The following is a 71911-nucleotide window of genomic DNA, read 5'->3' on the forward strand; positions in this document are numbered from 1 at the left end:
GCTGATGGGTGACTGTCATGGCCCAGCTGAAGCCTCCCCATGGATCTACTGTGAGTCCTGCCTGCCTTTGGGTCTCTGCAAAATGCAAGTGATGGCAGCTGTGTCCCACCCTGGAGCGAGCCCTGAGTTAAACAGCCTTTGCTCATCCTCATTTATTCCCACAGTGTGCATGAATGAGAGGGAAAGCTGCCTGTGCGCATGTGCGGGAGTGGGCACCCACGGCTCAGCGCTGGCGATGGGAAGTGGAATGGAGGGACGGGAGTTCGCATCCGCTGTGAGATCCTATGACTTCTGAGTGTGCTCCTCTAGGGTCGGTGGAGCTGGGGGAGCAGAGAGGACAAGAGCGAAGGGAGAAGGAATCGGATGACAGAGTCGTGGATTAAAACTTAGCCATATCACTTCTGCATATGTTATCTGCCTCTCAATGCTACCTCAGGAGCTGGGGACTCCCCTGGGAGTAATATTTAACCCTGCCTGATATTTTCTTTTATTATTTACTTATTTATTTATGTACCAGGAATTGAACCCAGGCGTGCTCAACCCTGAGCCAGTATGGACAGTGATGGTAAAAACATTCTCCTGATAAAGTGATAAATGCCCCTAAAACTGGTTTCTCTCCCTGTCCTCCCTCCTGAGCACGATGAGGCCTCAGAGCATTTCCATACGCCTTTCCTGCTGTCAGGAAGCCACTGGCAAGCACCAAGGAGATCTTCCCCTGGCTCTGTGCAGGTCCCTGGCTCCGAGACTCCTGGTGCCTCCCTGTGGCACCAAGGCTCTGACTTCCTGCCACAAGTGTTTCGGGATTTCATCTGAAGTCGAGCAGCCACTTGCCAAAATTGATGGTTGGTAAAATTAGAACAAACAGAGGTAAATAGCCCTTTCCCCGCCACACAGTCTCCCTGTGATTTTAACTGCAACAGATAGATCGCTGGGGTGTTACCGTTTTCTGATCAATGATGGTAATTTTCTTTCCCTTAAAATCAGCTTTATCAAGCTAAGGGTCTTAGCAAACACTGAGGTCAAAAGAAAATTACATGCCCGTGCAGGATTTCTCTGTGGCTTCAGTTTATTTTGTATACCATTCTAACTGATTTAGGGTTGTGCTGCTTAGAAGCAACGCAAAGCACACTTGTTGAAACTCCAACAAGCTGTTTGGCCATTCCCTGGGGCTCAGAGGGAGGACTGCACAATAAGACAGGCTGAGGTCCAGCCCCAGATACCCGACTGCAAAAACTTCCCCAGCAAGCTGTAGTTTTAACAAGGAAGAACCCAAAGTTGGCAACCTTCCTTTTGCCAAATACGTGTCTCAAGCCTTGAAGCAACAATGCTTTAATGGTTTGGAAATGGTAAAAGGAAAGAACTCCCAGGCCCTGGGCCTTCTGTCTTGAACGCGTGTGGAGAAATGCTTGCTGGTGCAGGAGTAACTGCCTCCTGAGCTCAGTGCTAGAGGGTCTGGAAGCCAGTGGTGTATTCACATGCTCCTCAAGAGTTCAGTGAATAGTTCCTTCCCTGTTGTTTTCAAATCAGTCATCCAGTTTTGAACTCCTCTATTTCCTTCTGCTGTTCTGTGTTATCTTCTAAAGTGAAAAAAGCATAGTTTATCAGGAGTTCACTTAATTGCCAATTTAAAACATTAAATGCATACTGTAAATCCATGAACAAACTGATCATTACATGAATCACCAACCTATTTCCTGTAGATAAGAACTAAGATAAACATGACTATGACATTGAAAAACAGCCATACACTAAAGAAAAAGTTCTTGGCTGTGACCCTGGCCAAGGAATTCCAGTTATCTTCTGCATTTACACCATTCAGATCACTGAAGATAAAGTGACTCTCTGGGTGTGCCTCTCCAGGTGTGGTGGTGCACACCTATAATCCCAGTGGCTCTGGAGGCTGAGGCAAGACGATCACAAATTCAAGGCCAGTCAAATCAATTTAGCAAGGCCCTAAGCAACTTTTTGAGATCCTATCTCAAAAAATAAGAAGGATTAGGGATGTGGCTCAGTGGGTAAGCACTAGGGTTCAATTCCAGTGCGAAAGAAAGAAAGAAGGAAGGAAGGAAAGGAGGGCAGGAGGGAGGGGAGGAGGGAGGGAGGGAAGGAAAAGAAAAAAGAAAAAGAAAGAAAGAGGAGGGAAGGAAGGAAGGAAGGAAGGAATAATCCAGATGGTAATCTGCATGGTGCATGGAAGAGTTCATAGGTGAGATGAGTACCAGGCCTTGACCCTACTCCTTTCTCTCTGCACAGCAGCAAACATGATTAGGAGACTGTAGTCAGTGATGCTTAGGCCCTAAACCTGAACCATGAGAAAGACTTCAGATAGCATACAAAAACCTAGTACATGCTGGGCACACTGGTGCACGTCTGTAATCCGAGGTACTTGAGAGGCTGAAGCAGGAGGATTGCAAGTTTGAGGACAGCCTCAGCAACTTAGTGAGACCCTGTCTCAAAAAAAAAAAAAAAAAAAAAAAAAAGGCTGGGGATGTAGCACAGTGGTAGATACGCACATTGGGTTCAGTCTCCACTACCATAAAACAATAACTAAAACAACAAAAACTTGAACAAACTTGAACGTACTCTGATCTCTACAGTGTATGCAACAGACATTGCTTCCTGCTTTGTTTCTGTGGGGTGGGATTTCCATTCTCATTCTAATCTGATCCAGTCCCATTTTGCTTGATGTGAACAACTTCTGAGAAATTTATAGTGAATGCAAGAAGGAAGAAGGGTGATATGCAGATTCCCTTTCCTGCTCGACATTATCTTGGCCTCTGGAAGTAGATCCTCTGAATGATGGGTTAGCCCCAGCCAGCAGAGTACTACCTTGAGCCAGCAGAGTACTACCTTGAGCGAGCAGAGTACAACCTTGAGCGAGCAGAGTACAACCTTTTTTTTTTTTTTATTTTATTGTTGGTTGTTCAAAACATTACATAGTTCTTAATATACCATATTTCACAGATTGATTCGAGTGTGTTATGAACTCCCATTTTTACCCCGTATACAGATTGCTGTGTCACATCAGTTACATTTCCATTGATTTACAAATTGCCTTTCTAGTGACTGATGTATTCTGCTGTCTATCCCATTCTCCACTGTCCCCTCACCCCTCCCCTCCCCTCCCCTCCCCTTCTCTCTCTCCACCCCCTCTACTATACAACCTTGAGCGTGCCTGTAGCCTCATGTCTTGCCTCCAGATGGGCCTGAGAGCGGAGGGAGAGAGATGAACTGGTAGAGAATCTGTGTGGCACTTTTCTAATGGTGAAATGGTCCCTGTCCTCTGGGCCTATGCTCTCCAACATGGAATCAATTGAGTCATTTAAATTAATTTAAAAATAAATAAAATAGTGCTGGGGCGTTAGCTCAGTGGTAGAGTTCTTGCCTTGCACATGTGAGGCACTGGGTTTGACCCTCAGCACCACATAAAAATAAACAAATAAAACAAAGCCATGCTGTCCATCTAAAACTACAAAAATATTAAATAAATTAAAATAAAAAATTCAGTTTGCATTAGGCTCATTTCAAGCGCTCAGTAGCAGCGCAGTGCGGCTGGTGACTACTGACCTGGGTTTGCATTTCCACCAGCGCAGTTTCACTGGACAGAGCTGTCCTAGGTTCTAGGCAGTACCAAAGACTCCCAGGCGGGATATGGAAAAATCACAAACCCAGAATGCATGTGGTCCAGGTCCCCCAGTCCCAGATCCTGAAGGACATCTAAGCCACAGGACACCGTTCCCAAGGGGGCATTTTCAAAAGTTGAAAACTGGGACTCAGAAGGGCCGGGGAGGGGTGCTCACTGAATCAGTGCTGGTGAGCAACATCTCTTTTGCAATCCTTGCTGGTCTGACAGGCTCCTGCAGTTACATCACTTCCTAAAAAACAGGCAAACACCTCTCCTTCAAGTGAGCACCGACCCAAACAAGCAGGAAACAGGAAATGTGCGCGCTGGAGGGAGGTCGGGGCGCAGCGCCGCATCCTGACTGCACCGAGGCTCGCTGACATGACCGCTGCCCGCGCTGTCCTGGTCTTTGCCCTGGGACTCGTCCCCGTCCGCCCGGGTAAGCGACCTCCAGCGGGGAAGGAGGATCGGAAGGGCTTGTGGGTACCGGCAGCTACTGGACTCTGCAGGGGTGGGTCACGCCCAGAAAATCTAATCCTTTCTGTTACCAAAGTGGAGAAAATTAACTGTCCCGCGCGGGGCTGGGGGTGGAGGGTGGACTTCGCTGTCACTGCAGCCGTCAAATCGCGCCCCAGTCCTCACTGGATCTAAGCCTCTTGCGAGATGGGTGGGTCCCTGTAATTGACCGACTTTAATGGGCATATTAAGAAAACCATAAACTTTTTGGCAGTTCGTGGAAAAGAACGTTTCAGTCGGCTGCAACCCAGGAAAAGTGAATTCGCTTTTAGTAGCGTGGGCTGAGAGGTCTGCAGGTTCCAAACGCTCTTGGAAAAACTGGGCTATGGAAATGTATTACTGGAAAGCATACCAAAAGTTGGAAAAAAAAAATGTAAACAGGAAATTATCTGAGGACTTATCATGCACCCACTCTCTAACACATGGAGAAAGTTCTTTCATCTGCTTTTCTTTGATCTTGTTACTTCCGGGGATATTTTCTTGCATTGATTGTTACTAATGATGGTTTGTTTGAAAAAGTAATGATCGTAGCCAAGTAAAAGAATTGGAAAAGGTAAAATATTAAATCTCAATATGTTATGCTAAAAGTAGCTATTGATGTACTCTTGAGAGTTGCTACAACAGGCAAGATCAGTCTCCATTGCTTCTTAAGGTTCTGTTTGACCCGCCCTTGGTACATAAGGTGGCTGCCCAGGGTTTCTGTCAATGGATACCGACTGCTGCTAGAGTACAGCAGTGTTTGAAGCAGAAGGAAAGTTCTCAAGCTATAGTTCTTTAAATAGGACCAGGGACATCAGCCACTGACTTTGAGGCTAACTGTCAGCTCCCCTCCTTCCCAGCCCCACAACTGGGTGCTCTCCAGGTGTGTCCCCAGACATCTGAGGCGGAAGGCTGCCAGCAAAGGCTCACCGTGTGCACTGGAAGGATGTTTGGTTGGGACTGGCATAAGTGGCTCAAAATGAGTTTGGGATCAAGGTGTTGTTTTACACACAAGATTTTGAGGCTGCAGGGGAACATGAAGGAGCCCTGGGCACCTCTAGGAGTGAACTAAAGGGGAAACCCTCTTTAGTTCATCTTTGACTTCCTCAAACTCTGTAAGGGCTCAGCCTAAATAAGGAACTCAATAATTGTTGATAAACACTAAATCATCCCTGGAAAGGGTATGAGGCTGATCACTAGTAGCAAGATCAAGCCATACTGTGGGGACAGAGAGCAACCAAGTGACAGAAGGTGAGATGACTAAGTCCCGCTACCAGTCAACGCTTCTGATTTCTACCCCAGCGTTCTTTTCACTTCCTCCAGAGACCAATCACTCTCTCTGCTGCCGAGACCTGTGGACCAGTTCCTAGGAGACTGTTGCTCATTGCTTAAAGGAGAAGAACTTAGCCGAGCAGAATTTAGCCATGCCACCTCTGCATATTTATGTGCCTCTCAATGCTCCCCTGAGAGTAATATTTAGCGTTGCCTGAGTATTTTCCATTATTATTATTATTATTATTAGTAGTAGTAGTAGTAGTAGTAGCAGTAGTACCAGAAATTGAACTCAGGGGTGCTCAATCACTGAGCCACATCACATCCCCAGCCCTTTTTATTTTAAGACAGGGTCTCACTGAATTGTTTAGCACTTCGCTTTTTGCTGAGGCTGGCTTTGAACTCATGATCTTCCTGCCTCAGCTTCCCAAGCCTCTGAGATTACAGGCATGAGCCACTGTGCTTGGCTATGCCTGAGTATTTTCTTGAGCTCTTGAAAAACGATTGAATGGAGGTGTCTGTAGTTCAGGAGATGCTAAAAGAGGAGCACAATTACTCTATAACTTTAAAAGGCTCAGATTAAATATGACATTTTTTTTTTGACCAAGAATTGAACCCAGGGGCTCCTAACCACTGAGCCCCATCCCCAGCCCTTTTTATTTTGAGACATTGAGACGGGGCCTCCCTTAGTTGCTGAGGCTGGCTTTGAACTTGGGATCCTCCTGCCCCAGCCTCCAGAGCCTTCGGGATTACAGGCCCTGCTATGGCCTCCTTCTCGATGTCTCTGTTCACAGTCCCTGCCCTGGAGCTCTGTTTTATCCCCTGTCACATTTCCATGGTCCTGAACTTCTGTTAACACAGATAATTGCTTGGAACCCTAATTGTGTACATATCCATATCTCCTTCCACCAGATGGGGAGCACCTTCAAGGAAAATCCTCTTTAGTTCATGTCTTTAAAAATTATTACTATTGTTATTATTATAACTTGGTGCTGGGCATCAAATCCAAGGCCTCTCCTGTGCTAAGCTTGTGCTCCACCACTGAGCTGTTCCTTCAGACCCTTTAATTTATTTTTGGCTGTCCCTAAGTCCTACAAGAGCTTGGCATAAATTAGGAACTCAATAATTGCTGTAAATGCTAACATCATCCGTAGACTGGATATGAAGCAGATCACTGAAAACTGATGAGTTCTTAAAAACAGGTAGTTTGGAATAGAAGAAGTCAAAGATGAAATCTGCATTTCAGGAGACCGCAGGGATCGGCTACATAATTGAATATGCTAACTGGCCCTGCCTGGATGCCCCGTGTGTGAAAAATGCAAAAACGCCCACTTGAAAAAGCTGCTTAATAAAAGCTTATTATTTTGACATTAATCAAAGGAAAGGCTATTCCAAACTAAGGCTTAATTTTAAAATTAATTAGTGTATATGCTTGAGAGCTAATGGTGCCTGAGACTTCAGGATATGAGTCAGTTTATAAATGTCACAAGAAGTCATCTGGGGATTTTTGGTAGAAGAAACCAATCTACTGACCAGCCAGAGTCTCACCTTGCATCTGTATTTTGAGATATATCCCAAGTTCAGCATTTGTTAACAACAAACAGGCCACATTATATGACACTGCAGTTGCATGAGACCAGCGTGAGACCTTGGAGTCAATATCTCTTCTCTTTGTGTGGACAGACAGCCCGATGCAGGAATTGAGTGCTATCCCAAGTGAAATAATCCACTTGGAGCTCACCAGAAGACAAATAAGGAAACAGCTTTTCTGGGATTTTGACCAAATAGATGATCATGGTTTAAAAAGCTCTGGGCCATCACGTCTTGGCCGCGAAGGATCCTCAGGAAGTTCAAGCTCAGGGCCACACTCTGCCGTGCAGTGGAGGGAAGTGCTTCTATCTCTGTTCTTTATGCTGTGCTCTGTCCATGTCAGCTTCACAGGGTCAGCAAACTAAAGGAACTTCCCAGACACCAAACACATGGGACTTCTTAGCTGCCACAAGCAGAGGCGGTTACAGAAAGGAGAGCTAAAGAGCACGAGGCAGAAACAAGGTGTCGGTGACTTTCTGATGGCCAGAGGCAAACACTGGAAGGACTGGAAGATTCTCTGTTCTGTTTCAGAAGAGTAAGATCCATACAATTACTGCATGAACCTTGAGAAGGAGAGAAAAGTAGAAGAACATACCAGCCGCATAACTGAAGCTGCACTTTCTTACACAGTAGAATCTGATATCTCACATCAATGATTAGGACTGCCATCTGCTATTTCCTGAGACAGTCCCAATTTCAAGAGTTAATAAGACTGATAGGTAACATTACAGTGCTTGTTATATGTCAGATGCTGTTCTAAACACTACATAAACTAACTCATTTAATTCTCAAACAACCTTATAAGGTGGACTCTGTTATCCCTGTTTTACATAGGAGAAAGTAGAAGCACGGAGAGGCTAAGTGACTTGCCCAAGATCACACAGCTAAGTAGTGGACCTAAGTAAAATTCTTCCTCAAAAATCCCTGCTCTAGCCACATACCATACTACCTTGGGGTTTTCCTGTTCTTCCAGGCTTGATGTCTAGTGGATTTGGGAAACCATGGCTCTGGTACTTTCCTTGCTATAGATGTATCACCTAGCTGTTGGCCCAGTTTCACAGTTACGGCATTTTAATAATAGGGTTACATTTGTTTGCATTGGGTTGGGGACTGATTGACAGGGAAAGGGATGGTGAACGCTGGGTTAAACCTTGAGCAGCCAACCGGGAAGGGAGGAGCCCAAATAGTGCAGAGTGAGCAATCGGAGAATCTGGGGATTAGTTTAGGGAAGACCAGAAGCAGGAAAAGCAGACTGCCAAAGCCACTAGGTAAGAGGCTTCAGGGGGTGGGGACCTGGGAGAGAGAGAGTGGCTATGTCAAGCAGAGCTACTGTGGAAACTGACCCCAAGGACCAAGTGCACTCAGGGACAAAGACGAAAGAAACCACACAGAACACTGAAACAACCTGTCAAAAAAACAAGACAGAATAATACGAATAATAAAAATAAAAATCACAAGAAAAACAGAGGTAGAGAGGGAGTGAGGTTTAAAGTCCTCCTGTGTCTACAATTCTGAATCCCAGGAACAGAGAAGAGGCGCCCTGTTGGATGGATGAGCTCAGTTCTGTATGCAACCTCAACTCGCCTGCCTGTGTATCATTTGCATCACCCTCAAATGTTGGCAAAGGTGTGGAGAAACAGGAACTGCAGCTGGGGTGGAGGGGGTAGGGGGTGATTCAGTGCAATCCTGCTGCTTAACCCATCCATTGGCCTTTGGATGTTGATGATCCTATTTTGCATTTCTAGAAAGTCTATCCTTTTAAAAAACAAAGTTCAGCTTTGTTTTTTAACCTTGGTTATTTATTCCTTTTTTAAAAAAATATTTTTATTTTAAGCTCTTGTCATCTCATTGATGACTTTCTCTTTTTTTTATACCAAGGATTGAACCCAGGGGGTGCTTGACCACTGAGCCACATCCCAGCCCTACTTTGTATTTTATTTAAAGACAGGGTCTCACTGAGTTGCTTAGTGCCTCGATTTTGCTGAGGCTGGCTTTGAATTCGTGATCCTCCTGCCTCAGCCTCCTGAGCCTCTGGGATTACAGGCGTGCACCACCGCGCCTGGCACTATGATGACTTTCCTCTGCAGTGTGTGTAGACCTAACCTTGCTGCTTGTTGTCTCTGTTCACGTGCACTCATGGAATCTTTGGGGGCACCGAGGGCAAAACCTGGCACACAGAAGAAGGCTCATCCTATCTCCTTGAACCCCAAGCCCTCTGATCCCATCACTGAGCTATTGTCAAGTGCTCTCAGCTCCAATTCTTATCTAGTAGAACTCCTGTCTTGCCACCGTGAACGAGGATTTGGAAGAAGTGGTGACAGGGAAGTGCCAGGCTTGAGGAGAGCTCATGACTGGAGTTTAGGCTTAACCTCAGCCAAGAGCGGGACTGGGAAGGGGGAAGGCATCAGGGATCAGCCTCCAAGGGCTGCATGAGGAGGTACCAGAGCCTCAGCATGAGTGTGAACAGAACTAGACCCGGCAATGGAGCCAACCCGGTGGTGGGACCCAGGAGACTAGAGCCATTGCCAATGACAAGGAGACAGCAGAATAGGGAAAATCAGAGTGAGTCAAGGTCATAGCTCAGTGGGAGAGAGCTGGCCCAGCAGGCATGAGGCCCTGGGTCCCATCCCCAGCTCTGAGAAGGGAAGGAGGCAGAAAATAAAAGAAACGGTCACAGAGGGCTCAGGGTGGGTTCCACAGGTGGCAAGATCACCTCCCCTAGCTTTGACCTTTGCCAAGGCCATTGTAGCAGCTTTAAAAATAAAACACATGACCTGGGGCTTTAACTTTAGCTTCTCACCTGGTGGATGAATAGGAGCCTCCCAAAAGCATTATGTGATCTCTTAGGGCCCCTGGCGGCCCAAATCTTTATTTTGGGAAATCCTCACTAGGCGATATGGCTTTTCATTTCCTCTAGAACCTTCTTTTGATTTCTCTCCCCCCCCCATTTTCTGGGCCATTTCCTGGCTTTCTTGTGATTTCTTTATGCATTTAAAAGGTCACTTCTTATTTTCAAGCAATGTTTCTAGGTGTAGCACACTGGGAGAAGTTTCAGGCTCTCAAGTATATCAGATTCCTGATTTTTCTATACAACTATTTTGGAGCATGATTTAGAAATATCTAGTGACCCGAAGACAGTTTCACTCCACAATCCCAAGAATTGACTCCTGGATCACTCAAAAATGTACAGCAAAGAGACGTGGCCAAGAACGCTGATTATAGCATCATTTGTAAAAACTGGGGGTGGAGAGAGAAAGCAACCTAAATGTCCATTCACAGAAGGAGGAAAAATAAGACTTTGTGCAGTTATAGAATGAGACACCAAAGCAGATAAAAAAGATTTTTTTTTTTGGCAGTTGAGATATATATTTTCACAAAACAGCATGTAGCACATGCACACCACTGAGCAATATGCTCATCCATATGTCATGATTTTGGGTATTATATAAAAATTATGCATGTATTTATGGTTAAAAAAGACTTCTAGATACATTGAACAAAATGAAAAAATAGCACCCTGAGTGTTATTGATGTGATCTTCTCTCTTCTTTCTGGAAAAGATTCAACATGGGATCAGGAACCCATCAGTGACCCTGAGCATAATTTCAACTATTTCAAACCCAAGTTTTCCCATCTGTAAAATGGAAACAAAATCAAATTTTGGAATTTATATAGTATATGCAATTACTCTTATAAGAGATTTTTTATTCATTTTAAAAGTCATAGGTAGCATCAGTGTTCATTTATGTAATTATACAAGCAGGGGATACAATTTGCTCTAAGTCAGGCCCCGGTACTTTCCCTTCTCCATCCCTCCTTCCTTCCCTGTTCCCTTCCTTCTGTTCTACTAATCTTCTATTTAATGTTTTTTAGTTGTTGTTGTTTTCTATCAGTGCCTTGTAGATATACATGAGGTGAGAGTCCCTGTGGTATATTCATATATGTAACAGGACATTTTGGTGAGGTTCATGCCACTATTCTTCTCTTTTCCCATCCCTCCTCCATCCCCCTCTTATCCCCCCGCCCTGCCCCACTTTGGTATAAGAGCAGGTAAAATTGATGAACTAGAGCCACATGTATCAAGATGGATCAGTCTCAAAAACCATGTTGACAAAAAAGTCGATGGAAAAAAAAAGTTGATGGAAAATAATTATACACAAGCAGGAAATGACAGCACACACCTGTGGTCCCAGATGCTTAGGAGGCTGAGGCTGGAGGACCACTTAAAGCCCAGGAGTTTGAGACCAGCTTGGGCAATATAGCAAGACCCTTACCTCAAAAAATACCTTTTAAAGAGATTATTATGCACAGAATTGTTATATTTATTTTAAAAGGATTTTTGTTTTTTGTTTTGTTTTGTTTTGTACCAGGGATTGAACCCAGGGTGCTTAATCACTGAGCACATCCCCAGGCCTTTTTATGTATTTTTAAATTTTGAGACAAAGTCTTGCTAATTTCCTTAGGGCTTCACTAAGTTGATGAGGCTGGCTTTGAACTTGAAATCCTTTCAGAAATAAAGGTTGTAGTCCAAGCTTTAGCCATCTAAGACCCAGTAGCCAAACCCAGCCAGCTTCTGTTTTTTTCTTGTTCTACCTAAAGTCATGAATATTCTTTACATTTGTAAATGGTTATAATTTTATAGTTATATAAATAAATACTTGCATCCTGGCTTGTATTTTGCTTCTTGACCCACAAAATCTGAAATATTTACTCTCTGGCCCTTTAAGAAAAAGTTTGCCATTGCTACTCTAATCAATATGGGAAACCTACGATATTTAGGTGGTGGGTCCCCTGCTAATTGTTGTGTGTGTCTCTGTGTGTGTTACTTTGTACTGGGGACTCAACCCAGGGGTGCTTAATCACTGAGCCATATGCCTAGTCCTTTTTACTTGCTTGTATTTAGAGACAGAGTCTCACTGAGTTGCTTAGGGCCTCACTAAGTTGTCGAGGCTGGCTTTGAACTTGCAATCCTCTTGCCTCAGCCTCTCAAGCTACTAGGATTACAGGCCTGCGCCACCTTGCCTGGCTCTATCCATCTCTAAATCCATTGCAATGTGGTTCCTGCCTTAGGTGCAGCACCCAGATTGCTCCATGTGGGGCATGATGCCTCCTGACAGCTACACCCGGAGGAGCCATTTCTGTCCTTTTCTGAGTTTCCCTGTAGCTCTGACCAGATTGAATCAATCATTGCCATTCTCCTCTTCCTTGGACCTGACGTGTCATTTTCTCCTAGGTCTCCTCTGGTTGCTCCTTTTCAGCTTGGGGCTGTGAAGGATTTTTTTCAGCTGCTCATTTCATGTTCCTCTTTTCTTTCTCATTCCTTATGCTATTCCTGGGCCCTCCTATCACTTTCATGGCTTTAATCTCACACCTGGGCTGACAGTTCCCAAATCATCACCTCTAGTCAGCTCTCTCCACCCAGCTCTCCTTGGCTCTATCACAGGACTCTGAAGCTGAGCGTGTCCAACACAGAGTTCATTCTCTGCTCCCTCTCGTTTAGACCCGCCTTACCTTCACCTGGGCTAACTTCTTAACCCACGTCTTTGCCGCCAATTTCACCTCCATTTCACCCAACTTCCAGGGCGGTCTTACTGTAGGACCAATGACATCCTTTTCCTCCTGTACTTATCCCTTCAGGGTTTTTTATTTTCTTAGGACAGATTCCAAACCCCTTGGCATCATGACCACCCTCTTACCAGCTGGAGCTGAGTTCCTGTCTCTCTTAACCATGGCCACGTCCCATTATGTGCCCTACGATGTGACAGCATGAACATACCAGGCCATCAGGCCCCTGGGCCTTTTTATGTCCTGGGTCCCCAACTGCAGCACTCGTCCCTGTCATCTTTGCTTGATGAACCCCTGAGATCCAGTTCAGTGGTCCACACCTCTATAAAGACTTCCTGAATCCCAGCCCCAGATGCAGCAGGTTCTCTTCCACACCCTCATGATGCTCCGTGCACATAAATATTATGGCGTTTATTAGTCTGTGTTATATTTATTGATTTACATGCCATCGTCCTGACTTAGTCATTTCCCTGGGAGCCAGGGGCCTGGTCCCATTCACCCTTCTATCTCAGGATTTAGAATAATGCTGTTATGCCATTGGTCCCCACACAAGTGTGGTGACTGACTGGCACAATAAACAAATGACATGAAATTCATCTTATTTTCAAGACAAGATTAGATTTGTTGAAATAATGAAATCAAATTATAGTAATACCTGAATCAATGTGATATTTACTTAATCCACTTTTATAATTTCATTTCAAGATGTGAACTAATTCCAGATTTTTTTATTTTTTAAATTTTTTTAGTTGCAGATGGACACATACCTTTATTTATTTATTTTTATGTGGTGCTGAGGATCAAACCCATTACCTCACACCTGCAAGGCAAGTGCTCTACCACTGACTGAGCCACAATCCCAGCCCCCAAATATTTTAATGTATGAATTAAAGGTGGTTCACTTCTGTCTCTTCAAATGAAAACAATTATCCTTCCCTCCACTTTCCTGTAGAAAAATACTGTGTAGCTTCAGAGAAAGCATCCTTACACACCTTCTTCTCAAAATATGGAAGACCCAGAAATATGCATTCAACGGCAGGATAACTTGCAGAAGGGACAGAAATTTACAAGCGTTTGGGGAGAATTGTTAAAGGGAAACAAAGGGACTTCAAGTTCCATAGACACTAGTTTTCAAGCCAGTCAAAGCTGATTTAAAAACTTGAAAAAGAAATAAAATGTATGTAACAGAAAACAAATGAGACAATCTTCCTTCGTTGGTGAGTTCAGCACAGAAACGTTTCCTGAGCCAATGGAAGAAGGTGACTATCATCAACAAGAGGTCGCTCCAAGAGTGGGGGCCTGGCTGTTGTCTTTGTTCTGTTTCTTTTCCTTAAAGTAAAACCAATTCATCTGGTTTGGTTTTGAAATTTTTCTACATTTCATAGAACTGGAATTTCCTACTTTCCCACTCCATTGTCATTTCCAGAAACAGGAATCCAGTGACTGCTAAGGTTGGCTGACATGATGTCTTCTTTGTCACCAACAACATTAAGTTCGTTAATTTAAAAATGAATTTATTCTTTCTGAAGATCAAGCTTGTTTACTGAGTTGTTTTCTGAGTAAGACTGCCAGATGTAGCAAGTAAGCTACAGAGTAACTAGATACGAGGTATGTGAGTTACAGGTAAACAATGCTTTTCTGTAGTATAAGTACATCCCATGCAAGTCAGTACACCTCTGGGACCTACACAGGTAATGCACGAGACATACTTACCCTAAAACTCACTCATTGCTTGTCTGATATTCAAATTTAACTGAACATCTTGTATTTAATTTAGTAACTCCATTTAGGATTATGATTATCTTTTCTCAAGCAAAGATCATCTCTCTATTTATCCATGAATAAGATCATAGACCTACTGACTATAGACATGTTGATTATGTAGCTGGGTACATATGAATTAGACAAATATTTAGGTTGAGTTCTAGATCAACAACTCAAAATAACAAGCAAAGAAACTATCACTGAAAAAAATTAGATTAAAGTAGATTAAAGAAAAATAAAAGTAGATTAAAGAATCTATTAGTGTAAAGAATCACAATAAAAACTCAATGAGCAGAATTGTAAGAGGGAATTCATCAATACAAAGAAGAGGTTGACAGAGTGAGAACAGCGCAAGGGCAGTAGCTCAAGCAGCAGCAGTGAACTTCAGAGCACTGGAGGCCTGTTCTCCCATCCAGGTGGAAGGGCAGGACTGATTCTCCTTAAAGGTTAAGCAGGATCAGAAGCCAGCCAACCTTAGGGACCTGGGCAGGTCTTTGCTGAGTGATCTAATATACCCCTTTAGCTCCTCTTAGGCTACTTTTTTTTCTCTTTTTGGTACCAGGGATTGAACCCAGGGATGTTTAAATACTAAGCCACATCCCCAGACCTTTTTGTATTTTATTTAGAGATAGGGCCTCACTAAGTTGCTGAGGCTGGCTTTGAACTTGTGATCCTCCTGCCTCAGCTTCCAGAGCGGCTGGGATTACAGGCCTGCGCCACCTTGCCACTCTTAAGATCTCAGCAACTTCTTTCCTTCTTAAGCCTCTTGTATGAAAACTTCAAACCATAAACTAACTCTTGTCCTCTGCTACCACAGAGGCTGGTGCTGCAGCCCTGGGGTCACGGGGACCTTGGGGGACAGGTGTGCCTCCACCCTCTCCCTGGTTCCTCCTGAGCTCTGGGTGGGGTGTGTGGACCACTGGCGAGGCGGACCTCATCTCTTTCTGCTCTCCTGTTCTCACAGTTCATCCCACACACCTGCCCTTTCCTGCTGTGCTGTCCTACAGTTGTTTTTTTCTGGAAAAGCTGAGCCTCTGCTGAGCTGACTGAGGACTGTGACGTGGGGACAGAAGTTCCCTGATTTCTAGAATGAGGTAGGCAGTGTCTCCCTCTGCCAGTGTCTCCTGGTAGGCCAGGCCCAGCTAGGGCGTGGCCGGGAGCACTTGTTTTCAAGTTCTTCTGAAGTTGGCCAGCTTTCCACACCTGGACCGACTGCCTGAGACAATCAGCTTATAAAGATCAAGGTCTACTTGGACTCAGGATATGAAAGTCTCAGTCCAGGAGCACTTGGCCTCTGTTGTTGGGGGCCTGTGGGAGGCAGCTCATCATGGCAGGAAGTATGAGGTAGAGCGAAGTCACTCACTTCATGGCCGGGAACTGAAGGAGGAAAAGAAGAGACCGGGGTCCCACAAATCCCTTCAAAGACACCCCCTCAGTGACCTAAAGACCTCCCCCTAGGCCCCACCTCTTAAGGTCCACCACCCTCCAATAGCGCCACAGGCTAGAGACCAAATTAACACATGGGCCTTGGGGGGATATTCTGGAGTCATTTTGAAATTGGTTATTCAAATAAAAGATAGAAATATACAAAAAGTAGAAAAGTACTCAGGTGATTAAATGATAACTATCATTTAATGACTCCCAGCTCCATTTCAAAGTACTTATTATTATTCTACTGATGGTGGGAACAATTTTGTTTTAAGGTTTTAAAATGTGTATGTGCTCTGACCCATAAAAATACTTGTTTTTTTAAACTGTCAAGTCTACGAGCTAGGATTCCAGTGCAGGAAAGGTGAAGTCAAAGGGCCCAAAATGCAGCTTCCCCACATCAATAACTTCCAACAAGAGACATCTTAGGATCTGGAAAAATCTGATTAAAATTGAGCAAGCTTTCCCTATAAGTAAATAAATAATAAGTAAGTATAAAATGTTTAAAGAAATAAACAACATCTCCTTCGTGGCAGAACAAGGTTTTTTTGTTGTTGTTGTTTTGTTTTGTTTTAAGTCTTTTTTTTTGGGGGGGGGACGGGTACCAGGTATTGAACCCAGGGGCATTTAACCTCTGAGCCAGGTCCCCAGCCCTTTTTATTTTGAGACAGGTTTTCACTAAGTTGTTTAGGTCCTCGCTAAGTTGCTGAGGCTGGCTTTGAACTCCTGATCCTCCTGCCTCAGCCTCACGAGCAGCTGGAATGACAGACATGTGTCACTGTGCAAGGCCAGAACATGTGAACTGAAATTACAGGGCACTTTTCAACTCACGGAGATAAAAATATATATAATATAAAGCATCACAGGTAAATCCCCAGAACCCACTGCTGCATGAAGGTGTTTTTCCAGAGAACCCTCCTCAAAATGAGCAAAAAAGAAACATTTTTAAATGTTCTTTTGTCATAAGGCATTGTCTCCTGTAGGTGTCTGATGGCTGTAGAGAAAGGGTCTAAGCACCCTCTCGGCCATTAACCTGCACTGCTTTCCTCTGGCAATTTTTCTGACCATTTCTTCTTCAAGGAAATATGTCAGGACAAACAAATTAGGTCACTATTTTCCCTTATTAAAACCTGTCACATACATAGAGCACTGAGCTTCCAGTGAAAACAGCAGCCCCTTCACTTCCAAGTCCTGCTCCCAGGGGGGATCAAGTGGCCTGAGCTTCACGTGTGGGCAGGCCTGTGAAATGCCCCGTGCCCCCCACTAAGGAACTCTAAACATGACACCTCATCACTAGGGACTCATAATTTTGCATTTTGCAATTTCTTTAATTACCCAGGATTTTTTTTTTTGGGGGGGAGGGCCTGTATTTCCTGGAAGGAAGTTATCGGGTGAGGAGGGTATCAGATTCTTTTATTTATTTACTTAGGTACCAGAAATTGAACCCAGGGGCACTAAACCCTGAGCCACATCACCAGCCCTTTTTTTTTTTTTAATTTATTTTATTTAGAGACAAGGTCTTGCTGAGTTGCTTAGGGCCTCCCTAAGTTGCTGAGGGTGGCTTTGAACTCAAGATCCTTCTGCCTCAGCCTCCTGAGCCACTGGGATTACAGGTGTGCACCACAGCACCTGGCTCAGATCTTGATTATAGGGTGAGAGGAGTGATAACAATGTTACCTGACCCACCTCCCCCTTCCGCATTTCCTTCAGTCGTTCACTCCACAAACAGCTGTGACCTGAAGGACTACTGAAATGAAAGATGGGGATCTGATTGAACTTGGTAGGCTGGGTTCCAGATGCTCAGGACAGAGTCCAGGACAGTGGAGGAGACGAACAGAGAGAAGTCCATGATGGAGGTGACTTCAAACAACAAATGATAGGTTAGTGCTGTTTTGAAGCCAGGTGGTCTAGAGAAAGAGCAGAGCACTTCCGCGCGCCGTCTGGGGTCCATGAGCAAGGGTGTCCCAGAGGTGTCACCCTTCTACCTTGTCTGTCAAACAGTCCTCCCTCGACAGGCGGGTGCCTGGTGAGTCTGGTAAGGCCATTTGTTCCTGTTTTGTCCTGACCACATCAAAGCCAGTTTCCAAAATGCTACTGGGGAGAAGGAAGAGTAGGCAGACTTCTTGGATTTGGTTCCTGAGTCTCCTGAAATTCATATATGGTCCGTTGTTCCACAGAGCAGGAGAGAACAATTAACACCTGCCACGATCTGTTTCATTTCACCATCTAAATTATAAGTGTTTCCATAATTTGTGTATAGAGTTCATATAATTAACACATGAAAGATGGGGTATCTGATTGAGGTTCGACATTCATCCTGACATCCTGTTTAGTAATATTCTCTCACCTTGGTTTAATTTCATGTTGCATTAGCAGCCTGACAGTCCGGCCGTTAGTATATAACACTCTGTCTAATTTTAAAAATTAGAATGACTAGGGGTGTAGCATGTGCTTAGCATGTGTGAGGCCCTGGGTTTCACCCCCAGCACCCCAAAATACAAACAAACAAATATTTTTCATTCCTAGGTTTCGGCACCAAAAAGTACAAGCCCAAAAATGAAACATACAACCAGATGTCAAAAAACAAAACAAAACAAAATAACGACCTTGGTTACACATTGCCACTTAAAAAAAAAAAAAAAAAAAAGAGAGAAGTGAGCCTGTTTGCGTCACAAAGAAGCAAAGTCATTTCCACACAATGATGATGCTCAGATCAGTGATAAGGGGGCTCTGTGTGGCTGGGCGGCTGGAGCCCTGGGCCTCAGGGACCCTCACCAGATGAATGAGCCATGAGACCCAGATGTGTTTGCATGAATATTGTAAATAAGCATTTGTAAATGCCTTGCACACCATGCAGTTTTTATTATCCAGGGACTTTAGGATTTACAGTCAGGGGAGGTATTGAAGGTTGTTTGCGAGGTCACATGACCGTTTCCATTATCTCTTAGTAATGCTAATAATAGTCCTGGGAGAGTTTGTGTTGAGGTCACTTGAGATAACCAGGGCCACCCAAAAGAGAGACAATGTGTTGGATCTGCACCTTTGGGGCCACCAGCCTTGAGCCCTCACACCTGACTTGGCAGGTGGGTCACATGCAAGGTTCAGGGACACGAATGCCAAGCTTTGCAAGGTCTTTCTGCTTTTCAAGGGCTGTGTTTGGGTTTCTTCTTCTCTCCTGCACTTGTGTTTGCTAAAGTCCCTCTCTCCACCCTCAGTCTCTCTCTCTCTCTTTAGCAGTGTCACCAGTTTCACCCCAGGCCCCACCCCTTGTGCCCTGAAATACATCCAAATTTAGATAAGAAGATTCAAACATAAAATAAGGAAGTAGCACCAGGCAGATGAACCTTCCGGGGAACAACTGAAACAGACACGTACAGAGATGGGGAAAGAACAAGAGTATGAAACAAAAATAACAAATCGACTAGCACCTGGCCTGTGCATGCCCCTTTAAGGCTTTGGAAACATCTTCACATTCCTTATTACATGGTCTGGGATGTAGTTCAACGGAGAATTCTTGCCTAACGTTTATTATTTCTTTTGCTTTCATGCTAACACTGTGGGAGAGGCAGATCAGAAGGCTTACTTTTGGGTCTTTTAAGGAATGGAAGGTTCTAGAAGGGAAAGGACTCTTCCCTGGTCTCCCAGCTAGAGACTGACAGCAGGTCTCAAGCCCAGCTCTTCTGAATTCAGATCTTATCTTCCTTCAGTGATAACCTGGCTGTGTCCAAGGGGCCCTGGATCAACACAAGAAATGTCCCTGCAACTCCCACAGGGCCCATCACTAGATGAATCCTGCTGCTGGACCCCGGGGTTGAAAGAAGCCTTGTACCCAGGAAGCAGAAGGAGCCTCCCACAGGAAGTCACCATGGACTAAATGGGCCTTGGCAAATGTTTACTAGAAAAGGCTGGAGCCCCGAGGGCTACGGGAGGCTGCACGGTGGTTTCAGGGGAACCCATGTCCACTGGGTTAAAAGTTGCTGTGACCCTGCTGGTCACGGGAGAACAGCTACAATACTTTAGGAGAAAGTCTCCTGAGCTGCTGTCTGTTTGTTCCACTCATGTCCACTGGTGTGACCCCTGGCTCTTCCTTTGGTTTCCATCTTGATTTCATCCACTTCTGATTTCTTTTCTAAATCTCACCTCTGGCGCTTTGCTGACCCACCCACTCCTGGTTACTAATTTCATTCTGTGACACTCCCCCGGAACCTTTTCCGACTCCCCTGTCTATGACTCTTAGGGCTGATCCCCAGTGGTTTCCACTTTCCTCTGACCTCACAGATCCTTGGACATCTGGCCTTTCCCTGGCTGAATCCTGCCAGTTCCCCCGAGTGAGCACTGGGTGAGGGTTGTCTTGGAGAAGCCTTGAGGTCAGACTACGGAGGGTAGTGTGATGCTGTGCCCAGCTCTGCCTCTCCTGCCTCCCCCCTTCTGAGGTACCCTGTACTTGCCCTTGTGCAAACCTGGAAGGAACCACAGTGATATTGTAGCAGGCTTGGAAATACAAAAAGAACAATCTAGATTTCCATCAAAAAAGAATTCCAAACAATGGGGAGGGGGCAAAGAAAGCTCTCTGTATACACTCATGAAATAATTTCAAGATGAAATTGGAAGAGAAAAAAGTAAGATTCAGGACAGTATATAAATTTTGCTACCATTTGTGTTAAAAAAAGAAAGAAAACAGGAAATAATACTTACTAGTGTGATAGGGTTTCTCTGGAAGGTAGCAGAAAGAGCAATTATCTCTGGGGAAGGAAACCAAGGGACTTGGGGAAAAAGGATGATAGAGAAACTTCCTTTTTGAGCTTAGTACCATGGGTATATTACATGTCCAAAATTTTAGATTAAAAACAAGGTTGGGCTGGGGATGTGGCTCAAGCGGTAGCGCGTTCACCTGGCATGTGTGCGGCCTGGGTTCGATCCTCAGCACCACATACAAACAAAGATGTTGTGCCCGCCGAAAACTGAAAAATAAATATTAAAAAGAATTCTCTCTCTCTCTCTCTCTCTAAAAAAAAAAAAAAAAAAAAAAAAAAAACAAGTTAAATGTTTTGGAAACAACAGAGATATAGGACTAGATGGAAACTGGGGACCCAAGAGGTGATATTTTTGTTGTTGTTGTTGTACCGAACAGAGCATTAAGTCATTAAGGGATTAAAGAATTTTTCCAAATTCCTACAACTAAGTGACAGAGCTATGACCAGAGCCCTCATTTGACTCTTGGCACCCTATTCGAGGTGGACAATAAAGTTGTGAAGATCAAATCAACCAACACACCTTTATCCTAGTACCTATCACGAAGTAAGCAATCAGTCAATGCCAGGTACTGTTATTCATTATTTTGAGACTATCACGGAGTTCAGGTTGATGGGGCAGGGAGAACTGTGAAGGAGGTTGTCATAGGAGTCCCTGGAAATTAATACTTGTAAGAAAAATAAAAATAAAATGAGGGTATGGGAGAGATTGGTATGAACCGTTGATTCTTATTTATTTAAATAGACACTAGAAGGCCACCTGTGACCATCATGGTCTCATGCTGGAAAACACATGTACCCAACCCAGGACCATGAGGGGCACTTCTTTCCATTTCTCTTTCATTTCCAATTGTTGAAATGTCCTCATTATTCCTGCTAACTTATTTTCTTCCCTATTTTCTCTTTTCCTGTGGCTATAGGTCAAGTGGGGACTCAAAGAGGGTTGAGTGTTCCACTGGGAGCGTCATCTGTCTCCCCTGGAGAGGTACAGAAAAGATCTTATCATTCTGGGAAGCTTTGTTTGCAGTGCATCTGGGGTAAGAGCCTCAGGAAGAGCCCTGGCAAAGCTGAGGCTTCTGGAAATCTTTTGCTCATGTTTCCCTAGTGCCAGAAAGCTACCTCCTAGGCTCCCTCTCTTGCTCTCCACCTTATTGCCAAACTTCATGATTTGCAAGCATTCCTTTCCTCCTCGATTCAAGGAAAAATATAGTGTGAAGGGAATCAACCAGATGCCTGTCAATAGATGAAAGCATTAAGAAATGGTGTGTGTATGCGTGTGTGTGTGTGTGTGTGTGTGTGTGTGTGTGTGTACATACACAATGGAGTTTTACTCAGCCACAAAGAAGAATAAAATTATGGCATTTGCTGGTAAATGGATAAAAATGGAGAACATCATGCTAAGTGAAGTAAGCCAGACACAGAAAATCAAGGGTTGAATGTTTTCTCTCATATGTGGAAGCTAGAGAAAACTGAAGGAAAGGAGGAGAAGATTGGTATCATAAAGATATAGGGGACATCAGTAGAGTAGAAGCAGGAGATTGAGAGGCAGAGTGGAGACATGGGAAAGGGAAGGAAATGCTGAAAGAATTCTTTAAAAAGCATGCTATGTGCATACGTAAATATGCCCCAGGGAATTCAGTCTCCCACAGGATAAGGGAATCCATTTGATAATCACTTTGGTAAATGCCACCCAAAACTCTCAATCAGAATCAAGTTATATTATGCAGTTTGTCATTAAATGATAGATACTGGGACCAAAAGATTACGAAAGTTGCCCAAGATCACACTTGGAGGGGTAAAGATTGGATCTCAGAGGACCCAGAACAGAACTGAAGCTTTTAACTTCACACTCTATTTTTCTTTTTCTTTTTTTATTACCTTGACAGTAGGGAAAGCTAAAAGTTTATTTATTTTTTTTGATTGGTTCTTCCTACTGGGACATGAAAGTGGGAGACTGAAATGTTTATCTATAAAACCAAAATAATTAACTGTGACTGTCTTAGTTCACCTGCCATAACAAAATATCATAGCCTGGGTGGCTTAAACAGTTCTGGGAACTGAGAAGTTAAAAATCAAGGTACTGGCAGATTCAGGGTCTGGTGAGAACCCTCTTCCTGCCTGTCCTGTTACTGAATCCTCATAGGGCAAAGAGAGAACAGGCAGAATGAAGGCTCAGGTCTCTTCTTCCTCTTCTTATAAGGGCACTAATCCCATTTGGGGAGCCCCACCCTCATGACCTCATTAAACTTAACTACTTCCTAAATGACCCCACCTGACACCATCATATTGGGGACATCATCATATTGGGGATTAAGCCTTAAGGCTAATATATGAATAGGGTGGGGGTGCACACAAACACTCCTTTCATAATAGTGACCAAACAAATTTTGTTATTGTTTTAACCTGAATCACAAGGCTAACATATTGAATTGTCTCTGCTATGTCTGGGTCCGTCATTCAGTGGAGTCATGGTCTAACCTGTACTGTAGAGTGTGACATAAAGCAGCCAGCTTCTCCATTTGCATCTCACTTTTCACCATGCAGAGAAATTCCACGTACACTATCTTTGTGACCTGCCACAGGCTGGGCTAGCAATACTACCCAGGGTTCAAACACAATAAACTTGCTTGTACCTTGTCAGTAAGGAAAGCCCCACAGACGTATTTTATTGAATAACTTTAAGTATTGGTGGAGTTTTCTTATTCTCCAAGGGAATATTTGGAGAATATTCTTGGAGAATCTTACTTTACAAATGAGATATGCAGCATATTTTTTATTTAGAGTCCAGAAGGATTTGTCACGGGCAGACTTGGTACTTTGCAGAATGGAAGGCCTAATGTTGAAACCTAAGTAATCACTCCAAAGCCCAACATCCTTTCCTATTGATAAGTACCTTTTATTAAAAATTAGGACACAGAGTGAATTCCTTTACACCTGCTTACATTTAATTATTTTTGGCGTTACTGGAGATCTAACCCAGGGCCTTAGAGTTTGCTAGGCAAGTGCTCTACAGCTGAGCGGTGTCCCCAGCCCCATTTCTTGACATCTAAATGGGTTAGATGTCGTTCACTGAATTTTCGGTATGTATACATTTAGATTTGTTCAGAAATTTTATTAAAATATCATGATACCCTATAGGCGATCACCTGGAATGTCACACCACTTGGCTTGGGAAATTATCCTTGACAGGACAAAGCTTCCAACACCCTTGGTTGAAGTGTGTCCAAAGTGTCTGGTCAAAGCTAAACTGCCTGCATTGATGGAAGGTGTATCTCTGGGCACTGATTCCATGTTCAATATACTCACAGCTCAAGCTCCATTTATGTTAAATCAATACATGGTATCACCATGAACTGGAAGGCCAAGTGCAGTGGATCAAGTTTATCACCAAATGTATCTAGGATAAATTCAAAAATCATTGAAACCATAACACACCAGCTTTGTCTCCATGGCAATCTCAGTTTTGTGCATGTCCCCACAGGTAATGGTGACGAATCAGAAGATACATCTCTATCCCCAGAAAAGGAAGCCACAGTTGAAAAGACCACCTCGAGTGTGTTGATTACAACAGCCACAGAAATAGTATCTGCAAATACGAATTCTACCCACATCGCCGAGGACACAGATCAGCTAGAGTTTATATTAATGGTGTTGATCCCATTGATTTCCTCGGTCCTCCTACTTTTATTAGTGGCACTCCTTGTGAGGTACTGTAGAAGAAAGAGAACTAAACAAGGTAAATATTTGGTGTATCCTTATTTTCAGAAAATTGCTTTACAGGTTAATGAGGACTCAATAAAACAGTATCATTTTTTCTTTTACTCAGAGCCTTCTAGCCAAGGATCTCAAAGTGCTTTGCAGACATGTGAGTATTCTCCTGACATCCGTTTAGGGTTTGGGATGGGGTAGAAGGAAGTGAGATGTTTCAAAATTAAGCAACAAAAGCACCTGTAATCCCAGCGGCTGGGGAGGCTGAGGCAGGAGGGTTGCGAGTTCAAAGCCAGCTTCAACAACAGTGAGGCACTAAGTAACTCAGTGAGACCCTAAATAAAATACAAAATAGGGCTGGGGATATGGCTCAGTGGTCGAGTGCTCCTGAGTTCAATCCCTGGTACCCACCCCCCAACCAAAAAAAGAACAAACCACTATGTGATGATAAGTGATACATTTCAATGGCATTTTTAAGCAGTTAATAATGCCATGTCCTTTTTGTTTTTCTTTTAAGGACATGTTTTCAGTCTACCTTGAAATTTAAAACATAGCACTGCCATTTTGGTATCCAGTGCAGATGCTGTATAGTCTTGGCCAAGAGGCCAGTGTGATGTTTCCCCCCAGGTGGGAAGAGGGTCAGGAGGTGAGGCAGTGGGTCAATTTAGGGCTAGGGATGGAGGCTGGAGACCTTGGGGTCTTTACCACAAAAGGACCGGGGAAGCAGTGTTCTTGTTCCCACTGAAACTTTTGCAAGGAGATTCCTGACTGGTTAAAGATTATTCACATCAATCTGAAAACCAAGACAGAAAATTCCCAAGATCAGCAGCATGTTCCGAAAGTCTAGCATAGAATCATCAGATACCAGCTTTGGGGGAAGTTTTAGGTCCCAGGCAGTCTTGGGGTACTTTTGTCTTGTCCTGGTAAAAATGATGCTGACTCATTTTTTCATTTTTATTTTTTTTATTTTTTTATTGGTTGTTCACAACATTACAAAGCTCTTGACATATCATATTTCACACATTAGATTGAAGTGGGTTATGAACCCCCAATTTTACCCCAAATGCAGATTGCAGAATCACGTCGGTTACACATCCACAATTTTACATAATGCCCTATTAGTAATTGTTGTATTCTGCTACCTTTCCTATCCCCTACTATCTCCCCTCCCCTCCCCTCCCATCTTCTCTCTTTACCCCATCTACTGTAATTCATTTCTCTCCTTGTTTATTTTCCCATTCCCCTCACAACCTCTTATATGTAATTTTGTATAGCAATGAGGGTCTCCCTTCATTTCCATGCAATTTCCCTTTTCTCTCCCTTTCCCTCCCATCTCATGTCTCTGTTTAATGTTAATGTTTTCTTGCTGCTCTTCCTCCCTGCTCTGTTCAGAGTTGCTCTCATTATATCAAAGAAGACATTTGGTATTTGTTTTTTAGGGATTGGCTAGCTTCACTAAGCATAATCTGCTCTAGTGCCATCCATTTCCCTGCAAACTCTATGATTTTGTCATTTTTTATTGCTGCATAGTACTCCATTGTGTATAGATGCCACTTTTTTTTATCCATTCATCTATTGAGGGGCATCTGGGTTGGTTCCACAGTCAAGCTATTGTGAATTGTGCTGCTATGAACATCGATGTGGCAGTATCCCTGTAGCATGCTCTTTTAAGGTCTTCAGGGAATAGTCCGAGAAGGGCAATAGCAGGGTCAAATGGTGGTTCCATTGCCAGCTTTCCCAGGAATCTCCAAACAGCTTTCCAAATTGGCCGCACCAATTTGCAGTCCCACCAGCAATGTACAAGTGTACCCTTTTCCCCACATCCTCGCCAGCACTTGTTGTTGTTTGACTTCATAGTGGCTGCCAATCTTACTGGAGTGAGATGGTATCTTAGGGTGGTTTTGATTTGCATTTCTCTGACTGCTAGCGATGGTGAGCATTTTTTCATGTACTTGTTGATTGATTGTATATCCTCCTCTGAGAAGTGTCTGTTCAGGTCCTTGGCCCATTTGTTGATTGGGTTATTTGTTATCTTATTGTCTAATTTTTTGAGTTCTTTGTATACCCTGGATATTAGGGCTCTATCTGAAGTGTGAGGAGTAAAAATTTGTTCCCAGGATGTAGGCTCCCTATTTACCTCTCTTATTGTTTCTCTTGCTGAGAAAAAACTTTTCAGTTTAAGGAAGTCCCATTTGTTGATTCTTGTTATTAACTCTTGTGCTATGGGTGTCCTATTAAGGAATTTGGAGCCTGACCCCACAATATGTAGATCGGAGCCAACTTTTTCTTCTATCAGACGCAGAGTCTCTGATTTGATATCAAGCTCCTTGATCCATTTTGAGTTAACTTTTGTGCATGGCGAGAGAAAGGGATTCAGTTTCATTTTGTTGCATATGGATTTCCAGTTTTCCCAACACCATTTGTTGAAGATGCTATCCTTCCTCCATTGCATGCTTTTAGCCCCTTTATCAAATATAAGATAGTTGTAACTTTGTGGATTAGTCTCTGTGTCCTCTATTCTATACCATTGGTCCACCCGCCTGTTTTGGTACCAGTACCATGATGTTTTTGTCACTATTGCTCTGTAATATAGTTTGAAATCTGGTATCGCTATACCGCCTGATTCACACTTCCTGCTTAGAATTGCTTTTGCTATTCTGGGTCTTTTATTTTTCCATATGAATTTCATGATTGCTTTATCTATTTCTACAAGAAATGCCATTGGGATTTTGTGTATAGATGCCACATCTCCTGATAAAGATGCTTAACTTCTTCTTTTATCTGTTTATGTAATTCATTCTCAATGTGTTCTCTCGCTGCTTGAATTTGCTGTCTTGTATCCTCTTTAAGGTTCCATTCCATCTGTCTAAGGTGTTCCTTGAGTTCTTTATATGACCGTTTTTCTGATGACTCTAGGTCCTCCTGAATATTTAGGCTGTCCTGCATTGTTTGTACTCCTTTTTTTCCTTGCTTTTTGAAGCTTCTCATGTTACTTCTTGTTCTGTTTGACTGCTGAGTTACTGTTTACTCCTATAAATTTATTTGATTCTTGGGAGGAAAGGTATTAGAAGGGAAGGGAAGAAGTCACTAAAGAGAATGAGAGTAAGCAGGTAGAATTCAAGGAAGGGGGATAAGATAATTGAAAAGAAATGAAAAGACAAAAGAAGAAAAAAATAGGAAATAAAAAAAGAAAAAAAAATTTTAAAAAATAATAAAAAAAATTAAAATTAAAATTAGAAGAAAAAAAATTAAAAAAATTGTAAAAAAAACATTTAAAAAAACAACAAGAAAGAAAAATGAAAATGAAAGAAAAACCCAAATCAAAAAAAAAGAGAAAAGAAAAAAGAAAAAGAAAACACTAATAAATGCAGTCTTAGAGTTTGATTAACTTCTCTTCCAGTAGGTGGCGCTGTGCCCACCAGGCCAAGTTTCTCCTGTCAATATGCGGGAACCAATCACTGTGCAGCAGCTCCTCCCAGACTGGGAGTCTCCAATCCTGAGTGCCTAGGGCCTCCTCTTGTGTCTAGTCACTTTTCCTCTAGCCAGGCCCCTCTCACGGGTGCCGCTCACCACAATACTGGCTACACGCTAGGTCTGCTGCTCCCGGGAGCCCTGTTTTCATGAACGACTGGGCACACTCTTCCAGTTTGCCATTCCCTCAGACCCTAAGTTGGTAGAGCTTGGGGCTGAGAATCCTCAGCGAATTTTACTTGCCCTCCGGTAGCCACGCCCCCGGTACCTGGTGCAAGAGACCTCAGCTGTCAGCACTGGTGGGAGCGATAGTTCCGCGCCGCAGGTCCCGCGCCACCTCTGATTCCCTCGGTCTGGCTATTGCGCTCACGGGAGAGCTGGGAGGGGCCCTTAAGGTTTCCCCGATGTGTGGAGAGGGAAGGCTAGGGAATTACACACCTGTAGCCGCAGGTTTCAATGAAGTTATCTCCTCCGCTGCAGTCTGATGATGTCAGTTCTCTGCCATGGTGGTGTCTCTTGCAAATGGCGACAGTTCGTTTCCCTTTGCCGGGCAACCAATGCAACGGGTGGGTCCTTACTGTCTCTCCCAAGCCCCATTTCAAACCTGTGGCCACTACCTATGAAGGCTCGGTAGGCATTTACCTCCATAGGATCAGAAGGGCTGACCAGTTGTTTCAGCCGGATGGATTAGTGCTGAGTCACAGCTGTTTGTCTGCGGGAAGCAGGCGAACGGGAGCTTGAATTTGGCTGATCTGGGCTCAGTGTGTGTTCTGAGAGGCCCAGACTGTTCGCCCCAGATCCACGTCAGCTCAGCACTGCCTAGTGATCCTGAGCAAACAGATTTAGGTTGTTTACGACTCCCTATGCCTGCACAGCTGAAGAGGTCAGAGACTTGATCTCTCCGCGCCCGCCGCCATGTTGGAATCTTTGACAAGTTTTAGATACGAAAAAGATTTTCCAGAAAGTACATGTTCAGAAGCAGTTCAGTGCTTTATTAATTCAGGAAGCCTAAGTCGGGAATCAGGGCTGGAGGAAGGCCTCCGCATGGTGCCGGGACGTCCCGGTCGGGCGCGGCAGCGACGCGGAGGCGGGCAGCGGCAGGCAGCCGGTCAGGAGCTCCGCCTCTGTAGACCTTTAGTTCTTTATCACATAGGGCTGGGGATGTGGCTCAAGCGGTAGCGCACTCACCTGGCATGCGTGCGGCCCGGGTTCGATCCTCAGCACCACATACCAACAAAGATGTTGTGTCCGCCGAGAACCGCCAGGGCGCGGGGACAGCTCGCCGAGTCCTCGGGGCTGCGGCATCCCTCATTTTTTAAAATTGAAGCTTTTTTCCTTGTCCTTTTTTCTTTTTCTGATTCTGGGAAACATACCTACAAGTGCTTTACCACGAGCTACTTTCCCAGATATTAAGTTCAGCTTTTAAAAGTCATTCTGGAAATTACTCAAGGAATAAGAGGTTTCCTGATAACATACAGAGTCATATGCAAAACTTGTTCTCTGTCCCTCTGGCCCAGTAACAGGGCATCTGGGGCTTTGAGGTCATGACCTTGGCCTGAATTCTTCCCCCAGGGTCCCTGCACGGGGGCAGCCCTTAGCTCTCGGCAGGAACTATAACAGCTATTTCCAAAGCCAGCAGATGAGGCAAATGTGAGCTGGGGGAAAAGCCCCAAAGTGCATTTCCCTTCATGGCTCATAAAATAGACACCCTAGAAGCAGGAAATACAAGTTTCTTCACCCCTTGAAATTACAGGGTGGCCTAATAACAGTGGTCAAGTGGGAGTTTCTACAGAAGCTAAAGATAAGGCAAGAGGCAGCAGAGCTGGCTGGACCCCACTTCTTTTTTTGAGATAGGCCTCCCGTTATCCAGGTTGGCCTCAAACTTGCAGGCTTAAGCCATCCCCCTGCCTCTCAGCCTCCAGGAGTCAGAGTAACAGGGACTACATGGACACAGACCTGGATCCCACTGTTTAACCTCAGGCAAAGTAAGAACTTCCTGCCCCAAATCATAGCCCCACAGTCTGCTTTAATTAATGGACCCCGAGGAGGGGCACAGGGGAGGTATCTAGTCAAAGGGTCATGTTTGTAGGCTTTAGATTCAGAAAGTGATTTTCACTGAACTGCACTGTGCAAGTCTGTCCGTTCAAAGGCTATTTACACACAAGAACTGGTCTCATCCTCCGTCAGGGCCCAGGCCTCCCACCCTGTAGCCCTACTTGAAGTTTTTGCTGTTGCCAGATCACAGCTTGACTTCCGAGGACCACGGACAGACGGCCCTCTGCCTTCTGTCTGGAATTTCCTTCTTGTCTGCTTGGCAAACGGCCACCCCATTCTGCAGTACCCAGGGCTAAAGCTCTTACAGAGACATTCCCCAGGCAAAGTGCATCACCACTTCTGGGTTGTCATAGCACTTTGTTCACACTTACTGTCCACAAAAATCATGTTGTCATCATAAGCAAGTGACCTTTTTTGTGTGTGTTTTTGTTTTTGTCTTTCTTTCCTGCTACATTGTGTTCTGTTTGAAGTCCAAAAGAGCCAAGAAGTTGTCTTATTCCTGTTTGACAATGTGGCACTGCGGTTGAGAGCACAGATTGTAGAACCACACTACTGGGTTGGCTTTTGCAAGACCAGCTCTGTAATCTCTCTCAGTTTCCTCACCCATAAAATGGGCAAATTCAATACTTACCACATAGAATTGTAATTAAATGAAGGGATGCATCTATTTCCCTCTATCATCTATCTATCTGCGATGTATGTAGTACTTAGGGGGAAAGTGCCTGACATAAGTTCTAAGTAAATATTCACATGTTATTATTATCACTTTAGCTATATGGTACCCACACATATTATCTGCTCAGTATATGTTTGTTGAATGAATGAGTTGATGACAGGATGTCAGAATATTTTTTAAAGAACACCTACTCTCAGAGGCAAAAGCAAATTGGCACATTATCCCTACTACAAATCAGCACCACATTTTTAGTTGAAATATTCTCACTGTAGGAAAACACAATATAGAAAACTTAGAAATTCAAACCAACTGCTTCTCATAAAATTTTTTGATAAAGATAACTTTTTGATTTTTTTTCTTTCACTCACTAGCCACCTTTAATATAAACATAAATATCTCTTCTGAACAGAATGCTAAATGGTTAGCAACCACTTCCTCCACCCATTTCTATTTAACATTATAATACAAGTCTAAGACAAAAGAGTATTTAATAACTAATTTTTTTTCCAGGAAAAACAAAACTGTCAAACTCAATCAAAGAGACCAGCATTTTGCTTGGATAGTTCCAAAGGAGTGCTCGGTTGCAGGCCTGGGCACCTGGATGCTTGACGTTCCCTCAGAAAGTAGGCAGAGAAACACTGGTTCTTTCCTCACATGATAGACCCTGGTCTGGTGACACCTGGGGAGGACGTGACCAACCCTTTCAGAATGGATACTTCATCTGATTGGAAATACCCTTGGTTTTGTTTCGGTGCTGACTTTGAGCAGGCTAAGCACACGCTCTGTCACTGAGCTAGTCCAAGATTACTTTTTAAAATTTTCTTATTGCCTTTTTTTTAATACCTTTATTTTATTTATTTATTTTTACATGATGCTGAGGATAGAATCCAGTGCCTCACCCGTGCTAGACAAGTGCTCTATCACTGAGCCACAACACCCTCCTCTGTTCTTTATTTTTGATGTGGTACTGGGGATTGAACCCAGGGCCTCAGCATGCTAGGCAAATGCTTTACCACTGAGCTAAACCCCCTAAATTACCTTTTTCCCTTTGAGCCTGTCTTTTCATGTCTGGGGGAAAAAGGAAATATTGCATAGTAACTTGGTGTTTTGCGATCCCTCTTCCTAAGCTTCCAGGCATTACATTTGCAGTTGTTACCACTTAACATTTATTAAGTACCTTGCTGTGAGTGTGTGTTTGGGGCAGGGGGAGGGGGTAGTAGATGTCTTGAAAGAGATGCAGCTGGCAGGAAACTGTCACTTTGAACTGACAGCGGCTACATGATGTTCGGCCCTGCTCAGTAAATCTCTCAGGAAAGAGACTTGCGTACTGCTCAGCCTGGAAATAAGACAAGGAAGCCAGAGTCTCTTGCAGCTCCTGTGTCCCCAGCCCTCACCCCAATTATCCCACCATCCCATTCACAGAGGAGAGGAGCTAGGAGTGGGGTATTGTCAGGCCAAGTGGTTGTGATGCAGGAAGTGAGGGAGGAGGACAAGGTCGGGAGGAGGGTATGAAATGGAAGGACTCTAAGGGGAAAATGGAATCCAGGGGGGAGAGGGAGGGGGCTGCTAAAAGCTGCATTTGCCTCTGGGTTGCAAAGGGAATAGGTGGCTATTAATAAAGAGCTTTAGGCCAGGTGGAGTGGAGCGGGCAGGGCCTGATTGCTGAGGACAAGTAATTGGTCTCCCTCCTGGTTTAATGTTTTACTCTCCCAGATGTTTTTCTGTTGCCATGGCGGCTGGGGCAGGGGTAATGGCCATGGAGCAGGGAAGACGAGGCCACAAAAGGCTTTTTGCTCTCTTTTAATACTGATTATAGGAGCTTCGCATTTGGTGCATCTGGAGCACTTTGGTAATGGGTTTTTTAACTTTTCCATCATCTGCATGCAAGCGAGCTTTTGCTCACCTCCAAGCCTGCAGGGAACCCGGATTACAAAGATAAATCCATTGGGGCTGTGGAGACACATGCTCTCTGAGAAATTAGGGGGGAGGGGTATTAAGCAGACAGGCAAAGAGGGAGAGGAGGAGAGAAGGAGGGACAAAATAGGGTGATTTTTGTGGGTTCCCCGTGGGGAGACTCAATCACCTAGGGGCTTTATTTATAGTAAAATCCCTAAGGAACAAGTCTGTAAATTTTAGACTAGAGATGAATATATAAAAACATGTAAGATGCAGATAGTTTCCTTTCCCCAGTCTCCAAGTTATTTTTTGAGGAGTCAGGTACCTGCAGGAAGCTTCAGATTCCTACTGGGGAGCAGGAGGATATAACAGCCCCTCCAAAGCAGGCAGTCATGGCATGAAACTTAAATGTGCGCCTGGCTTTCCTGGATTGGCAATGCCATTCATGCTTGCCAACTGCAGGAAACCACCACAGTGCACGGCTGCCAGGAGGTCTGTTCCAGGTGCCTGCTGATTGGGTTGCCTCACTGGGACCTGCACTTCTGTAGGCCAGATAAAAGCAGGCCTCTGACTGCCAAGATCAGGAACATCTGACTATTGGGTGGACCTCTACAGAGTGGCTTTCTTTCTGATCGTTCTCACTTCATAAAAAACACGGTGGCGCTATCCACTATCCATTCATTTGACATTGTTGCTTCATTTCTCTGGTCTCCCTGCCAAACAAAACAGAGCCTGGGCCCAGACATCAGGCTGTGGTTCTTGCCACATGTTCATCTGGAATCTGATGTTCATTAGAGATGTTTTGTAAACTGTTTCCCTGACTTTTATCCCAATCAGCAGCAGCAAAAGCAGGTGGGCTGGATGTCTATCATGATAATGCCATCCAACAGCTTGGACATGAATTTAACCCCAGGGATGAGCAATCAAGATTAAGACTATTCATTGATTCAATAAATATTTACTAGGCATTTGCCAGGTACTGTGTAAGTAGAAGGACAGGAGCTGGGGATGATGCGAACAGGACAGACATGATCTCTGTCCTGGGGGAGCTGTGGGCTAGTGAGAGAAACAGGCAAAACAGAGCCAAGCAGATGGGTGGATGAGAAATTGTGACCAACTCGATGGAGGAAGCAAGCAGGGTGCTGAGCCTCGGGAACACTGAAAGATGTGTCCTTCTCAAATAGAGGTGGAGCAGCCTCCCTGAGGGCAGGTTACTGAAGCTCAGAACTTAGATCCAGTCACTGAAAGAGCTGGGGTAAAAGCGCAGTTTCAGGAGGAGCCTTTGATGGAGTGACCCACATCCTGCTTCAGGACAGAGGACAGTGGCGCAGTGTTCAGCATGTGTGCCCTGGGAGATAAAGCTCTGGAGTTTTGAACTGGGACATTTTATTGAGGGTGGTCAAGGAGCAAGCTCTGGAGCTGAACCCTACCTTTCTTTCCTTTACCACTGTTTTCCTCTTCATGTGGACATAAAAAAGGTACAAGATACCTCTGATCTGAAGTGAGCTCAGGAGAGCATCCTTACCCCAAAGAAAACAGATTTCACACGCATTAGGCTTCATGTCAATATGGCAATCTGCACTGTTCAACCTGGAAGTTATTTATTGCTCCTTTAAAAATGGAATTTACAAAAAAAAAAATTTAAAAAAAATGGAATTTACTGGAGTTGGGTTTTGGCTCAGTGGTAGAGCGCTTGCCTAGCATGTGTCACGCACTGGGTTCATTCTCAGCACCTTATTTAAATATGAATAAAATAAGGGTTCATAACATCCAAGAAAATTTAAAAAAAAAAAAGGTAATTTACTTAAAATTTTTTTGGATTGCTTTGCAAAGGAGACTTCAGCTGTTGATGCTGGTGGACAAAACTAACTTGACCTTTATATTTATTCCCTTTTAGATGAACTGGGAAGTGAAAACCTGAAAGTGTGAGTCCTCCCCACCTCCTCCAACCTGCTCGCTCCTGGATGAGAACAGCTAGGGAGGGGACTTGAGAGCCCTCGACCTTTTCCTGGGCTCCGATGCCCTTGCAGGGTTCTCCTACTTCCCGGCCCCCCCCCCCCCCCCCCCCCCCGGGACCGGGATGGCCCCTAGCGGCGCAAGGCGGGGTGCGCCCGCGTCCCCAGATGTTACCCAGAGCAGTCTCTGCGGAAGACCGGGTGGGAGCTGCTGTATTTCATTGTCATCTGCTCAGAAAAAGACTCTTTTTCTGACTTCTACCAATGTCGAATGCATAGTAGTTCAATATTCTGACCCTGGATGTATGTCAAGGACGTCGGTTAATCGATTCTGATTAACAAATTTATCACCCGGAAAGATACTAGAGCTGGTGTTGCAGAAGGAGGCCCTCAGAAGCAGAAAGTTGGCGCTGCGCAGGGACCAGCAAGGACATGGCGGGAGAGGAGGGGAGGAGGAGGGGGAGGGGGGAGGGAGAGGTGACATTCTGACCCGAGTTCTAGGGCGACTCCCCCACCCCTCCGGTAGCTTCACTTCCTCTCCCCAGCTCCCCGCCTCCGCGGTGGTTGGGGCGTAGTCCTTCCTCCCGCGACTCCATCTGCACCCACTTGGGGTTTCTGCACCTTAGCCCTGCGCTCTGGCCCCGGGGAGCCTGGACAGTTGGATTTCTGAAAGTAACAGCTCCATTTCTCTAGGAAAGCCTGGGAATTGAAGGGAGAGGTGATAAAAGTTGCCCCTTGACCGTGGTCTCTTGATCTGGGACACTGATCCAAGACCCCAAGGAAAGAGAAGTGAAATGAAGCAAGGCTGAAATACTAAACGTGGTCTGAGGAGGCCTGCAGACCTCCAGACCCCCGGGTTCCCTTTCTAGCCCACTCCCTGGGCCTGTGGGCCTTCCCGTTTGGGATCAGGGATAGAAGTGAGTTTGTTTCGCATTTCTTCCCGTTAGAGCTCAATACTCTTGAGCAGGGTCACCCCAGGCTAACCTGGAGTGGCAGACACTGAATCAAGTCCAATTTCATCAGAATTGTCGTTCTAGACTCTCAGAATGAGATGCAACACACGACCCTCCCTGCCACCCCACAACAATCCTTTTGCTGTCTCTCTCTAGCCCTATTTTTGAGGAAGACACACCATCTGTCATGGAAATAGAGATGGAAGAACTGGATAAATGGATGAACAGCATGAATAGAAATGGTAGGTGGAAACCAAAAGCTTTTGCTTTCTTTTCTAGTAATAGAAGGCTGCAATAACTTTAAATAAATACTTGAGTCAATTCTGGAGTGTGACAGAGCCCAAATACTACTGTCTATCTAATGCATGTAGATAATTAACTTAGGTCTGATAGATCCTTAAATATCCAGTGTAATTATTACATGGATTATTGCAACTTGTTTTTATTTGCGTACAAGTTGTTGAAATGACCTCTTTCAAGCAGAAAACCATCTATTTTTTTCTTTTCTGTTTTGTGGTGCTGAGAATGGTACCAGGGCCTTGCACATGCTACACAAGTTCTCTACCACTGAGATACACCCGCAGGCTCCATGTCTTTTTTTCCAAGCAAGGAAATCTGAGACCAAATTATCCGGGAAAAGCATCTGGCATTTTCTTATGGATAATAGAATTTAGAAATCTATAATTTTGATTTGTATATGAGAGTAACTCTATCAAATGTACTTTACAGAGATCTATGCTGTCCAATACAATAAATGGTAGTTATGTATGACTATTCAAATTGATCAAATAAAATTTAGTTTTAGTAATCACATTTTGAGTGATCAGTAACCAGGGGGCTACGTATTAGGCTGAATCTAGAATACTTCCATCACTGCAAAAATTTCTACATAGAGGGCAGGGGTTGTGGCTTAGCCATAGAGTAGAGTGCTTGCCTAGCACGTGCGAAGTGCTGGGTTCGACCCTCAGCATCACATAAAAATAACAAATAAAAATAAAGGTATTGTGCCCAACTATAACTAAAAAAAATTAATTTTTTTACATAGATAGTAATATAAAATATAACAACTTCCAATTGGTATCTGGCAGTAATAGTACTCTATGTTCCTTACTTCCCATTAAGTCAATAATTGGTCTTAAAATGATGATCAATATTTTTTCTCTAAAAATCAATAAATTATTTTAATGCTCAGGTGTAATTGCTCAGATGAAATCCACAATTTATGTTATCATATAATTTGTATTTTTAACTTATCTTTAAGAAAAATGCCCTGGGTCTGTCAGATTTAACACCCTACAATGGAATTTTCTCAAATCCAGAAATTTGTTATTAAAATTAAATGAGCTTTCCAAAAGATTAGAAGCACTCAATAATTTGTATAATTTCCAACAATTTTTCATACTGAGGGACAAAGGGCCCCATAAAGTATTTGAGGATGGATGTAGGTCATTGACCTTGTCCTTAAAGTGGTTACATCTTATTGTTCCTGTTTATAGTATGCATACATAGTAGAATTTGGAAAATGCAAAAAAAAAAAAAAAAAAAAAAAAAACTGGAAAGGAGGATTCCAGTACCAATGACAATCTCTGTCAATATTTTGTTGTATTTCCTTTCACACCTGAGACTTTGTGAAATACAAATAATAATTCTTTCACCTTCACTAAAACCAGAAAACTGCCAAAAGACATCAATTTGCCAATGAAAGCGGAGAGTTATTTTGAGACATAAGGGGAATATCCAGGGGAATTTTTTTTTCTTAAAAATAAGGGTGGTGTAATAGAAGAGGACTTGGCTGATTCTAAGAAGGGGGCTATTCCTCACCTTCCTTCCTGCTCTTCCCTGCTGAGTGGTCTGACTGAAATCATTCTGCATGCTCATCAGGACCTGAGTGCAGCCATTTTATCCCAGTTTCTAGCCTGAAGGATGCAGATTCTGGCTTTTAGAACAACACAGAGGTTCCACGGGGAATGAAAACCAAGCAGTGATGAATTACGCCCTTTCCAATAGGGGCAGAGGCAGGCTCAAGTCTCGAATCTGCGTTATTAGTGCTTTTTTCATTTCAGGAGCCTCGCCACCATTAATCTTTTAACCTCTAAACTCCCTAGAGTGAGATCATTTTTGCACAGGTAAACCACACAGATCAAGGCAATTTCGATGCTCAAGTGTGTCAGTTTTGGGGATAGAAAATAGAATTTCGATGACTAACAATGAGTTTGCTTTTGTTCTGTTCTAGCCGACTATGAATGTTTACCTACTTTAAAAGAAGAAAAGGAATCAAACCACAACCCAAGGTACTTCTAATTTCTACCACAGGTCATATGCTTATGGCAGGAAGGGGACTAGAAACCACAGAGGAGCACTTTTTCTTCACCTTGGCTGCACTTATCAATTTTTTTATATTTGCTTTTTAGTTGTAGTGGGACACAACACCTTTATTTCATTTATTTATTTATTTATTTTTATGTGGTGCTGAGGATCGAACCCAGGGCTTCGCACATGCTAGGCAAGCGCTCTACCGCTGAGCCACAACCCCAGCCGCACTTCTCAATTTTATTATGGCAATTTACATGGAGTTATATGTATATGGAGAAAAGAAATGGATTTTGTCTTGGAAAAATACAAAATAAACATCCTAATGGCTCTTTACCTTTAGAAATAAATTAATATTGATATTTTCTTCCAGAGAGGCTTCTGTTTTAGTCATAAAAATTTCTGATTATAACTCTAGGGTTGTTTACCTTGCATAGATAGCTGTTTGGTAAGGACAACAGATGGAGACGGCATTCTCAAAGCAGGTAACTGTAAATAAGAATGAATAAAAGGAGCACTTAAAAAAAATTAAAAAAATCCAATCCACTTGGACTGGCTTATTACAGGAGAGAAATTAAATGGAAAATTTTAAATATACATTCCGTTCTACCACTAGGTGGCTCTGCTTGATAGAAAATTTTAGTGCATTGGGGTTTGGGTGTAATTTATTAGCACTCCATGATCTTGTTGAAATTATATTATCCTCTATGAGGACAGAAATGACCCTGTTTGGGTGTTTTTTATTAGAGGATTGTCTGGTCAGGAAGTGGGGAGGACTCAAAAGGAAATAGGATTCATTATTTAGCAAGTTGGGGGCTTGGTGAGCGAGCTTTGCTGAGCTCTCCAGGGGCACCGGGTTGTTGGCAGGGATGATCTGTGGATGATCAGAAGGCAGAGAACTTGAGCCTGCAGTGGGAATGCTACATTTCTGTTGGAAGAAACAGAATAAAGCTTTCATGCTGGATAAATACCACCCTCCTCCTTGCCATCCATCATCATGAGCGGCCTTGTGCAGGTCGTGGTAAATGCTTCCAGAGCACAGTCACAGGTCCCTGGGCCATCCTGGAAGGCAGAGCATTGCGAGCAAAGGCTGTTTACTAGACAGTCTAATGGGGCAGTCCCATGTTTGTCCTTTGGCTCTTTTTCCTGAACATTACCTAAAATTCACTATCCCACCTCTCTCTCTCCACATCACACCACCATAATCTTATTCTGGTAAACCTCAGCTTTGATACCAAAGTCTACCTCTTATTGTAGATTTAAGTCAGGGTTAGCTCTCTGGGTTTTTCTGTGTTAAGATTCATTGCTGGTTCAAAAAAAGATTCTATCTCATTTAAATGAGATTCCAGGGGCTGGGGATGTGGCTCAAGCGGTAGCGCGCTCGCCTGGCATGCGTGCGGCCCGGGTTCGATCCTCAGCACCACATACAAAGATGTTGTGTACGCCGAGAACTAAAAAAATAAATGTTAAAAAAAAAAAATGAGATTCCAGGTTAGGGACTAACAGATGAAAGAAAGGGGAAAAAAAATAATGCCACAGGGAGTATGACAAAGGGCATTACAAAGGGATATTTTTAGCTTATCTAAAAAATGAGCCACTACACATGCCTGGTATAGGGCTCAGATCAACACCCAAACTCCGTAAATATCTTATTATAGCATCACTGATGTGTACTCTCTGATGATGTGAAATGTCAGTGGTTTTTACATACCTGCCACTTGTTCTTTCACATTATTGGCAACATAGAAGCAGCTTAGCCTTACCGAATTCTGTGGTGGTGAAAGCTTCTTAAAAATCAGCTCTTTGGAATACTGAGAATTTTGTTCTCTGAAATGAACCGTTGTTCATTTCTGCCTGTAAGGCAAAAAGCCTTAACTTGTTTGGAGAACTGCTTTATGTGAAATTATTATTTTTCATGGGATGGACTACACAGGACAGCTGTCAGGCCTTCCCCTCTTTCCCTCTCTGTGAAACCAGTACCAACATTTCTAGAATGAGGAGCAGCCAAGTCCCAGGGCTCTGGGCTGCAGTCACTTTCTGATTACTGAAAGGGGTCTATGATATCATAAAGCAAAGTCTATCCATGTCTAGAGCTCTGGAAAGGGTATTAGTGCCATATAGTTTGGATAATCTTTCTTTTCTGTCATAATTTTACTTACATTTCTTTCTTCCAATGTCTTGCTTACATTGACAATCAATAAAACCTTTACTTTGACTATCCAGTATGAAACAGGAATAAGATTTGAGTTTTTCCTCTAAAGCTTGTGGATCATCAGAGATCCCGGTGAAAAGCATGGTGGTCACTGGACTTTGAATGAGAGGCCTGGTTTTTAAGACCTGACTTTTATGTTCATTTGTTCTTTACACCAAGACAAGTTTCATTAGCTCTTGAGCGTCCACCTCCTCATCTTGAAAAATGGAAATATAGACACCTGTTTTTCTAGTTTCATAGCATCATGTGAGAGACTGAAACAATTATGTAAGGTGGTTTGTTTTTGGTTTTGGTACCGGGGGTTGAACTCAGGGGCCTTAACTACTGAGCAACATCCCCAGCCCTTTTTAACATCTTGTTTAGAGACAGGGTCTCACTGAGTTGCTTAGGGCCTCACTAAATTGCTGAAGCTGGCTTTGAACTCGCAATCCTCCTGTCTCTGCCTCCATAGCCGCTGAGATTACAGATATGTGCCACCTCACTTGGCCAACTATGTAAGTTTTAAAGAACTATGCAAATGAAACAAATTCTTTTTATGCCATAGCAGTAGCGTTCTCCTCCCCTGTTGGCTGTTTTTATTTAAATATTTTTAGAGCTGTTTTAGGTTCACAGCAAAATGGAGCAGAAAGTACAGAGAATTCCCATCCATCCCTTGCCCTCCCACATGCAAACGCCCTGTTAGCAACATTCCCCCACCAACGTGATGCGTGATGCATTTGTTATAATCAATAAGCCTACGCTGACACATCATAGTCACCCAAAGTACCCTGCTGGCATTTACCTCTCTGAATCATCCTGCCTCTTCATTAAGCAGTGTACAGGTGAATTTAATGCTTCAGGAAGTGGGTAACAGTCAATAAAGATTGTATTTAGTGGAAATTTACCTGACAAATGAAGACCTCTGGAATCCATTTATAGGGTTCAGCCTTCCATGATGCTCCAAAGACCCCCCCGACCTAGGACCTCTGTTACACTTGCACTCCCCTGTGCTTCTGGGAAAAGGAATGGCTCCGATGGGCATCCAATACCTACTATGCCACACTGCGTACAGACTTTAACCCTTCTTTTTTTGTTAAGACTCATAATCTCAGATCTTTCAGAACTTTCCCCATTATCCATTGGCCAGCCCTTGTTGTCATTGGATGAACTTTTTATTAAGCTATGGAATCCCAAATTAACATAGGATTTTTTTTTTCTTCCAGTCCTAGGGATGGAACCCAAGGCCTGAGGCACACCAGGCAAGAGCTCTGTCACTCAGCTACACCCCCAGCCCTAGCACAGGAGTTTTAATAAAGACCAGATATGTACACAATACAATGGGAAATTTATACTAAGGTTTTCATGTTTTTGTTGTTGTTGTTGTTTTTAAGAAAAACACAATAAAGGAGTTGTAGGGTAGGGGGGAAATTCTGTATTCTCATTTACCACCTTAGCATTTTCCCCTGGTCTGTACCTTACATTGTCCAAAGGACTAGTGTCGGTGGTGTTTATAGAGGTCAGAGGTGGTCAATGGCAGAGGTCAGCCCTACAATTGAAGAGAATTTCATTGCTGACTTTTGAAAGCACTGCTAGCAATAACAAAAACCACAACTATTCCATTGATATTATGATTGCTTGCTAGAATTCGTGATAGAAAACACACTCCCTCATTGGCTTACCCCACCCTCACAACACCTTCCCAAATGCTTCCAAATGGTGGTACAAACAGGAAGGGTAGACCTTATCATGACCTTATGGCCTAGCCAGCCTCTTTTTTTTTTTTCCCCTCTGAGGTATTTCTAGTTAATTTTCTGAAAGTTTCGTTTTTTTTCTGTCATTGTACATTTGGATGAAAAACCACAGACAAAAAAAAAAAAAAAAAATCACAAATATTATCCAAGAGCCCATTTTCTTTCCTTGCCTATCTCTTGACCGTAGTGATGGTTTTTACTTGAGCAACAATGTTGATGAAGATTAGGGAATGAATTAGATTTGAGTGCATTAAAGTGGGTTTATAATTTTGAAAGCACAGTAATAACAAAAACAGTAAGACATTTACATAGCATTTAAAATTTTTTTTAGTTGTAGGTGGACACATACCTTTATTTTGTTTATTTATATTTTTTAATGTGGTGCTGAGGATTGAACCTAGGATAGAACCACATGCTAGGCAAGCACTCTACCACTGAGCCACAACCCCAGCCCCTTATATAGCATTTTCTATAACCCAGGCCTACACCTTGTTACCTAAGAAATGAACTGAGTCAGAGAAAGGACCTAACAGTATTCCTGTTCTTATATAATAAAAATTCTGTTTATTCTGTTATTCATGTTTCTAAATTCAATGGCATTATAAAAATGGATCACTTCAATATTTATTTATTTATTGGTATTGGGATTGAACCCAGGAGCATTTAACCACTGAGCCACATCCCAGTCCCTTTTTATATTTTATTTAGAGACAGGGCCTTGCTATGTTGCTTAGGCCGTAAGTTGCTGAGGTTGGCTTTGAACTTGTGATGATCCTCCTTCCTCAGCCTCCGGAACAGCTGGGATTACAGCTGGGATTATAGGCGTGCGCCACCATGCCCAGCTAACTTCAGTATTTCTCAGGGACAAAGGGAAATGAAGGGAAGGGAGAGAGAATGGAAATAGGAAAGACAGTAGAATGAATCAGACGTAACATTCCTCTGTTCATGTATGAATACACGACCAGTGTAACTCCACATCATGTACAACCACAAGAATGGGATCCTAAATTATATTTCACGTATGTAGAATATGTCAAAATACACTCTACCTTCATGTATATCTAAAAAGAACAAATAAAAAAATTAAGATAACAGCAGTTTTGTGCAAAAAAAAAAAAAAATTGGCCTCTCTGTTCAAGTAAATCTCCTAGGGCACTTCCAGTTTTTTGTTTTTTTTTGTTTTTTGTTTTAATGAGTTTCTTTCCTCTTTCCTTCCCTAGTCCCTCAAAAATTATTTAAAAGTATATTTCAACAAGTATTAAGTGCCAACAAGTTTCCCTCAAATCTGAGCTTGGTGTTGTGAGAGATACAAAGTAACAGTTTATTATCCTGTGGGTTGAGGGGCGGGGCATATGTACAAATATGTGGGGTGGGGTGGGGGAGGCGGGGGTGTGAGGGAGGTTGTACTAAAGTTTGAAAACCACAGCATTGCTTGAATAGCAGCCCAGATTATGTCTATGCTGTGGGCATGATCTCTATGTCTAGGACTGATTCTAAGCCTGGCTCCAAGGGTAGCCAGAAGCACAATCTCTAACTGCCCCAGCCAGTCCTCTTGCGGGAAAGAGAAGGGACATTATAGTGATGATGAGAAAGGGAGCCTGATCTAATTGTGATGTGACTTTGTGCCAAAGTGAACTGTGCACTCTACAAAATCGGAGTTAGCCTCATAGCAGGAGAAAGGTTTAGGGGAGGCTTATTGGCGTCTTTGGAGATGGGGTACATTAGCTGTGTTCATAAAGAAGGACTGTTACAAGATAGACTGGTCAGGAGAACAAAGATGACTTATCTGATCCTGACTGCCACAAAGGAGCAGTTATGACTCGAGGTATTTGAGTTGGATCTCATTTAACTGGTTGCTTGCCAGTTTAATGTCTTCCTAAAGATAACACGGCAATACTTTCTAATCAACTCAATTTGTTATTACAGTTTGTCAGCCTATTACTGTATAGGCTTTTGGAAAAAGGTGTTCCATGTTCCTAAAATATCTATATAACACTCTTACACAAATTACTCATTAATGTCACTGTCATAGATAAGTTGCTAAAACCACTCTGCATTAGCACTGAGGCAAGTCCCATGGGTTTTAAGTAGGATGGCTTATTTTATTTGTTGCAATTGTGTGGCGGTTTGCCAAGATAATTTTAACAGGGAACTCTAGAATCTGCTGGCGTTAAAAATGACGATAAATAACCACAAAGACAGCAGGGGAACACCTCTAACTAAATAAAGGAGAGAGAGAGAGAGAGAGAGAGAGAGAGAGAGAGAGAGAGAGAGAGAGAGAGAGAATGTCTCTAGGCTCAGGTGCTGAGCCACATTCCAGGCTGCTGCCCACTAGCAATCCTGACGATGGCCATCGTACCACCAGAGAGAGTTGCTACACTCTGGGAGTGACCTGATGTCCCATGATGAAGCAACCTGTACCCATTTGGGGCCGTGTCCCTCTGGTCATGGTCCACAGAGCTGCAGCAGTAAGCACCCTAGTAAACGGCAGTGTCACAGGAAGTGCTTCTCCTTAGAAATTTAAAGTATGTTTTGGAAGATGGTTTCTTAAGGCCTTTGATAAGCTAATGCTTTACCCACAAACATTTGCTAGTGTAAGACATGAAAAATAAGAATAACCAGCACAAGTCCATGTGGCTGGGTGTCAGGTCTGCGTTTCCTCATTTATTCTCTGCGCATGTGTGTGCCGTGGCGAGGGTTGAACCCAGGGCCCTAGATTGTGCTGAACAAGTGCTGTACCACTCAGCCACGCCCCACCCCTCATTATTCATCCTAACAACACTATGGGGTGCATGGTATTATTAGGTTTTGTTTTGTCTTGTTTTATTTTGCAGATGAGATGAAACAAGAAAACTAAGGGTAAGTCACACAGCACGATGTGACTGATCTCATGGCCATCTGATCCTGTGCTCTCATTATGCTAAAAAAAGCCACCTATTAGCACATTCCAACGTTAATACTATCACGAAAGCCACACACTTTATGAACCACCCAGAGATAACAACAACAGTAACAGAATGCATGGGGTAATATTAAAAAAATTAAATATTTACTTATTTATTTATGCTGCCGATGGAACCCTGGGCCTTGTGCATGCTAAGCACATGTTCTGCCCCTGAGCTTCACCCCCAGCCCTTAAATTTTTACTGAGAGACATAAGAAATTTGAATGAATGGAGAGGCATACTGTGTCCCTGAATGAAAGACAACCATGTGAAAATTATCATTTTAAATTCAACTCATCTCTTAAAAATCCCAGTGCACCTATCTAGAAGAATACCTGCCCGCAAGTAGCCAGATGATTCTAAAAAGAAGAAAAAAAGAGCAATCGTGAGATGGAGTAGGAAGTGTCAGGGAGGTTCATCAGGAACATGGCAATAATTAAGACAGTGTCTACCTGGAACCAAATCAGAATTATTAATGAAATAGAATAGAAAATTCAGAACAGCCCCTTAAGTATATGTAAACACTTAATATATCATAAATATTTCACAGTGAGTGGATTATACAATAAGTAGTCTAGAGATGGCTAACCTTGGGGGAAAACTTAGAACTCTACCTTACATGTTATGCTAAAATTACAGATAAGTGTAAATGTTAAAAAGGGGGAAAAATCCAGAAAAAAAATAGGCCAATTTTATATAACTTAAAGGATGGGATTAGTTTGAAAGAATGACATGTAAGTCGAAAGCTATCTTAGGAAAGAATAGGTTTAGCTGCATTAAAAACTCAAAATTTCTGTACTTTGAAAACCATAGTAAATAAAATAAGAACAAAATATAAACTTTTTGCAGTCATATGAACAAAAATTATTATTCTTAATACCCAAACCAATAAAAAGATAATAGTCCTATTTTAAATATGAGCAAAGACTATTGATAAGCAAGTGAGCAAAAGAAATTGAAATTACCAACTAATGGAAAACATATTTATTGTTCTTAGTAATAAAATAGTAAATGAAAGTAATGAAAAGGAAGATATAGTACCAATTTCATGTATTAGACTTAAGGAAATGAAAATAATAATATCTAGTGTTGGAGAGGATGGGGGCAAAGGACATTTCCCTAAAGAGAAGTGTTGGGAGAATATAAATTTTACACGATTTCTAGGGAAGGGAGATAATCTGACAAAGGCCATAAAAATCTTAAATACTGCACATACCTTGACCTGCAGTTCCTCTTCTAGAGATTTATGCAAAGGCAATAATTAGAAGTGTATTTGGGGGGCTGGAGTTGTGGCTCAGAGTTAGAGCGCTTGCCTAGCATGAACGAGGCACTGAGTTTGATCCTCAGCACCACATAAAAATAAAATAAGGGTATGGTACAATTTTATTGTACCTACAATTAAAAAATAAATATTAAAAAGGTGTATTTGGGAGTGTAGTTTCAATAAAAATTGAAAATAGCCTAAAAGTTTAACACTAAGGAAATGTCCAATAAAATGTTGGGGTGAGGGTGGATGTTGTAGGACTATGGAATGTGATGTCGGGGGTCAAGACCAGGGCTTTGCACACGCTAGATAAGCACTTTACCACTGAGCCATATACTTCTAGCCCCAGGTGTTGGATTAGCAAGCAAAGATATTTTTATGTGAATGAGAGTAGGAAAAGCAGATTACAGAACAATATGAATAACATGATCCTAACTTTGTATCTGAAAGGACTATGTATATACATATATACATATGTCTGTTACATATATTATCACTCCTTGGAAGAATAAATACCAAGTATTAGCTATCATGACATGGTTGGGATTTTTATTTTGCTTCTTGTATTTTATATTTTTCAACAATGAATATGGACTGGTTTTATAATAATTAAATTAAAAAATCACTTTGATGGTAACAGCTGGACAGAGATCAGAGATGTGGACAAAAGATGGCTTTACCGGTTGCTCTCCAGCTTTGTACTAAACTCTGCTTAGAGTGGCTGAAATGTCAAGATAAGGCCCCAGAATTCAGGAACTTCTGCTCTGCAGTGATGCACTCCTGCATCTTAGAAATACTATCCTGCTACCACCCAGTTTCCAAGAAATGAAACCTCCTTTCCCTATTGCAGAGTTGTTCAGAGTTACTTACTGTACTTTGAAAACCACAGTAAAGAAAATAAGAAAGGGTTAGTCTTCAGATTAAAAAGAAAAACAACAATTTGTTTTCGGGTGGAGAAGGGTGCTGAGGATCAAATTCATCAATTGATCTGGTTGTTTTAAAGTCCTTTTTGGAAACTTTTTTTTTTTTAAATTGGTGATGGGGTCTCATTATGTTGCCTAGACTGGCATTGAACTCCTTGGCTCAAGCGAGCCTCCTGAGTACCTGAGACCACAGCTATGTCACCATGCCTGGCTACCACTCTGTGTTTTACTGAGATCACTGAAGTGGGAGTCGGAACAATATCATCCATTGCAGGCCAAACACACCTGTGAGCTGGGGAGACACCAGCTCTGTTGATAATTATTGCTCAAGTACTTTCTTGGAGACAGAGTTGACTTCAAATAGAGACATGCTAGAATTTGAGTGAAGGGGTACAAAACTAAAAAAAAAGTGGGGAGGAAGCTACTGCAGTTTGCTTTCTAGGAGACTTGTGTGGAGGTGCAGTCCCCCTGGGAACCCGCTGGGAAAAAGCTGAGAAGCCAGATATTTGTCAGAGATAGTCAAGTTCGAAACAAAAGCACAGATTAGCCAATAACACCGTCAGGTTCAAATACCAACTCTATAATTTATGTCTACTCACACCCTAAAATGCCCGATGATTGAATTCTAAATGATGCTGAATGGGCACCTCCAGATCCTCTGTGGGTGTGAACAAAACGGGCTATTGAAAACCTGCCAGGCCACAAACTCTTGAGGGAAAACAACACATGGAATTTAAAGAGAAAAAAAAATGCTATTTTGGCATCTAGTCATAGAAAATAGGATTAGATTTAATTAAAGGGGGGAACCCCAACTCCATCTGGTTCTCTCTTCGTAAGTGCTGGGGAGGGATATTAGAACGAGAGCTGGGATTATTTCTTGGCATTCATGGATTTCCTCCTCAGGGATCAAATACAAAATTCAAACTGACCTTTGTTTCAGAAATTGTAAGCTGGACAATGTTGGCTACCTGAATGTCAGTGTTTTTTGTTTTGTTTTGGTACTGGGGGTTTAACTCAAGGGTGCTTAACCACTGAGCCACATCCCCAACCTTTTTTTTTGTATTTTATTTTGAAATAGGGTCTTAGTTGCTTAGGGCCTTGCTAAGTTGCTGAGGCTGGCTTTGAACTCATGATCCTCCTGCCTCTGCCTCCCAAGCCACTGGGATTACAGGTGTGCACCACCATGCCTGGTGTTAATGCTGTCTTGAGTTACTTCTGCACCTTCATGTTGCTTCTTAAAAATATACTACAGTTCTGTTTTATTTTGTTTCATTTTAACAGTGACAATGAATCCTAAACCTGAAAGGTGCTGATGTTGTCCAAGAGGAGTGGCCACTGAGGAAGCCCTCCTGTCCTGCCCACCGAGGAGGAAGATGAACTTAATGAATTTCAAATCTATGTAGATGCAAGAACCTTCTGCTGTTCCTTCTACCACCCACTCCTCTGACGATGGCAACACCTGGACTTGGAAGAAAGAACGATTGAAATGTGCTGAGAAAGGCCTGGCTGCTGTCCAGCCCTGCTCCCAGGCTGGAGGAGTCCTGTGACACCTCGGCTTCTGGTGGGTGGGCACCCCTCCTGGCAGCCGGCTTGCAGCTGCCCTCACTCTGGCCACCCTTGCTAGGTCCTCCTCACCTGTCCTCAGGGTTTTCATCAGGAAGCTGCTTTATCTCTGGTTTCCTTCTGAATCACCTTATTACCTAACCACTTTGGATAGTGTCCTGTCATTATTCAAGTCCTCTGATAGGTCAATGGCATTCAACAGGAACTGTCCTCAAGGACACTTATGTCATGGAAAAGACATCAAACAAAGCAAGCAAGCGCTTCAATGTCTCCACTGTCCCAAGGGTTGGAAAGCACATTTCTACCTGCCAAGAAGATGCAGTGAGAGAGTCCATGGTCCTGATGAGGTGTTGTCAGGTGACTTGTAGACTTGACTTGGCCACATCCAAATGACCCTTGGGAACTTCTCAGAATCTCCAGAGAAAGAACCAAACCCGCACTTTGCTTCTCAGCTAAAATCACCTCTACTTGGAACATTCCCCTAAAGCTCTCTCCCTTATCTGTGATCTATGGGCAGGGAATATGTGCAGGTGGGGACATCTGTCACCCTTCTTCTTCTCCGAGATCGTTGAGGTTATTTGAAACAAACAGATTAGGAACAGGAAATAGTTGTACCTGAGGCTGGTGTTACTCATCGTGCACAGCCTGCTTTCCTGCCGAGCTGGGACCAACCTCCTGTCCCCAACACAGTTCTCCACGAGGTCACTATCAGTCCATCAGAGATGACATTCTATGTGGTATTTATGGACAACCTGTTGCTGAAAGCAATGGTGGAAAATGGAGAAGGGCTCATTGGCCATTCCCTCTTCACATAAAATCATCTCCATCTCATCCTTAGTGGTTCTCATTCTGACCTTTGAAAAGCAATCTAGCAAATTGAGAGGCCTCAGCTCTCCTAGGACATTTGATATTTTATTCCAGGAAAGAAACCAAGAATGAAAACTTTATTTATTTTGCTAACAGCGTGTAAACTGAAAGGAGATTTGAGGGTAACCAAACTTTTGCTGCTGAATTTGGGGTCTGTGTTTGAAAGGCTGCCTTAATGCAAAGTGAAACTCCTCCACACCTGACTTTTAGGGTTCCTTTAACACATTTCTTGCCTTTAGAGCTATGCAGATTTTTATTTTTACTTTTGGTACCAGGGATGGAACCCAGGGCGCTTAAACACTGAGCCACATCCCCAGCCCTTTTTTATATTTTATTTAGAGGTAGGGTCTTGCTGAGTTGCTGAGGCTGGCTTTGAACTCATGATCCTCCTGCCTCAGCCTCCTGAGCACCTGGGAATACAGGTGTGCACCACCTCGCCCAGCCTTATGCAGATAATTTTAAAGGCTGGGTTCCAAGCCAGTGAGGTCTCTATACAATGAGGCACCAGTGTCTGGTTTGTTTGAGCCTTGAAGTCATGTGTCCTGGGACCATGCAGTGCCTTGATAAAAGACAGTCTTTGTGGGTTATAACTTAATAGATTTGTCTGTCATCCTCTCATTAGCACATCCTATGTGACTTTTTGTTTTCGTTGCTGTTTTGCATATTCATAATCAACTTATGGTCCATGGTGATTCTCAGATATTTATGCCAACATTGCTGTTTTCCAGATCATCACACAACTTGTCTATTTTCTGCTTAGCGTTGTTACTTCAAGTTTGTTTCTCATGAACCGTTGGATTCTTAGAAGAGATTCAATTTGCTTTTTGCTCTCTTTAGGCATCTAAGATCTTTGCTAGGCACTCAGTCCTCTAACCTTGATTGAACCCTATCAAATAATGAACTGAGAAGTTCTGAGAAGTATAACGGATCCTGGAATCTCACTTGGATGAAGCAAAATCTTATGAGATGATAAAAACACTTCTCAAAATTTGGCATTTTAAATAACTTCAGATTCCAGAAGATACAAACTTCAGCAACATGTAATTGAGTGTATATCTGAGAAATGTACTGACCTCTATAATTGCACAGTGTGTGAGGCACTTTTTAAAAAGAGGTTCTTCTGGTAAAGTATTCAAGCCATTAATCCTAGCACCCTGCATCTCTTTATTACTATTCAATCAATGTGTATCCTTAACAATTCCAAGAATTGCTCTTAACCCCAAACTTAATTTTATATTTCAGATTATTACTTGTAAAAAAAAAGTCATTAATCTGCTCTAATTGGATAGCCAATAAGAACAAAGTCTGACTTTAAAATATTTTAAAGATATGTAAGTTTTACCGCATTTTTGGGTCATTTTGTGCAAACTATGCTAACAACATTGCCTAATTGAACTCCTCAGGAAACTTGTTTTCATAAATATGTAAAAAATCTATATATGACTCCTGTCCCAATACTCTGATTCCTCTCCCTGGGAAGGACTTTGGTACCCATATGCACCCTTGATATAGCAGAGGTAGCAGAGGCCTCTTCCGACTTCCACAGCTCTAACAACGGAAATTATGTCAACATAAGTGGGTGCTTTAAGAAAATTGTGTCTGTTTATTCCTTTATTTTGATTGTATGAACCATCAATTTAGATCAGCTCTGAAAAAGGTCTATGTTGAATAGATGTTAATTTCATCTTTTGTGCATATTAGTTCATATTCTGAATTTACTGGAGTGATAAGACATGGTTTCCCACTGGAAAAATCACTGCTGAAATTCTCTAATTTTTCCCTCCAGTGCTGGAGATTGAACCCAGGGCCTTGCACTTGATAATAGGCAGATGCTCTACAACTGAGCCGCACCCTCAGCCCTGAAATTCTCATTGTGGGGAAAACATCAAAATTTTGTACTGAATTCAGGGGGATGGGAATGGCAAAGACGGTGGAGTGAACTGGACGTAACATTCCTAAGTTAGTATAGGATACATGACCAGTGAATTCCACATCGTGTACAACCACAAAAATGAAGCATATTTTACAAATATGCTCCATGTGTGTATGATATGTCAAAATCTATCCTACTGTCATGTAGAATTAAAAAGAACAAATAAAAAATTTATACTGAATTCAGTTAATACTTGACTTTTTCATAATCAGAAGTCACTCACCATGAATTCTGGGGTTTCCTTTTAACAGCTACAACACATAGTCCAAAGCAGCTTCTCTTATGGCCACGTTTCTGTGACCTACAATGACCACAAGAGTTCCTGTGTATTAGTGAGGACCATCTAATTGGTTATTCATATCTGCATAACCGAAACCACCAATTGCCTGCCTCGTTTTTTGTTTTTGCATTTTGATCTGCATTTTGGCATTGCCTTGATACCATCTTGTCTGCTATCAAAATTAGGTTTTCCTTCTAGCCCTCTTGGGGACTGTTGTTTGTAGGTATCTGGTATTTCGTTTTGCTTTTTTTTTTTTTTTTGTCTTATTTTCTTTTCTAAATAGCATGTCGTGCTCCTGAGATAGCAATTCACATAATTAGGCTTTTTATGAACTCCAAACATGCTTTGAGCTCTTTTTGAAGTGATATTTTAAGAAGGTAAATTCCTAAACCAAAGTGCTTAAGATAACATGATTTTAATGTCCGTGTTGTACAGTGTTGACCTGTTTAAGATGATCAAAGGCTTTTTGTTTATTTATGGATGGACTTCAGTTGGTGCAGAGGGCTCAGATAACTGTATTTCTCAATTCACATGGCATCATCATCATTGTCTTTTGGTCTTATCAATAAGTGACTTTCGCAAGAAGCTATTCTTCACAGAGGTAATTTCTTTTGTCTGTGTTGAAAGACTTAATGAATGAATGATATGCTTCTATTATGAACAGTAAGCAACATCTTTTCCAGTGTAAAAATCAGGTAAGAGTAATCACTGTATTACTCTGACTTAGATGAAACCCCTAAAATTATAAATAGTAGCAGGAACATGTTTAATAATGAAAGGTGTCAGAAGAACAGGATTTATAAGTATTCAACAAGTTTAGAAAGATCCTGTAGATCAGTAAGAATTTAATACACATGGTGGCCCACACTTGACGGCTCCGGAGGCTGAGGCAGGAGGGTTGCAAGTTCAAAGCCAGCCTCCTCGATTTAGTGAGGCTATAAGCAACTTAGTGAGATCCTGTCTCTAAATAAAAAATAAAAACTGGGCTGGGGATGTTGCTCAGTGGTGACCACTGCTGGGTTGAATCCCTGGTAAAGAGAAAAAAAAGAATTTAATACACATATGTCTTGCATTTAAGATTAACAAAATAATGTTTAAAAATACTGTGCTTTTCTCTTTCATCTTATAAGCAATAAAAACTATTTCTTCAGAGGGTCAGTTAGATCAACAGATGTAATATTAGCTCCTTAGCTTAATCCTAGCGATGTATAAATTCTAGCCTGTGAACCACATACAAGAATTGTCCCATGGTTACAATTGGAACTGATTTTTACAAATATCAAGACTGATTAAATCAAAATAAATAATCATATACACATTAATATGTTAAATTGTTCACTCAGCAATGGTAATTTAAAAACCATTTCTAAATTTAATTGAAAAAGCTATATAAGATAGGAGGAAAGAATATCTCCTACATTCATTTCATTGTAATTGATGAATACCAATATTCAGAACAAAAGTTTATTTGAAGGTAAGATACTTGCTGACTATTTGTTTTCTAAGAAAAAAGGGGTGAATTATGCATCTTTCCAAAGGAAAAAATTTTTAACTTAATTTCTGTGATTATAAAAAGAATTGATACATTCATAATTGCACTGTTTTGATCCATATCCCTTTTTAAGTAAACGAAACAATACCAATTCAAAAAATTTGTATAGAATTGAACTTGCTTCATACAAAATTTTCTAGCCTAAAAATTAAGTGAATTTCCTGCATTTCTAGATATTCTTCTTCTTCTCTTTATTTTCCTTACAAAACATTATTAAATGGAAGATTGAAATTGTAATTGTTTATAGGAATGTGGTTTTAAAAAATATTTTCAGTAAGAATGACAAAATCAGCCGGGTGTGGTGGCGCACGCCTGTGGTCCCAGCGTCTCTGGAGACCAGGGCAGGAGGATTGCAAATTGAAAGCCAGCCTCAGCAACTTAGTGAGGCCCTAAGCAACTCAGCAAGACTCTATCCCTAAATAAAATATTACAAAGGGCTGAGGATGTGACTCAGTGGTTAAGCACCCCTGGGTTCAATCCCCAATATCAAAAAATAAAATTAAATAAAAATAATAACCAAATCTTAGAGATGAAAGCTTCTCTTTTTCCTAACCACTAACTTTTCTTTGTGCTTTTCATTCTAACTTCATCTTCTACAACTCCGCATCATAACAGAGCAAGGCTGAGTGGTAGATTCATAGCATGCAGTTAAGGTGGAGACGTCCTTGAGTAGGACACATTCTCTCAGGTCACAGAGACCAGCCAGCATACTGACAAATATTGGGCAGGGAGATTCCTTCTATAGTCCCCAACTAAAGAAAAGCCCCATTAGTTATGGCTTCAACATACCCCTAGAATCTACCGTGCAGCGTGTTTCCTTCTTATTTTAACCAGTACTAACTGGTGAGACACATCAGCCTGGAGATGGCTGGACCCCAAGAGCAGACAGTCCCATAGAGAAAAGATGCCAGGAGAGAACAAAAATCTTGACTAGCATTTATTTTTTATTTATTTTTTAGTTATAGGTGGACACAATATCTTTTTTAAATTTTATTTTTATGTGGTGCTGAGGATCCAAGTGCTCAAGTATGCTAGGCGAGCGCTCTACCACTGAGCCACAGCCCCAGCCCTTGACTAGCATTTATTATATGTCTCAATTAGGAATTAAATTCAGCCTCCAATCCTAGAGACAAAAAATAAAGTTTTTTGAAGTAACATTTCTCACACATGAAAAAGTACTAAGGTGAGCTGATCACAAGGTAGTCCCGTGTCGTCTAGGACCTAGGATCCTTCTAACCGTCCCCCACTTGAATTAGCGTAGGGCTTCTGTCCTCAGGGTCACCGCATGATCCAAGTGGTAGTTGTCACTCCAGCATAATATTCACAGGAAGGGGAAGGAGGGAAACAGCCCAAGGAGGAGCCCCCCAACTAGGTCAGCTGCTTCTAGGGAGATTTTCTTCCAACCAGTGAAACAGTTCTGCCCACATGTCATTGGCCATCGTATCTGCAAGGCAGCAGGGAACAGAGGTCTCTAGGTTGGTGCATTATCATGTCCAACAATAGGGGTTCTGCTTGTTTCACAAAGCAGGTGTCTGATGAGATAGCAATTCTGGCCAACGGAGTCCATCTCATCTGAATCCTAATTATATTTATAAGGTAGGTTTAGAGAACGCATGAACTTGTTCCTTGCTTCTCCAACTGGGAGGCGCCTGCTGCTTACCACTGTGCTGCACTGCCTCCTCCACAATCAGCTGTAGGAAAACGTTTAAGTAGGTGTTGGTCTTGTCAAGGAAGCCTGGGAGCTGGCACAGCCTAAGATAAGAAGTAACAGAGGCTGCAAGATGGAAGTGAGGGCAGAACCCCAAGCCCAGAAGAAATGGTAGATCACACTATGAAAAAAGCCAGGGCTTACCAGTGCATGCCTGCAATCCCAGCAGTTCAGGAGGCTGAGGCAGGGGGATCACGAGTTCAAAGCCAGCCTCAGCAATTTAGGGAGGCCCTAAGCAACTCAGTGAGACCCTGTCTCTCAGTAAAATACACAAAGGGGCTGGGGATGTGGCTCAGTGGTTAAGTGCCCCTGGGTTCAATCCCTGGTCAAAAAAACCCAGGATTTGGAGTCACAGTAATAAGGGGGGAAAAACAATCACCTTAGTTTATGGATCTAGGTACAGGGAGGGCTTTGGGGATTGGAGGAAAAAAATAAAATCCGGGGCTGGGGTTATAGCTCAGCGGTAGAGTGCTTGCCTTGCACATGTGAGGCACTGGGTTTGATCCTCAGCACCACATAAAAACAAATAAAATAAATAAAGATATGGTGTCCATCTTAAAAATAAATACTTTAAAATTAAAATAAAATCCCCTATTTCTAGAGCAGAGAAAAGAGGATATGTGTTGTTCCCTTTAAGAGTGCAACAGCAAGGCACGCCAAGATGCTCTCAGGAGCAGGTGTTCAGGGCTAGAATTTTCAAGCATTTAAAGTAGTATGAAATAGCACCTCTTTCATAGCTGCAGTCATTTTGGCTCTTGGAATTCCCAAGCCTGGGATGAACATAGGACTGGTGGAGATAAGGAGAAGCTGAGGTTTGGCCTGAGCTCAGGTGGCCCATTTCTGGATGAACCCAACCTTTTTTTTTTTTTTTGGTACCAAGGATTGAATTCCGGGGCACTTAACCACTGAGCCACAACCCCAGCCCCCCCCCCCTCTTCTTTTTTTATAGAGAGACAGCACCTAAGTTTCTTAGAGCCTCGCTAAATTGCTGAGGCTGGCTTTGAACTTGCCATCCTCCTGTCTCAGCCTTCCTAGTCTGAGATTATAGGCGTGCACCACAGCATCCAGCTTGCACATGACATTTGTACTTCCCAGCATGGAAGATGCCATGGGATTGACGTGTCAGCCATCTGTTGCTGTCTAACAAACCACCTCCAAACTTTGAAGCTGAAAACCACGAAAGTCAGTTATTTTGCTCATGAATCTGCGGTTTGGGTGGGGTTGAGTGGGAATGGGGCATTCTCCTCCACATGCCTTTAGCCTGCAGCTCGACTCGGGCTGGGGTTGCACTATCAGATGGCTCCGTCATGTGCTGGTTGTCAGATAGGAGCCCAGCCAGGTCTGTGGGCCAGAGGCTTTGGTTCCTACCATATGATCCTCTCCCCACGGACTCTGGGCATCTTCAGAGTATTGGAGCCCGTTTCCAAGAGCAAGTGCCCCAAAAATACAAAGAAGAAGACTTAGAAGTCCTATAGCACTGCTCTGCCATACTTTGTTGTTTGAGGCAGTTACCAAGTCCTACCCAGGTTCAAAGGGGAGAGGGCGTACACCCCTCCAGTCAATGGGAGGAATGTGAAGGTCCACAGGGAGTTGTTGCGGGCAACTTTAGAAAAGATGATCTGATAAAATTGGTGTATCTTCATGAAGAAGAAGGAAACATATTAGGCAATCTCTTATCAAGTAACCTGAGATGTCCACTGGATTCCTCTGAGTCCAAAGCCCGTGTGGCTGTCTATGGCTTGGACATACTTCCCTGGTCCAATAATACATGCTAAGCAGTAGAACTAGTTTTACCAACTACATGAGCCATGAACTTTGGCACAGAATGAGGTGGATCAAACACATAGGAATTTATGAGCACTCTTTGCACATGAGGTTCAAATGGGAGCAGGGGACTTTCATGAGCACCGAAAGGGTAGGGTCTTCACTCCTCTCTGTTCCTTGAAGTGTTTCACATTAGCGGGTGCTCGATCACGGTGGAAATATGGACCATTTAAAGTGCAAGAGTCACTGCTACCTAAATACTTAATCAGTTATTACTGTTGATGACTGCAGAAACCAAACATTTTCTATCACAACTTTCTTCCAAGTGTCCTGGTTTAATTGCATTTTCCTCATCTTCTATCTAATGGATCGGGATACCATTCTTTATCTCATTGTGTGTGTGTTTTATTTTTAGCCACCTCAAATACAATTTGGAAGGAGCCAGAGAATGATCGTAATTGAACTAACAAGCAAGAGAAGGTGGATATAAAGCGGCCCCGCTTTGGAAAGTAAAGGAGTGTTAGGGAAGGAGCCCGAAGGTCATTAAAAGTCTGGAAGCAGCTCTTTCTATCTCAGGTCTGGGCTCCTCTTTTTTTGCCCTATGAAGGGTCCACAGAGAAAAAAAAAATACAAGTGTATTTTTAAAAAAGAGAATCTTAGCAGCCTGGGAGGCTGAGACAGGAGGATCACGGATGCAAAGTTAGCCTCAGCAATTTAGTGAGGCCCTAGGCAACTCAGTGAGACCTTGTCTCTAATTTAAATGTGTATACTGTTTTAGTCAGCTCTTTCATTGCTGTTGACTAAAAGACCCGACCTGCACAACTATAGAGGGGGAGAAGTTTATTTAGGGGCTCATGGTTTCAGAGGTCTCAATCCATAGACTGCAAGCTCTGTTCCCTGAGGCTTGAGGTGAGGCAGAACATCATGGCGTAAGAATGTGGCAGAGGGAAGCAGCTCACATGGTGATCAGCAAGCAGAGAGAGACTCCACTCTCCTCCTATACAGAATATATACCATTCCCCACTGATAGCCATTCCCCACTGAGCCACTCCTCCAGCCACACCCCATCTGCCTCCAGTCAGCACTACTAATCCCATCAAGGGTCGATTCACTGATTAGGTTAGTGCTAGAACCCAATCATGTCTCTCCCAAGTCTTCTTGCATTGTCTCACTCATGAGCTTTTGGGGGACACCATATATAAACCATAACATTGAAAAAAAAAAGGCTGGGGATGTGGCTCAGTGGTTAAGTGCCCCTGGGTTCAATCCCCAGTATAAAGAAGAGAAAATAAAAGAATCCATTTAAAGTGATGATACAAGCACAAGACAAGGATTGTTTCTTGTCTGGGGAAGAAGAAAGATGAGTAAAATTTTAAAAACACCATAAATCGTTTCTGAGGTGTTCCCCAACCATCACTGAATGTAAGATGAAGGCCACCAAGCCAGCTGGTGGGGTGGGGAGTAACCAGGAGCCCACGTCTTACCTCCGTGGAACCTACACAGAAATACCTCCAGAGTGTTATAAGTCACAACTGACTGCTTTTTACCCTCATAACTTGGATCTTGACTGCCCCCAAAGGCCCATGTATTAAAGATCTGGTCCCCTGGGAGATGCTATTGGGAGGTGGCAGGACCTCTAGGAGGCGGGGCCAGGCAGGAAGGTCTTGGGACATTGAGGATGTGCACTAGATCTGGATGATGGGACCCCGGCCCCTCCTTACCTGCTTTTGCCTCCTGGGCGTGAGATGAGCAGTTCCACTCCGCCAAGTGCTCCCGCCATGACCTACTGCCTCGCCACAGGCCCAAAGCAGCGGGGCCAATCGGTCAGGCCCTAAAAGTTCCAAAACAGTGAGACAAAATAAGTCTTTTCTCTAAGTTGATTCCTCAGGTATGTTTTTATGGTGACGAGAAGATACAATCTGCACAAATTGGGAAGGTGACTATCACAATAATTCAGCACGGCTCCATTCCAAATGGACCTCTGTCCCTCGTCTTTGCTGGCACTGTCCAAACCTCTGCCTTCAGGCCGCTGGAGTGGAGTATTGTGGAGAAGCAGCCAAATGAATAAGAGTCAAGATTTATGTTCTAAGTGGAGCAAGGAGAGCCAGGGTGGAAGGATGAGAGTTCTTAGGAGGTTCTCTGACAAAAGAGGAAAAAGTAAGATTCGTTGTTAAAGCCAAGAGGGCAGGAGAGGGGTTAAGCTGTGGGACAGAAATTAAAGGCAAGAGTTAGACAGGCAGACTGGAAAGGGGGGTTTCCATGGAGCTGAGCTATCTGGAGTCGCCTTAGCTGGTGGCTGGATGCACTGTGAACAGTGGTCAGCCCAGCCTAAGAGTGGAAAGGTGGAATACACTTTATCTAGTGTCTTCTCCTTGCCAAAGTACTCCACCCTCCATGTTTGTTGGGCCACCCAGTTCCAGAAAGACACGTAGATCACAGAACCTTTGCTGGGACCAATGCTTCCACAGCAGCAAGGCACCCATCCTGACTCCTACCAGGGCTTCACAAGGAATGGGAGATAACTACCCTGAGGTAAGGGGGGTTGCCTCCTATACCTTTGGCCATATCCAAAGGCCCAACACTTTCCTTTGAGAAAATGTATTTCCTAAAAAAATACACTTCCAAATTTTCTCTTCCTTCCATGTAAGCTGGGTGATTTGTTTAAAAAAAAACTTTGGGGGGTGGGGCTGGGGTTGTGGCTCAGTGGTGGAGTGCTCACCTAGCATGTGCAAGGCCCTGGGTTCAATCCTCAGCACCACATAAATATAAAATAAAGATATTTAAAAAAAAAAACAACTTTTGGTTTCAGTGAGAAAATGTCCAACTAGTACTGATCAAAAGGAAACTTATGTGTTCATGTAACCAAATTGGGAAAGGCTAAAAGTGGCTGGTTCCAGCCAGAACCCAGCACAACTACAACAAGGAGCAACCAGACCAGAGACTCAAACACAGTAAGGGATTCTCCAGTTTTTTGTTTTGTTTTATTTTGTTTTTTTCTTCATAATGTGAGACTGACTTTCTCTACATGGCTGTAACTACGGCAGCATCTAGCAGATGCAGGGAGCTTTCCATCTTTACCACTAGAGTAGAAGGGACCTGCCTTCTCCCTGGATCCATTGGATAAAAGTTCTCTGGGAGGAAATCGATTAGACTACCTGGGTTTCATGCCTGCTATGGTTTGTCCCCACCAAAACTCATACTGGGGCTTAATTCTTTAATGCAGCAATGTTAGGAGGTGTGTGCGTCTTGGGGGTGGAGCCCTCATGATTGGATTAATGCCTTTCTCACGTGAGTAAGTCTGTTCAAGTGGGACTAGAGCTAACCCTAACCTGAGAGTGAGGTGTTGGAAAGCAAGCCTGTCACTCATGTTTCACTTCTTTTGCATGTGTTCACATTTCTACCATGCTGCAAGTAGCATGAGGCTATCACCAGAAGCCAAGCAGATGTTGGCACCATGTTTTTGGACTACCTGATCTCCAGAACTGTGAAGAGAATAAAGCCTTTTTCTTTATAAATTACCCAGTTTCAGGTAGTTTGTTTTAGCAACAGAAAATGCACTAAGACAATGCCTAGCCTTGGGAAATGACTATTCAACTGACTATGACAGACATTTTCCTCATGAAGTGTGGGTGGCTGAGTGGGTGGCTAGAAGGCTAGGTGGTTGGGTGGTTGGTTGTGGGGGGAATTGTCTCTAAAGGGAATCAGAATGTCATGACCAGATGTCTGGCATTGGGGACCAGCCAAGCACAGAGGTCCCCATCACTACAAATGTTCCTCCTTTCCTTCCCATTTATCCACATCCAGAGGGTGAAAATTTGAGAATGGGCCAGGTACTTTGCATGGTAGATTTACTGATGCTTTTCATTTCCTTCTCTCTCTCTCTCTCTCTCTCTCTTTTTTTTTTTTTTTTTTTTTTGGTACAGGAACTTGTGATCCTATTGCATCAGCTTCCTGAGCCACTGGGACTACAGGCGTGTGCCACAGTGCCTGGTTCCCTGTATATTTTTAATATTTTCCAAATGTTCTACAGTATATACCTATTGCCTTTGTAATTTTTTTTAAAGGAAGAGAGTAGATACACTTTAATTAATCCAGACACAAATATTAAGAACCAAAACAGAAAAATCCTGATTTTAGGTCTAATGCTCTTCTGGCATACATGCTTTTTAAATTTATTTGCAAAACCAAATAAATATATTTACATGTATGTGACCAGGACTTTTTTTTTTTTTTTTTTTTTTTTAGGAAAAAGAAATGATTCTGAAAGGGAGTATAGAAAACCTTTGAAGATTTGCTTCATATTATGGAATGTGTGTTTTTTTCTTCCTTCATTCTTGTAACCCAGGCTGCGTTGGATATAGTAGGCCCTTTTTCTTTCAGGAACTATGGGAGAATCGGGGAAGCTTCTGTGCCTCTGTATTTAACTGAGGCTCAATTCCACATTTTGAACAGGAGAGAAGAAGGTTAAGGCAGTCGTCAACACGCTGAGAAGGTGGATGGAGGCAAGGGAGAATTGGAAATATTTTCTCTCCCCATAACACATAAGGTCTGATCCCTTGAGTTCCTTTTTTTTTTTTTATTGTAAGGATCATTTAACATGAAAGAATATTTTGAATAGGAAGCAAAAATATGCTTTACATTCAGTTCTTTTCCTAGTGCACTTCTACAATTGCCAAATCTCTACAATTAACATGTACATCTTTCAGAGTAAAAAAAGTTTTTGAAAATAAAGTCCCGTTAAAATTTTAAAAATCAATTTTTAATTCCACCAGCCTGGCAAAGAAATTTCCATTTTTAAGAGTGCCCCAGTGTCTCTGACTATCTCTCTCTCTAAGAAAGGGAAAGTAAGAAGAGGGCTGGCTGGGAGGACACAGCTGGGTGTTACAGGCGGTGTTTTCTGAAGGGGGGGTGGGGGCACACACACGCAGCATTTCCTGAAAGGACCGGAAACACTTGACCAGTTGCTGTTGGAGGGTGAGGTGAATCAGTGGGCAAGGAAGCCAATCAGAAACCCTGGACGGGGCTGGGATTGTAGCTCAGTGGGTAGAGCACTTGCCTAGCATGTGTGAGGCACTGGGTTCCATCCTCAGCACCACATAAAAATAAATGAATAAATAAAATAAATATATTGTGTCAAAAAACACATTGTGGGAAAAAAAAGTTCTGGACAAAGAAAGTACTAGTAGGCCATCCTAAAGATGCCACTGGGATTCATCACTCAGCAAACATTAACCAAGTGCCTGTTCTGTATCAGATGTCAGAGATATGGAGAGGAGGAGAAATAGCATAGAAAAAGAAAAAAATGTTCATAGGGGCTGGAGCTGGATTTGAGTTCAAAGGTTGCTGTATACCTCTGGGCAGGTTGCCTAACCTCTCTGTGCTCTAGTTCCCTTGTAACATTTTTTTAAAAAACTTCATGAGTCAATCTCTATGAATACTCTGAACAGTAAATGCCAAGCGTAAGGATTACATAGTGCCAGTTGTCATCATTATGGTCTCTGCACCTACAGAGTTCACAGTTCACGGGTTTACACAGCACACATAGGAAGCTGGTGGACTAAGAAGGACACAAGTTCATTTGTTAGAGCGGATGGGAAGCTCCTCCACTGAACACTGTGCAGAGATCATGCTGCCCAGAAGTCCAGCCCCAGGCACCGCCTAGGAAGAGACTGAGTCACGGTGGCATTCTTACACAGTGACGGGAACCCTGTGACGATTACGAAGACCTTTAGTCAGTACTCACTCTAGGAAGGCACTTTTTCAACATGTTTTCTGTGAACTAACTCAAGTTACAGCATCTTGTTATCTCCCATGTGCAGACAGAGAAACTGAGGCACAGAGAGATGTTTGTTTACGGGCACTAGGTAGAGCTGGGATTTGAGCTGAAGTCGTTTACATCCAAAATTAGCTTGCATGTTACCCAGGTCACCTTTGGTGTACCATTGGCATCCATTGACTATGAAAGAAATATGTAAGTGGCTCAGGAGACTGAGGGCAGGAGGATTACAAGTTCAAGGCCAGCCTCAGCAATTTAGCCAGGCCCTGAGCAATTTAGTGAGATCCTGTCTCAAAATAAAAAATAAAAAGGGCTGGGGATGTGGCTCAGTGGTCAATTAAACTGGATTCAATCCTCAGTTTAAAAAACAAAAATTATACACTGTGACTAGGGGTGCTACTCACCGACTTATCTGAGTATCATTCATTTGCTTTGGTTGACATTTATTGAGTCCCTGGTTCTAAGGAGAGGAATAGTTGGGTGCTGAAAGGAAGCCAAGATCTTTTTGTCAAGAAGCTATTTTGGGTGATCAGTCTTCTTCTTCTTTTTCTTTTTTTTTTTTTGTTAAATATTTTTATTAGTTATAGATGGACACAATACCTTTATTTATTTTTTATGTGGTGCTAAGAATCAAACACAGGGCCTCACGCACGAGAGGCAAGTGCTCCACCACTGAGCTACAGCCCCAGCCAGGGAGATCAAGAAGAGACAGGCTCCCCGCTGAGGAGCACAGAGACTGTTCAGTGCCGCACAGGAGGCAGAATGACTCTGGGTGGGGGAAGGCAATTTGGTTTGCAGAGGGGGTCTCAGTGGACAACCGGTCATTTAAGAAAATGATATTCCGGTCCTAGGAAGAGCACAAGGAAAGACCTAGGCTGGCAGAGGGTGGCACGATTTGGCTGAAGCATGCAGGCGAGGGAGAGTGGCTGGGGTCTGGTGAGGGTCCCATGGGCTTCCAGAGCCTCACTGTGGAGACCTTGAACTCTGGCTCAGGAAGGTGGATTTCATTTAGGAGGAAATGGAGGTTCTTGAAAGCCTTGGGGAATGGGAACAAATTGATCAGCAGTGGGATTTGGAAGAAGGATCCTCAGTACTTGGAGAGTGAGTTTCAGAAAAAGAAGTCACCTACCAGGGACAGAGGCCACGGCAGAGGGAACCAAGAGAAGAGGGGAGGAGAAATAGGAAGGGCACCGCAGAGATGATCGGGCCACTGCCCTCCTCTCTTTACCACTGAACCCCCTTGGAATACCCTCCCATGGTCTCGCCAGCAACCCACGCTGACGAGGTGAGCTGGGTTCAGAAGAGCTGGCTGCAACATGAGGCTAAGAAAACAGGGGAAAAGCACAGGCCACAGAAGTAATTTTCACATCGAGGACAGGACTGCTCTGTGACCTTAAAGGTCAGCTTCCACGCTGGAAAAGAGAGCGTGCACCGGGAATCTCTTTATTTTTATAGGGGGACCAACAAAGGAGTTTCAATAGAATGTTCTTCACCAAATAAGGCCGGGGATAAGGTTTCAAGGGTGGAATCTTGCTTGGTGAGGTCCTGTGTCAGCAGATTGATTGACATCGTGACAAGTCACACCCATCTCAGGCAGAGCGAGGGGGAAAGCACTCTTGTGACCCACAGCCCAGTCAGAGCACAGTGCCAGACCTGTCCCCTCATTCGGCTACGATGCGCACAGCTCACACACACTGCCATGGATGCTAGCAACACCATTTCTCTTAAAGTGAAATTCAAAATCATTACCATGATCTGGATCCTTCCTTTGCCTCCCGGATCTCTTGTGGCTCCTGGTGCTTCGGCCAAGAGCCTCCTTAACTCCTGGAAACAAGCTGCCTGTCCTTCTTTTTCCTTCTCACATGCTGTTTCCTGAAATGACAGCCGCCATCCCACACCCTGACTCCTGGTCACACTGGGTTCCCTTCATCCTCCCTGTGACGGCTCAGTTGAAGTCCTCCTTGACCCTCCTTATACGTTCTCAGCGCTCTCTTGGCAGTGCCTGGCACAGCTGCAATTTTATGTTGGTTTGTGTGATTACTTAATGAACGCCTGTCTTGATAGTAAGCTTCATGAGAACAGATAAATATCTACTTGGCTTACCCTTGAACCTCCAGCCGCAGTCCTCTCTGGAGATAATACACTCTCCAAATGCTAGATCAATGAATGGGGAACCCCTAGGGTTTGGGAACTGATTGAAAAAGAGATCGAAAGATAATATGAGATTTCTGATCTCTAGTGACAAGAAAAGTGGTGTCGCCATTTACAGCAACAACAAACACAGGACCCACCATTTTCCAGGGTGCTTATGAACGCAGCATTGCACATTTTGATTTGGAAGCGCCAGCAGGTCATCAATTTGTCAGGCAGACCATAGTGTATTTAATACCACAATTCAAGGGAAATGGTACAGCCGGAGAAAGGGAAAGAGTTTGAAGGTACATCAGTAAGAATTAGTTTGTCTGCATATAGAGGAAAAAAAAGAAGCCCCCCAAAATAGAGACTTAAATATGAAAGGATTTATTTCTGTCTTATGGAAAAGAAAGTTAAGGGCTGGTAGGGTGGCTCCATGGTGATCTGAGAACCATCCTGTCTCTACACTATCATCCTGAGTATGTGGATTCTATCCTCAAAGTCTTATTTGGCCCAAGATGGCTGCCAGAGATCTAGTCATCAAGTCTATATTGCTGGCAGCAGGAAGGAAGTTAGGGGAAGGTGAAGTAGACTTGCCTAAAGGCCTGATAGTGCACTGGCCAAAACTTAGAAAAGGGGTGCATCTTGCTTCAAGGAAAACTGAAAAATGCATCCTTTTAGGAGGGTCCATTGCTACCCTGAACAAACTCAGAGATTCTGCTGGTAAAAAATAATGGCTATCAGGCGCTGGGGTTGTGGCTCAGTGGTAGAGTGCTCGACTAGCATACATGACACACTGGGTTCGATCCTCAGCACCACATAAAAAATAAAGAAAATAAAGTCTATCAACAACTAAAAAAAAATAATGGTTATCACATGGGCAATGGCTTATTCTAGTACAGAGGCAACAGCTTAGATGAGATAGTCAAGGTCATGAGAGAAATGTGAAGTTGTATAAATATACCCCCGGGAGGGAAGAATAAAAGGTCATTGGATTAGACAAAGGAGAAAGGGAAGGGAGAAGGGAAGGGAATGGGAGAGAGAGGAGAATGGATTGGACATCACTTTCCCAAGCTCATGTGTGAATACACAACTGGTGAAAGTCCATTACAAACACAAGAATGGGGTCCTGATTAGAGTAAGCTCTACTCCGGGTACATATTACGAGTCAACAGACACTCTACTCTCGTGTATATCTAAAAATAACACATTTTAAAAAGAAAAAGAAACTTGTGGAATAGACAAAAAGTCAGCATGTTACCATGAAAAAATAAGTACATAAAGATTCCCCCAGGTAGGAAGAATGGTCCGATCCAGGGCAGGAGGAATTTCAGAGCAGCCAGCAATCCCAGCAATTACTTGCCTTTTTCCTGTTACAGAGACTTGACTCATAGAAACAAAGAGACTGGGCTGACATCACCTCCCAAGCCAGACTCACATCACCTTGATGAAGTGATGGGAAAGACTGTGGGGAGGATTTGTAGCCTGTCCCCCTGAACATGCCTGAACACAGGCTGACTCTATGGAGCACTCCAGTGACTCAAAGGACAGTCTGGAATGGAGCAGGGTTTGAGTCCCAGCCATGTGTCCTTGGGCAAGGACACACAGCTTCTATGTGCTTCAGTCACTGAGTCATGGAGAATGGCACAGAGTAGTGGTGGAGTATGTTCAGAGACCATAAACAGTGGTCATACGATTATCATTTTTAGAAAGCAACAGATAGTTCTGAAACAATTGAATCAGGGAACATACGAGACATGAATGAATGAAATTAGAACAGGCAACTGACCATCTTAGATGGTTTTACTGTTTGCTTGTCTTGTTAGTTGATGTACCATCACTGTGATAAAATGCCTGAGAAAAATCAATGTAAAGGAGGAAAGGTTTATTTTGGCTCATGATTTCAGCCAATCCACTGTCACTTTGCCCAATTCTGAGAGGCCTATGGTGAGGCAGAAGACCATGGAGAGCAGCACATGCATAGCATGATGTTTCTCCTTGTGGCAGCTGGGGGGGGGGGGGAAGGGAGGGAGGAGGGATCAGGGACACAGTATTCCCTTCAAGGCATACTCCCAGTGACCCACCTCTTTCAACTAGGCCCTCCCTCCTTAAAGTTCCTCTACCTCCAAGAGGCATCACCACCTGGTGACCAATCTTTCAACCCATGAGCCTTTGGGAGACATTCCACACCCAAACACACTTGGTAGCAGCTACAAAACAGGATAGATAGGCACTAGTGTCCCTTTATAACCCATTACTCTAGCTTTCCACATTTACCCTCCAAGCAACTGTACTTCCTTGGACTCATTGTGGCCTTCCTGCCAAACCACTCCACACTCCTTCCAGACATTTGATCCTCTTCTAAGCACACCAGTCCCAATAAGGATAGCTAGACGCAGCCTTCCTCCTGGATTTCATTTTCCTCCTCTCACCTTCACGTGTCCTCATACATCCCTTATATCACTCTTCTACCTTCTGGGCATCAAATTCCTCTCCCATTCATGGCAGGGAGCTTACCACTGAGGGACAGTCTAAAGGAGACAGTAGCCATAGGCTCTGGCCTTCGAGTACAGGCACCTTGATGACTAATGCTGATGCCACTTTAAAAGACATCAAAATTTGAGGGAAAATACAGATAGCTGTACTCTATCTGCATTCCGCCCCCTTCCTCCTCTACCTCTGGCATGTTCCCATTTATCTATTATTGTCTAGTCTTTGCCTCTGTAACTGGTTTCATGTTGTAATTAGTCTTTTTCTTGTGGGGAATTTTTAAAGCTAGGAAATAGTTATATTTATGGTCTTTTCCGTATTGTCTTAAAAAATACTTCATTCCTTCAATATCAACATTCAAGGTAAAACAGTCTTAAATTACCAGATGAAACTTGCAAAACTCTGTAAACGCTGTGAGATCCTCATTAAAATTAATTTATTTTCATTGGGTATAAACTGGATTCTGGTTTTATTTGGAAATGTGGGATTTATGCCTGTTGTAAAATACGGCAATAAGTCCCCCATTGGTGTAGCCTGGACTGTCGGCCAGCTGGAGAGGAAACGGAACTCAGGATTGGCCTGTGTGAAGGTTTCACATCCAGAAAGCCCAAAGCCCTCGGCGGTGAGAGCGCTCCTGCAGGGTTAGGCTTCTGCCACGAACCAGCTGGGTGACTGGGGAAAGCGGCTTCATTTCTCTGGGGCTTTAGCTTTCCCCTCTGTACAATAAGGAGACGGGATTAAATTCCAAGTCAATAATCCTCATGCTATAAGTACACATGGAAAGTATTGGAGCAGCTTCTTAAAAAGATGATTTTTTTAAAAAAGCAACTTCTTAAGAAGGCCAGGTCACCTCCTCAGAGGCTGATTCAGTCACCTGGGTTTCTGCTGAAGAATCAGCACTTTTGATGGGTAGCCCCAGGTAATTCTAATCGGGGAGTCTGAGGATCCCAGCTTCAGAAAATCACTCATAGCTTTTATCCAGCTCCAATATTCTGTATCTTCTTCTAGAACATGTACATTCTAGAAAAAGGAGAAGCATGAAGGAGGACAAGGAGGAGAAGGTCAAGAAATAAGAAAGAACCCTATTATCCTCAGGAAAAGAAGTTCAAGGGCAAGTACCGTGGCGATTAGCAGAGCTGAACTGTTTGCATGACCTCTCTCCTTGAGCTCTCTGCAATCCCTTCTCAGCCTCATGCTGGGAACCTGATCAGAGGCTGCCTTGTGTATTATCTAACTGCTCCCTATGAGTGAGTGTCGTATCCATTTAAAGTGAGTCTTCTAGTGTGGAGTCTGCTATGACCCACTGAGCTCTTGGAGCAGCCCCTGCACAATGCCAAGGAAATCCCCAAAGACTCCATGTGACACCACCCTAAGTGGAGTCATGGTTAACTTTGAACCCTGGAAGAGGAGCCCTTTTCAGTTTCAAACAGTGGGAAAACCTTCATCAACCATTTTCCCTCCGTATTTAGGAACAATTTCCCCCTTCATTATGGAGCTGAGGAGAGGTGGGCATGCTTGATTTCCCCTAATGAGGTCTTCTTATTTCTAACGAAGTGTAGGGTGATGGGTACAGTTGTGCCTTTTTTTTTTAGTGTTAATTGGGGACTGCTTGAGTACAGGACATTGAAATAATATCCGTAGGTGAAACTTAATTTGTGTCTTAAATGATACCTTCTTGCTTTTTCCTTGTATGGTGGAAGGAGACAACTAGCTCTCAGGGGTCTCTTTTATAAGGGCACTGTAGTAGTAAGCTTTCTGTCACTGTGACAAAATACCTGCAGTAATCAACTTAAAAGGAGGAAAGGTTTATTTTGGCTCACAGTTTCAGTTCATGGTCACTTGGCTATTGTTTGGGCCTATAGGGGCACAATACATCATGGCAGGAATACATTATAGAAGAGACCTGTTTGTCTCATGTTAGCTGGGAAGCAAAGAGAGACAGGAAGGGACCAAAGTCTTGATAGTCCCTTTCAAGACTATAAACCCGTGACCTAACTTCCTCCCAGTAGGTCCCACCTCTTTTTCTTTTTCTTCTTTTCTTTTTTTGGTAGTACCAGGGATCCCTCCCAGGGCCTCACACATACCAGGGAAGCACTTTTCCACTGAACCACATCCCCAGCCCCTAGGCCCCACTTCTTTAAGGTTTTATCACCTCCCAGTAGCACAGCAGGTTGGGGACCAAGCCTTTGGGAGACATTTCAGATCCAAACTGTAGCATTCTGCTCCTGGCCCCAAAGGCCCATTTTCATCTCAAAAGGCAAAATGCATTCAGCCCATCTCCAGAAGTCCCCAAAGTCTCCACAGTCCCAGCTGTTGTTCAAATGTCCAAGTCCAACGTCTCCTCTGAGACTCCAGAGAAACTCAGCTGTGAGCCTCTGGAAAACGGATAGAACAAGTGAGACACTTCCAAGAGACAATGGCCCAGGGTAAACATTCCCATTCCAAAAGCCTAGAATAGGAAAACAATAAGGAAGAATGATCAGAGTAAGATGGAAGCCCAACTCAGAGCAAACACTCCATCCTGCAGTTCCACGTCCAGCATCTGGAGCGCACGGTGGCTAGAGATGAGCTCCAAAGGGCTGGGGAGCCCCAGGCCTACAGCCCTGCTGGCTGCAGTCTGTGGCTACTCTCTTGGGCTGGCTCTACTTGCTTCCAGCAGCTCCCCTGGGCCAGCGCTCCACATTCCTGGCATCTCCAGTGTCGGCTTCACTCTCAGTTTCACGCATGACCCTCTCAGGAGCTGCCTGCAGCGATTCCAACTTCTGCCACATGCTGCCTGCTCTCCCAGGCTCTCCTCTGGAATCTCAGCACAAGCTTCCAAGACTCCGTAACCCTGGCGAAACTAGCAATACGCCGGCAAAACCAGGGTTTGCCGCTGGCGTGAGCCGAATCCCATTCCTAAGGGAGGGGCCCTCCTGAGGCCCCGCCGCCCTCCAATACCACCATCTTGGTGATTAGGTTTCAACATGAACTTTAGGGAGAAACAAACATTCAGGCCACATAGCACCAGGCAATGCTCTAGGTGATTTACCCACACGCACCCATTTCAACCTCATGGTCAGACGACGAGGCGGGTATTTTTATTAGACTTATTTCCCAAAAACTGAAGCGTAAAGAAGTTAAGTAGCCCACGGAGGGCCGCACATCCAGCAGGCAGAAGACCCAGGGTTCCAGGCAGGGCACTTCCTCTGGAGCTGAAGTCCCTTCCACTTTGCTCCTCTGCCTCTCATATGTTTGAGGGGCCTCAGACCTCCCTCAGCTGTGGCCTGTGACCTCAAAGATCTTCATGATCCCTTTCCCAGTTATCCCATTTGTATCTTCTTCTCAAGGAAGGCTGTGTGGAGGGGGACATAGCCCTGGGGAAATAAGGGCGCTGGGGATGAACAAGAGTGGGCTCCCGGCCCTACTGCTCAGTAGACAGCCAGAAACCTTGGGAAACCAGATGGCCCGGTGGGCAGAGCAAATACAGGGACTGCAAAGCAGTGGCAGTCACAGCCTTTGGGACCTGACTGCAAACATACATACAATGGCAAGAGGAATGCGCAATCCAGCCATGGCCAGCTTCTCTCCACCCCTTAACAAGCTCTACAGGGCCGGGTGTAGCACAGAGGTAGAGTGCCATAGCACACTTAAAGCCCCGGATTCCATCTCTCTCTCTCTCTCTCTCTCTCTCTCTCACACACACACACACACACACACATACACACACACTCAAAAAAAAGTCTGGCATATTTTCCTGAAATGTAATTTTTTTCCCTCAAGTGAATATGCTCTTATTCTTCAGCTGATTAGATGAAAGGGATAAAACGTCCCATGCATACAAAGTTTCCTCCTGCAAGAGGTGAGCAGATAGCTCACTGCCTGGATTTGAAACAAAGGCACCTAGGACAACACCCAAGGTGTAGACTCAGTAAACAACCCGCTGACTGGCACCTCTGAAACTCATTTCCTGATCTTTCCCCGCCCCCTTCTTCTCTATTTTTCACCTCTTTGGTGAGGTCCAAAGCAGCAGGCTTTTCCTTCTTTCCATTAAAATGCAAAACTATCCTTCCCTTTAAACCTTCCGAGTCCTGGGACCCAAAGGCGAGAAATGAGGGCAGGGGTAAAGAGAAACATATAAAAAATAAATGAGCCATTCATAAAAATGAATATTATCACCAAAAGGAGCCGTCTGCCAACATCTCCATGTATGTATTAACTCAGATGGTTTCTCTGTAACAACACGGAATTAAGCCAATACATCATCTTTTTAGTGGCTGCTCAGCTGATTTACTATTAACTTTAAACAACCATTGTGAAATGAGCGCCTCACTTTGCCATAATGATGATGAGATTTCGCCCAGGATTATTTTTTATAATGTAAGCCTCAAAATTGGCAAAATAAATTTCAGCTGTGCTTAGTACAGCCCTCTGAAGGAGCCAGATACTCAGGTGGGGGAAAAACGGCTTCATTTAACCAGCTCCTTGAAGTCATTTCCACAAATCCTACAAATTGGCTTTGTTTTCCTTTAACTTAGCAGAGCTTTCCTGGAAAATCCCAGATGCAAAGATACCGGACCTTTTCAGCATCTCCGTGAGCAGCTGAAGTTACTTTTTTTTCCCCCCGTACTGAATGACATACGCATTGGACACCTCTCTGTTCCTCAGAGGCCTGCAAGTCTCTCTAGGTGACAACATGAAAGAAGCCCACCAAGGGCTTTCCCGCTGACAGCTGGGTCCTGGGGACCGTCTGAGCACCTGGTTCTTCTTTCTTACTTGGCGATTCGCTGGGTCGCACCCGTCTTTTCCTTCTCTGCTTCTCGTGCCAGTTGTGACTGTAAAGAAGGGCGACTGATTTCCACGTGTGGCTTGCGGAGCGAGTGGCATTACTTTGTAAGTCTCTACAGGCTACAAGCCCGCGTCTGTCCCCTGCGGTTCCGAGAACAATCTGCAGCGAGCACTGACAGGAAGGGCCATTATGGTCACTGATGTTCTCGCCATCTGGAATGGTTGCAGTTGTCAGGCGCTGAGATGACTCACTGTGCTGAGGAATCATTTCTCTAATGGCAGCACTAATCAGGAGGGATGGATCCGTTGCTAAGAGCCGCTTCGAGAAGGAAATGCCCTGCCAGATGAAAAGGAAGGGCTGTTGATTTGTTTTTGCCCTTTTGAAAATGAAGTGGCTTGGAATGTCATCCTTGGTTGCCACAGGCCATCCTTCACAGCAGGAGCCTGGACCTCTGGCCAGCCTGCAGGAGCAGTGTGGGCCGTCTGAATGGACA

At 43.3% G+C, this 71911-nt stretch overlaps 1 protein-coding gene and 1 long non-coding RNA gene across 4 annotated transcripts; one reads left to right on the forward strand and one right to left on the reverse strand.

The window, feature by feature from the left end:
• Nucleotides 1-1313: 1313 nt before the first annotated feature.
• LOC308654625 lies at nt 1314-3703 on the reverse strand. 2 transcript variants are annotated; one of them, XR_014023309.1, is made up of 4 exons: nt 3568-3681; nt 3165-3206; nt 2584-2829; nt 1314-1577 (listed from the first exon to the last, which is right to left on the reverse strand). It is a non-coding gene; the product is annotated as an uncharacterized lncRNA (long non-coding RNA). The 2 variants fall into 2 exon arrangements; XR_014023308.1 differs by lacking the exons at nt 2584-2829; nt 3165-3206 and having other exon boundaries at nt 3568-3703.
• Nucleotides 3704-3940: 237 nt separating this feature from the next.
• TMEM154 (transmembrane protein 154) lies at nt 3941-51317 on the forward strand. Of its 2 annotated transcripts, XM_081304306.1 has the most exons (8): nt 3941-4061; nt 23969-24223; nt 24314-24352; nt 34191-34218; nt 35358-35443; nt 37435-37492; nt 44288-44312; nt 47866-51317. In XM_081304306.1, the coding sequence occupies exons 1-7, from the start codon at nt 4004-4006 to the stop codon at nt 44289-44291; spliced, it is 528 nt and encodes a 175-aa protein (XP_081160432.1). In that variant the 5' UTR covers nt 3941-4003; the 3' UTR covers nt 44292-44312; nt 47866-51317. The 2 variants fall into 2 exon arrangements, with proteins under 2 accessions (XP_081160432.1, XP_081160431.1); XM_081304305.1 differs by lacking the exon at nt 44288-44312.
• The last annotated feature ends 20594 nt before the right edge of the window (nt 51318-71911 follow it).

The sequence above is a fragment of the Spermophilus citellus genome, assembly GCF_964194105.1.
Source record: "Spermophilus citellus genome assembly, chromosome: 8".
In the NCBI taxonomy this organism is placed as follows: domain Eukaryota; kingdom Metazoa; phylum Chordata; class Mammalia; order Rodentia; family Sciuridae; genus Spermophilus; species Spermophilus citellus.

Bases quoted from the DNA above. Each gene is read 5' to 3' on its own strand.
- TMEM154 (XM_081304305.1), top strand. From the start codon at position 4,004: ATGACCGCTGCCCGCGCTGTCCTGGTCTTTGCCCTGGGACTCGTCCCC. The intron at 24,224-24,313 runs GTAAATATTTGG...TCTTTTACTCAG, and splicing joins AAGAAAGAGAACTAAACAAG to AGCCTTCTAGCCAAGGATCT. The intron at 35,444-37,434 runs GTAGGTGGAAAC...GTTCTGTTCTAG, and splicing joins GAACAGCATGAATAGAAATG to CCGACTATGAATGTTTACCT.